The sequence below is a fragment of the Tursiops truncatus genome, chromosome 12 (assembly GCF_011762595.2).
Source record: "Tursiops truncatus isolate mTurTru1 chromosome 12, mTurTru1.mat.Y, whole genome shotgun sequence".
Taxonomy (NCBI): Eukaryota; Metazoa; Chordata; class Mammalia; order Artiodactyla; family Delphinidae; genus Tursiops; species Tursiops truncatus.
In genome coordinates, this window is record NC_047045.1 from 53147477 (window position 1) to 53202825 (window position 55349).

The window sequence follows — 55349 nt, forward strand, 5'->3', positions numbered from 1 at the left end:
AACTGTCCTGATAAGCCATGCCACGTACAGTGGTCAACGTGAAGAGAACTCTGGGAATCTAAGCGGCTCTTCTGCCACAGTGCATTGTTCCAAACTTACCCATCAGCTTGAAAGTTGTTGAACTTCACTGTAAAATGGTGCATAAGGTTGTGAACTTTAACCCCAAGCCTCTCCTCTCCCTTTTTATTAAATTGGAGTGTGGATGGGTACAATAAAGGAAGGTGGTGATAAGGTTAAAAAGTGATTTAAATATGACATGTAAAGCAACTTCTTCAAACCTGGCGTTCAAATATAATTTCAAACTATATTTGGCAAAGTCTTACGGTTATTTTTGATAATCTTTATTTAAGAATGGTAAAATTCTTTATTCTGCATTTCTACTTGACTTTCAGTTTCTACCATAAAGAATATATATATCAAGGCAAACCACAAGTAACATAATCCTAAGTCTCCCATAGAAATCATCCCCAATCTCACTTTGTCTATAAAGACTGGCAAGTTACTTAAATAAAAATGCTGGGTACAGAGGATGCTCTTCCCAAGGCACTTCGTTAGTCATTTATCCCAGAGCATACGTTACAAGATTTTAAGACGAACAGGTTGGCCATTCTGTTAGAATTAGTATTTGTCAGATATAAGGGCATTGAGAATTACGTAAGAGCTAGGGAAATGGTAGCCCACAGACAATGGGAAAAGAAGGAACTGTTTTGGAGATAGAACCACCCCCACCTCCACCCGACCCGGATCAGCCCCAGGGACCAGGCAGGGAGAACTAGCCTGAGGTGCCCCCTGCAGACCAACCCTTCCAGCTGCTCCTCTTTTTGAGTGCGGGGTAGTCTCTTCCTCATTACCAAGAGGTAACAAGGAATTGTTTTTGTTGAGTTCATGTTGGAGGTCATCAGGAGGATGTGACCACCAGCTGACCAGAGAGCTGGGCCCAGGCAATTGGAGGCTACTCACCCCCATCGCTGTGCGTGTAATGTGTGTTCCACCTACCATTCCCACACTAGGAGCTGTTTCAGGAAGCTGCCTTGTGACGGCAATGGTTGAGACCATCTGGACGGTACACATGACTGACTGAAGCCAGTTAAAGCTTCTATATAAACTCAAGAGTCTGACAGGCGAGTGCAGAGATCTTGTCTTGAGGCCGCCCCTGACAAGCTGCATATGTAAGTTGCCTTGCTTATGAACTGGCCACCTACTAAGCTGGAGTGGCTGCCTCTTCTGCAGTCTCGCCTTGCCCTCCGCGTAGGGGAGCCGGTCTGCGAACCAACAGTTCAACCCAAGAATAATTATTTACTCGGCAACATAGTTCTAGGGTTTGTTATTCAGAAGACCAATTCCAGACAAGTAGCACAGGTATCTAAGAAGAAAAAAACATTAGATTGATAATGCTTAACTATTTGTAGACATCGGCTGGTGAATGCAATAGCTATCTTCTTTTACTGATCTTCATTTTGTCCTTATTAAAGGATATTTTATTTATAACACCATTACATTTTCTGTTTTTAAATATATTAGCCCAATAAGGAAGGTTTAGGACTAAGTGTGAACCCTCATTTGGTAGGTAAATGGAAAACTGAGATAATGATTGTGACCAGTATTAAGTCTGACCCAGTAAAGACTTCGAGAGTCTCTGTGTGGATTTATGAAAATTACAACAGGCAAACAACCCAAATAAAACTCCAGGGCCACAGAGATCTTCTGGTTACAAATATTTGAACTTTATCAAGGGTTATTTTGTGTGTATGTTTTCATGCCAGGAGAAAAAACTCCAAAACACTGATAGATATAGTTGGTTTCTTCTAAACCGTATCTCCAGTGAATAACCAGACTTTGCTGACTTTCAACTATTTACTGCTTTTTACATACTGTTGCTGTGACGCAACAGCATCTCAGTGCAGAGCAGCACTGCTCTTTTCAATGCAGATCAGCTCTATGTACACGTTTGTGTTGCTCCTAAAGAGATCATGCACCTTGCTTCCGGCAGATTGGGTATCCATGGATACTGCAAAGTTTCCAAAGAAACGGTGCCTAGGATTCTCACCATGCCAGCCTTTTTAGGCCTTCTTCAAATGGAAACTGACATTTGAATTAAAGGGACAGGCATCATGCTCCCACCAAACTACTGAGCAGGTCTGCATGGATAGCCTTCCCTTCCTCACCATTCAGTGGCTGTGCAACATGTAAAGGCAAGCGGGCAGATTACTTACCCTATGCTAGGGAGATGAGGGGAAGAAGTCGGGTCTGATGTGTCCTCTCCATAAGGTCCCGTGACCCAGTAATAACGCATATATTTCTCTGGTGATAAATATCTTATAATCAAGGTCGGTCTGAAGAATATAAATCAGCCAGGAGAAAACAGAGGAGGAGAAATGCCATTTGAGATCGCATGCCCAGATTTATATCCCCAAATGACAGAAAGGACTGACGGGGGCAGGGGCAGAACCAGTTACCAGGTTTACAAGTCTATGATCAGGGGCCTAAAGCAGATCATAGTGAATTAAAAATCTGGCTGCAGCATCTGAATAAAGCAGCATCTCATCTGATGGGAGAATGCATTATGATACTTTTGTCTTTCCTGGATCCTTATCACTAAGCCAGCTGAAGAATCTTCTTAAGAGCAATCATAATTAAATTTTCTCTTGTTCAACGAATCTGGCCTTCAGGGAGGTAGGTTATTACCTCAGAATAAGATGACTTAAAATCAGTAATAAATATTCCAAAGTTTAAGGTTTTAAAAATTTATTTACTCAGTTCATAAAAAGCCCCCCACCCTCCAAGTCTTCATCCATGGCCTTTTCAGGACCACACCCTGTTCTGTACCTTCTTTTACTGTCCAAATTTTATCACGTTTCTTGCTGGAGTCCAGGCAATTGAAAATAAACAGACTCGCATCTGGGGAATCAACAGACCAACAGTGGCAAAACACAATACCATGAAACAGAAAAATAAAATGTTTGTTACAGGAGTGCATCTCACGAGTGTGGCTCACTGGCGGCGGCAGCTATGTTAGCGTTTCTTTGTGCCTCAAGTTCAGAAACAAGCTGGGCTATCTCAGGGTGACTGAATTTTCCTGCAATGCAAGAAGATAGGGAAAAAGATAATGACAAGTGAATAAATCAGTTTCTCCAGCTGGATCCTAGGGCTTGTCAGGAGCCCGATTCTGTGATCTGACCCATACTTCACTCCAACGCAGAGTAAGATTCCAGGTCCTGGAGAGAGGCCAAACGCAACCACTCGGAGCTTACGCTAGTCACCCCAGATGCTATCAAGCGTAAGCATGAGAATCAGGCAAAGAACTACAGCTCAGGCAGACCTGGGGAAAACCTCACCAGGCAGCCTCTGAGTACTCCTACCAGGAACTCCAGGGAAACTCAGGGAGGATGGAGTCCAGAGAACTGAGAACAATCGCTGTCCATTCTGAATCTGCAGTTAGTTGTGGGGAACAATGCACCTACATATAAAAAGACTGATAGGAAGACCAGGGGGTCTGGGCTGTCCCAGGATGCAAACAAGAGTGCAAACATCTACAATGAAACCAGCTAGTCTGTGCTGTCTTCCTGGCTCCTTGGCCCCTCTGGGCTTCTGCCCTGGGCAGCAACCAAGCTCCGAGCTCTCTTAGGTGGGTGGTGGCTAGCACGTGGTGGGCGGGGGGTGGTTAAACCCACCGTCCCTTCTTCCCTGACTGTCTTCTCTTGCCAGTGTCTTTTGTTGCTTGCGCTTCATTCCACAGTTAACTCTATTCCATTGATTCGCTGTGCTCAATCTCTTCTCTGAACGTCCCCTTCACTTTCTTGCCCTAACTGACACCTACTCGTCCTGAGGATACAGCTTTCTCTGCAGCCCCTCCACCCGTGGCTGTCTTCTGTCTCATGCAGCTCCTACCACCAGGCCAGGGCTTGTCCTCCACACTCCTCGTTGCTTCCAGGCCATCCTCTGCCCCACGGTGTAAGAGTCGTGCTGTCAGACTTAACGTCATTCCACCAAAACTGCTTTTACCAAGGACACCGATCAGCTCCATGTTGCTAAATCCGACAGCTACTCCTGCCCTCTTGAAACACTTTCTTCCCTTGGCTTCTGGGACCCCTGATTTTCTTCCTCCAAACCTATTCTTCCCCCCATCTTTCCTGTCTAGTGGAAAGTCCAAAATCCTCAGACTCCTCTTATAAACACCCCATACACAAATCCTGTCGACTCTATACTCAAAATATATCCAGAATCTGACTTCTTACTTTTTCTACCATTACTACCCTGGTCCAAACCAGGGCAAGAAATAGGAAGAAACCATTTCTTACATCATTTACACTGTTTAAGTTTACTAATTTTTTACTAGAAATAGTGCACCACAGTGGAAAGTGCAGTGAATTTTAATCTCATCAGCTGTGCGCACATCACCCTCTTTCCAGGCTCAAGTTTCTTCCGCAATAAAATGTGGAGTTTAAACCAGATGACCTTCCAGCTCCCATAGTTTTTGATTGTACTAGTATTCTCATGTTTCATTTTCTGTTTTTCATTGTGAAATGTACCAAAATAGAAGATAATAGTATTAAAATGCAAAGAACAACATAAACATGACATACTTTATTACCTCATTGGGGAAATATGCTATCTAGTAACCCAATCATTGGTCAAACCTTTTTTCGTGTGAAGAGTCAGATAGTAAATATTTTAGGTTTTGTGAACTATTTGGTCTTTGCTGCCAACTACTGAGCTCTGCTGCTGTAGCATGAAAACAGTATAGACAACAGAGAAAGAAAGAGCATGGCTGTTTCAGTAAAGCTTTATTGATAGAAACAAGCAGCAGCCAGTTAGGCCCACGGGCTATAGTTGGCTGACCCCTGGTTTACAACATTATTCCACTGAACCAAAGTCAAACATTTTGAGCATCACCCATATCGAGGACAGATAAGACAAAGCTGGTTGGTCTCAGCCCTCAAACAGCTTACGATAGGGTGGGGTGGGCAAGTGGGGTTTTGGAAAGAAACCCAACGAGGAACATCATTACGGAGAATGCAAGTCAGACTGTGACAACGCTAAGGCAAGCTGCAGACCGAAGGCAGACTGAGCAAAAAGAAGGGAACGCTCAGCTGTGACAGGGAAGATTAGGAGAGGAAACCAGACAGCTGAGTGGCCTTAGCCTGCAGAGCTGTTCAGATGACTTAAAAATTGTCAAGATTTTATTTTTAAGGAAGAGGAAAGCCGCAAACGTTTAAAAAACAAGAGGTGATGATACCTATATCTACAAAGGAAGAAAGCACTGAGACATGCAGGATGAACTCATGAGCCTCGCAGATTAAATTAGGTGGTTATAACAACAGTTCAATACAGAAATAATGAGGGCCTTGTCTAGGGCAGAGGTAGTGGGGCTGGAAAAGAAAGAAGGAAAATCACATCAACTTCATTACAATGCAAATCGTAGTTTGGAGCATATTTTGGAGCTGGGACTTTCCTCTACTTGATGAGGTCACAAAAGGGTCCAGAGAGGTCCCCCCAAAATCATCGCTAACAGTATTCTCAGGGGAGATGGAGGCTGAGCTGAGCCTGAAGAACTCCCAGGGAAGAGAGATGGAGTTCTACTCCAGGGAGCAACATGAACACCGGCGGTCAGTGCACCTGGTGCCTCACTCTAGAAGCTGAATCAAAATGAAGATAGCGGGCTTTCCTGGTGGCGCAGTGGTTGGGAGTCCGCCTGCCAACGCAGGGGACGCAGGTTCGTGCCCCGGCCCGGGAAGATCTACACATGCCCCGGAGCGGCTGGGCCCGTGAGCCATGGCCGCTGAGCCTGTGCGTCCGGAGCCTGTGCTCCACAACGGGAGAGGCCACAACAGTGAGAGGCCTGCGTACCGCAAAAAAAAAAAAAAAAAGAAGATAGCTAAGGCTTATTGCCAGCCATTATTCTAAGCACTTCACATATATCCTCAAATAACCCTATAAAGTAGATTTTGTAATTATCCTCAAGTTAAAAATAAGGAAACGAAGGCCCAGAGCTAGGTTAAGTATTAATTTACTGGAAGTTACGTAAATTGTATGTGGCAGAACCAGGATTCAAACCCATGCAGTTTGACTTTAGGCCTGTGCTCTGAAGAGCTATAATGACGACGGTGACTTCAGCTGTTTGGAGTTTTCTCTTTTTGAGTCTCTATTTCTACCTCCACCTTAACATGACCTGACATCTATAAAGCACTTACATATTATAATGCATTTGACATACATTATCTCTCTTGAATCTCAAAACCAGCCTATGTCTTAAGTAGGGTATTATGATTTCCATTTTTCAGAGAGGTCAGGAGACTGCCTGGAAGCACACAGCTAGTATGTGTGATGTGAACCTGGTGCTCAGACTCCAGGGCGGCAATGCTCTTGTGCACTAGGTCACCTCATACCATAAACCCCACCATTTGCTTCTTAGATGCTCCATACGAAAGTGTCAGAGGAGGGTAACAACAGTGGACATATAATATAATGTTATGACTACCATTTATACACTAGGAGTAAATTAAGCCAAACTAAAGTGATGCTTATTGAAAGCAGCATTGCGTACCTGCTGTGGAATTGTAGAAGTCCTGCAGTCTCCCAGGTTTGTTCTCAAGGTCTTCATATTCAGATGCCTGAAGAATCATTTCACATTGGTCCAGCTGCTTCACAAATTTAGCTTCTGCACTAGATTGGGTCTCATATTCCTAAGTAAAGGGACAATTAAAGCCACATGATTAGGGCTGCATGATAGGTTATTCCAGGAAAACTCTCATTCTGGTACCTGAAATCAGAGTCACAGCTAAAAGCACATTCTGCACTGGCCACATTTCTCCACTGCATACAAACCCATCACAGAGACTAGTCACCTGCAACTCCACAGCTTAACGGCGGCGCTGTATGTGGGAAGGCGGTGCTCACAGCTCCATCTATTCCACCCGATGCCTGCGAGGCCTCATGTGTTCACATGGACACTTCCAAGCATTTTCCTTCCTGTTTAGTAACTTATCTTCAAGATCATTATTCTTTAATCCACCTGAGTAGAGCAGGTCTTTTCAACTTCAAGCTAATATTTCATCGTATGCTTCTCAAATTATTTCCCTCTCCATTTAATGTCGCGTTTCCTTTTCCTTTTGAAGTGAATTTCTAGCTTTCTCATTTAATTTCGGTTACCACTCTACAATGAAAATCTCTGTCCCTGCTTTCCAAATAGGGAGGAGTTAATCAAGTCCCTCCGGGTTATGACTCTTGAGGATACAGCCAGGGTCTGAGAACTCTTCATGCCATGGGTATGTGCATGTGTTGGTGGCAGGGAGGCGGTGAAGGTAGTGGACGGGGTGTGGCTTTTTTACCTTTCCTCTTCCCTTTGTTCCCTCCCTCCTCAGTGCAGACCAGAAATAAGAGGCAGTCTGCTTCATAGTGCATGACACATGTCACAAAACCACCAGTCCCAATTAATACTATACAGAACCATTCTTCTATTAAGACCAAAGTATTCCCAACTGATTTCCCTGCCAAGTTCTCATTTGTAATTCCACCCTAGATGTGTTCAGATAATGAACCTGTCATGCTTTCTCAGCAGGGTGATGTGATGTGAATCACTGAAGATTTCTTGGTTTTTATTAGATGCAGCTCTGACTGGGGTTTTCAGAACAACAGAAGGATGAGGATTTCAAGCAGGAAAGAGATACAAGTTCCAGGTTCTCAACATGGAGGACCAAAGGAAAGAGAAAGAGAGGAAAGGAGAGGAAGATCAAAGGTTACCTCCCTCTCCCTTGGGGAAAGATTGGCCCTACATGAAGTATTGACTATATAAAGTTGTCTTTTATGTGTTCCACTTTCCTACCTCCTAGTGACTCTCCCTCTGGGACCCAGGACCCTCATGTTGCTGTATATCAAACTCCCCACCAAAATACTGCACTTGTACTTCAAAGGATAGAACAGAGAGAGGCTTTTTTAAGGGGTACTTGTTAACCCAACAGTATCTTCAGCTGTATGTTGGGAAACAATCCAAGGGCAGGTGAGTGTGCCAGGCATTCAGCATATGGCAGGGAGCACCTCTTGCTTTGCCTCGGGATTCCAAGGGTTATTTCTTTAAAGCAAAATGCAGGTGGTAGGGCGGATATCTTTCTGTGATACTTTGAGGAAAAAAATGAAAATGTTTTCCCTTGACTTACTAAAATTTGACTTCACACTTCTATGGTAAAAGATAAATTATAATCGAGGATATCTAATTGCTTTAACTAGATGTGACCCTGTGGGCTGACAGCTATTTACAGTTGTGAATAGCAGTGATTAACGTTTCAGAAATCGATCAACTGCCATTTTCTATGTAACCAGTACTCAGTTCCCTGCGTACAGAGTGACCCTATTTTCTTAAATCAAAATCAGAACATATGGACTGGAGACAGAAAAACAGAGTGTACTATGTGTCAGGCAATATTCTAACTGCTTTACATATATTCATTTGATTGCCACGCAACCCTATAAAATAGGTATACTACTATTAGTAGCATTTTATAGATGAGGAAATTGAGACAGAGAGGTTCAGTAAGTCGCCCAAGATCACATAGCTAGTAAACAGAGGAGCCAGTAATTTGAACCTTGGAAATCTGGTATTGAAGCCAATGTACATGAATCTAAAACATGCATAAGTTAATATGAGAGTCTGTGTTCTCTGTTGAATAGCGTTCCCACAAAATCATGTCTACCTGTAATGCACGAATGTAACCTTATTTGGAAATAGAGTCTTTGCAGATGTAATCAAATTAAGATAAAGTCATAATGGATTAGCATGGACCTCAACCCAATGACCGACATCCTTACGAGAGGGAAATCTGGGCACAGATACAGACACAGGAAGAACATCACCTGACTAAGGAGGCAGAGACTTGAACAATGTATTCAGAAAGCAAGGATGTCAAAGCTGGAAGACACATTCACAGGAAGCTAGGGAGAGGGAAGGAAGGATCCTCTCCCAGAGCCTTCAGGGAGCATGGCCCTGCCAGCACCTTGATTTGGACTTCTGGCCTCCAAAACTGTGAGACAATACATTGTTGTTTTAAGCCATCCGAGTTCGTGGTAATTTGTTACAGCAGCCCCTGGAAACCCAGGGTCTCTTACAATTAATTGTAAGTAACTGACATAGTATCATGAATACATAAGAACTATAAATGCTTGTTCAATTAATTAACATACAGCATAACGACATAAAGAAAATGCTGAGTTAGGAGGCAGGCTTGTGGCCTTGCTTTGTCACCAGCTGGCTAAGAGACCTTGGGGAAGGCAAAACTCTTTAGTCTCCAGTCTTCTTATCTATAAAATAAGGGAGCTGGAAACAGGCTTTCTTTCAGCTATAACTGTACAAAACTCTAACAGATACAGTAAAGAGCCAAACAGAGAGAATATAGAGATAATTAAAAAATAACGAAGAATATAATAAAGTAGCCACTGCACAGAATCAGGGAAAGAGGAAGAAAGAGAGAGAAAATTAGTTTTCTAAGGCTGCTGTAAAAAGTACCACAAACCGGGTGGCTTAAGCAACAGAAATTTATTATCTCCCAGTTCTGGAGGCTGGGAATTGGAAATCAAGGTATTTGCAGGGTTGGTTCCTTCTGAGGGCTGTGAGGGAAGGAACTGCTCCAGGCCTCTGTCCTTGGCTTACAGATGGCCTTCTTCATGCTCACATGGTATTCTTCCAATATGTGTGTCTCTACATCCAAACTCCCCTTTTTATAAGGACACCAGTCATATTGGAAAAGCGCCCCACACAAATGACCTCATTTTAACTTGATTACCTCTGTAAGAATCCTAGTTCCAAATAAGGTCTTATTTGGAGGTACATATAAGTTTTAGGGGGTGAAAGAAAAGGTGGAAGGTCAGGTTCAGAAGACAGGAGGAGGGAGCAGGGCTTTGAAGGAAACGTGAAAAGTGAGAGTGAGAGGCAGGGCTACCCAAGCGTAAGGGGTGGGGCTAGAGGCTCAGGCAAGGGAGGGTCAGTGGGGCTGGAGGGGAGTGAGAAACTGCAGTAGGCAGGGTTTGTTTGTCGTTTTCTCTTCACTGCTGGAAAACAGCACCAGGGAGGGACTGAGCACCCACAGAGCCCACGTTCTGCGCTGGGCTCCATGGCAGCACCTGGCCTTGACCTCACTCAGTCCTAGCACCCCTTAATGGTTTCAGAGATGGACAACTGACTCAGGGAGGGGAAGGAGCCCAAGGTCACTGAGCCAGAAGTGGTGAGTGAGGTGGGAACCCAGTTCTGAACTACCCCAAAGCCTACATTCCTTTCAAGGACCAGAGACGGGGGTGGGGGAATGTGAGGTTGACAGGGTGGAGGATGAGAGCCATGCATCAGGAAATCCAGGGGCTGTGAGTCAGTATCGTACCAGGCTTTATGGTGACAAGGGAAATGAGAAGAAAAATTACTGTTAGTCCTGAGAAGTTCCTGCAGCAGCTGGGAGGTGAGAAAGTGACACGACCAAAAAAGCAACAAGTTGGAGACAGCTTACTGAGATAGTCTAAGTCAAATAAAACACTGATGAGCCATATAAATTCAGTTACAATAAAAAGCAACCCATCAGATATACTTACTTCCCAAAGTTCATAGAGCTCTTTTCTGAGATCCTCTGGGAGGAGCTGGGTTAGCTGCTTCATAGCTTCCTGAAATATCAAATCATTACTTTAATCATATTCACATTCATTTAACAACTCTTCTACAAATGCCAAATAATGGACTCAAACTCTTACAAATAACTCCCAAAGGGGCAGCAGAATATTGGACAATATTTAGGCTTACAAGGAGGGCAGCTGTGTACATTAAATAAATGTATTTGTTCATATGTATTTATTAACGAGCACTTATTTTGTGGCCTACAGCACACCAGACACAAATAAGGACAATGAGGAAGGTGTGAAATGATTACAGAAGTATCAGAAGCGAGGCCAAGGAGTTTATATCTTTTTTTTTTTACATCTTTATTGGAGTATAATTGCTTTACAATGTTGTGTTAGTTTCTGCTGTATAACAAAGTGAATCAGCTATACGCATACATATATCCCCATATACCCTCCCTCTGGCATCTCCCTCCCACCCTCCCTATCCCACCTCTCTAGGTGGTCACAAAGCACCGAGCTGATCTCCCTGTGCTATGCCGCTGCTTCCCACTAGCTATCTATTTTACATTTGGTAGTGTATATATGTCCATGCCACTCTCTCACTTCGTCCCAGCTTACCCTTCCCCCTCCCTGTGTCCTCAAGTCCATTCTCTACATCTGCATCTTTATTCCTGTCCTGCTCCTAAGTTCATCAGAACCTTTTTTTGTTTTTTAGATTCCATATATATGTGTTACCATATGGTATTTGTTTTTCTCTTTCTGACTTACTTTACTCTGTATGACAGACTCTAGGTCCATCCACCTTACTACAAATAACTCAAATTCGTTTCTTTTTATGGCTGAGTAATATTCCATTGTATATATGTACCACATCTTCTTTATCCATTCATCTGTCGATGGACACTTAGGTTGCTTCCATGTCCTGGCTATTGTAAATAGTGCTGTAATGAACATTGTGATACATGACTCCTTTTGAATTATGGTTTTCTCATGGTATATGCCCAGTAGTGGGATTGCTGGGTCATATGGTAGTTCTGTTTTTAGTTTTTTAAGGAATCTCCATACTGTTCTCCCTAGTGGCTGTATCAATTTACATTCCCATCAACAGTGCAAGAGGGTTCCCTTTTCTCCACAATCTCTCCAGCATTTATTGTTTGTAGATTTTTTGATGATGGCCATTCTGACTGGTGTGAGATGATATCTCATTGTAGTTTTGATTTGCATTTCTCTAATGATTAATGATGTTGAGCATTCTTTCATGTGTCTGTTGGCAATCTGTATGTCTTCTTTGGAGAAATGTCTATTTAGGTCTTATGCCCATTTTTGGATTGGGTTGTTTTTTTTTTTTGATATGGAGCTGCATGAGCCGCTTGTATATTTTGGAGATTAATCCTTTGTCAGTTGCTTCATTTGCAAACAGTTTCTCCCATTCGGAGGGTTGTCTTTTTGTCTTGTTTATGGTTTCCTTTGCTGTGCAAAAGCTTTTAAGTTTCATTAGGTCCCATTTGCTTATTTTTGTTTTTATTTCCATTACTCTAGGAGGTGGGTCAAAAAGGATCTTGCTGTGATTTATTTCATAGAGTGTCCTGCCTATGTTTTCCTCTAAGAGTTTTATGGATTTTACATCTTGTGGATGAACTGCAAGATGCCCGCATGAATTTCACCCATAAGCACACTAGAGTTCAAAACAAACCTGAGTGTGGGGAGAATAGGAAAGTATCAGTGAATTACAAACCTCAAAGAAATTTTTTGTATACCATTATGTTCATTTTTTATCGTTAAAATGTTTTTATTGCAAAATGTAAAGCACTACACAAATGGGCAGATATTGTTATTAACATAAAGGAAATTACAAGCAGCATTTCGTAGGCTCACAGACTCACAGACTGAAAAGAGATGTTAAAGGGTAATGAGCCCAACCATCCAGCAGCATCACTGGGCACTTCTTATCCTCCCTCCACAAACATGTCCAGTGGTGGGAACCTAGCACCTCAAGAGGTTACCCAAATGGGCTTTAGGCAGCATTGGTAGAAAGTACTTTCTTACATCAAGCTGAAAATTGTCCCTGTAGTCCTTCCACTATGCCTATAGTCCCAGCTCTTCTGCCTTCCTCCCTCATAAAAACACAATGTCAAACAGGTGGGCAGTGGCCCAGCTGGGCCAGAATCTCTGCGACCAGTGATTGGTCCAAGGGATGGCCATGTAACTCAAACCAGCCACTCAGGGACCATCTGTATGAGTTGTCCAGCAGAGGCTGGGAGACGGAAGCCCCGAGTAGAGCCTGGAGAGCCAAAACCCACAGAAAAGCAGAGATGAGAGGGTGAGAGCATGGAGGGTGTTCAGTATGTATATTTAGTCTCCAAGTTCCAGGAGCCCCTCTCGTTCCCATCTCTTCCTTCATTTCTATGTTGCTCCAAAATTCTAAAATATCACATTTTGGGGGCATGAGGTCTGCAATCTACTCTCAAATGGCTTCCAATTCCTTCACTATCCTCATCCTATGCCTCTTAATCTGGTCCAGTTCTTCTAACTAGAGCTTAGGCTCTTTGAAAAGAATATGGTTGTAAGAACCACTTTTGGCAAAGTGGGTATATAAAAGTGGCAAAGGTCTCACATAAAATCAAATGGTGAGATGGGAAAAAGCAATAAAAATAAAAATGAATATTTGTATATATAATTATTTATTATCGGGAGAAAAAAATGTTATAGAATACAACCACTTCCAGAGCAAACCATATTGGCCAGTGTCAACGATCTGCTCTTGTAACTAACATCACCATCTTGAATGGTTTGCACCATTATAGCAGCCTTAGTGGTATGAAATTTAGGGTATTTTGCACCTGCATTCTCCCTTGTTTCTTTTTCATAAACCTCAGCAAAATACTTGAGAAAATACTTTGCACTTTCAAAAATTAATAGTGTCTTTATAAATAGATCACTTTTCTCTACACTATTCTAGAAACATAAGTTTGCCCATTGCTTTTGTTTGAAAAGAATGAACTGAATAACATATAGGAATAGAGACATATCAAAATTAAACTTTTAGAATATAAACACAGAAGTCCTGCTGTGACAAGGGATGACTTTATTTCCTTCAGAGCGATGCACCCAGCACTGAATACAGTGATTGATATGTGGTCTGACCCCGAAACACAATGGAACCAAAGCTTCCAGCGTGCCAAATGCTCTATTTCTATAAATGCAGCCCAAGGCTGAGTTGGCTTTTTGGAAATCACATATGATTACTGACTTATTAATAAGCTTCCTGGTGACTAAAATCACCATGTCTTTTAAAAAACAAACCATAGCAAACAGATACGTTTTTGTTCTCTTCCTGAAATTAAGCAATGATTTTCTGGACCTAAACTCATTGATATCATTTGTTATTATACAATCAGAATTGCATTTTGAGACCTCTTAGTTGTTATTCCTTGTTTAGCCTCATATGCCACAGAATCATGCCTACCTTTTCAAATGAGCCACTGAAATCGACTTCATTGAAGTCCAGGACAAATGGCTGCAGATGTCAGACTTGCCCTGCCTGATGGTGAGCCCTGCCACTCCCACTTCTAAACTGAGTTTTGTCTTGTTCACACAGATTTAGAGTGATAATCTCCCTAGCTTCTTCCTGTTAGCAAAGCATGTCAAGAATCTGCCTACAGGGCTTCCCTGGTGGCGCAGTGGTTGAGAGTCTGCCTGACGATGCAGGGGACACGGGTTCATGACCCGGTCCGGGAAGATCCCACATGCCGCGGAGCGGCTGGGCCCGTGAGCCATGGCCGCTGAGCCTGCGCGTCCGGAACCTGTGCTCCGCAACGGGAGAGGCCACAACAGTGAGAAGCCCGTGTACCGCAAAAAAAAAAAAAAAAAAAAAAAAAAAAAAGAATCTGCCTACAGTTCTGAGCTGAGTGAAGCTTTCAGCAAATGTCTGTCAGTTTTGTGACAAGCACCCAGAAAGCAGTATTCATCACTCACACACCTTTGGTGAGGCTGAAGAGTGCACCAGTTAATGACAATCTGTAGATTCAGATGGGGTTTGAAAGCCTGCTTGCCATTTACTAGCTGTGGAACCCTGCGCAAGTTACTTCTTTGTCCTTCAGGTTTCTCATCTGTAAAATGGGGTTAATAGTGGTACCTACCTGAAAGGATTGCTGTGAGGATTAAATAGTTAATATATATATAAAGTGCTCATTATCTGGCACAGGAAAAGCACTCTGTAAAATGTTCACTGTATTTTTCACTTTCTCCATCTTGCATGTTTACTCCCATAATAAAGTTTGGTTCTTCCCCTTTTAACCTCTAGTTCTTCAGCAACTTTAACTCTCAGGTACATATATATCATAACTCTGCCTTCTGTTTTAATAAGTTTTCCCTTTGCCAAGGAATATAACCTGCTATTGCTATATTCCAGAGTCAAGCTTCATCCCACTACTTCTTAATGTTCCCTACCAGGCATCATTTACCAACTAGGGTTATAATACAAAGTTTATTTTATCCTGTTTAGGAGGGGAGTCAGACTACAAGTATTACTTTTGGCCCCCCTGAATTTTCTCTTCTACACCTTCATTCTCCCTTTCATCTTAATACCTACTCTCCTCCAAGACAATCAGCCTTCCAATTTTATCAGGTATTTTTCCTCCCATTCCTACTTTGGTTTAAAGCCTTTCTGATGCCGTTGGCTAGCCTCTGGGCAAATGATACTTCCTGGTTTTCAGTATGTGCATTCCACCTCAAGGAGCCAAGAAACCCTCATTTAATTATCTTAAGTTATGGCTCAGACATCCACATCTTATTCATAAACACCATCTGCATAAAGAACTGTTCACCTCCCAGATCTTTTTCTCTGTCCCAAATCCTAACTAGCAGAGGAAGAGGCAATGGAGTATCAGCACTCCCCAAGCCTTTGGTTTCCTGTCCAAGAACTCGGGGTTCTTTAAGATGTTTCCCCTGTCCCTTCTGATGATATTTATTCTCCTGTAAATCAGATGCAGTGGGCAGCAGCCAGGAGGTTTAATGAGGCTGGGCAGGCTTTTCATCATTGCCTGCATACGGCGTCCAGGAAGAAGCAGCACTGAGTGTCAAGTCCCCTCTATGCCCCGCTCCGGGGGGTGTCACTAGCCAGGACTCAGCTTCTGTCAGGACACAGGTAGGTTTTCTCTGTCTCCAGTGGTTGGAGATCCTTCCTACTGAATGTTTTTTCTTCAGAAGGTTCTGACTCGCTCCTCTGTGGAATGAACCTCACATTCCTTGTGTGCCGATACGGGAACACTCTCTTCTTCCTTTGCGTCACTTTAAGGTCTCTGGTCACCCTCTGGTACTTCAGTATGTGATTTCTCCTCCACAAGGTATACATTTACCCTTGAATGAAACCATCGTACATCCTGAAACGTGCTATATAATTGAGGAGTCTTTTCCTCCTCCTTTTTCTCTATGTCATATGTCAATACCCAGCATCCTCTGGTTTGGGGCTAACTCTTCTCCGCAACTCAGCATCTTGAGCTAATTGTTTTCTTTTTGTGTTAATCCTGCCAGTCAACCTAGGAGTTCTTTATTCAGGACAGTCTAGACTCCTACAGAGAAACATTTCCTTAGCTCCTCCCTTTTCACAGACTGTCACGATGATCATGTGTTCTGGACCTGTATTTACACTAAGAACACATTCCTTACACTATTCCCCTTACTACCATAATTTAGGTTGTGTTGGAACTCCTAAACTGAGATTCCTTATAGTTCTTCTTGCCTCTAGAGGGGCAAAAATGCTGTTGGCTACTGAGCTCTAGCCTCCGCCAGCTCCGAGAACAGCTATTTAAGCCCACCTTCCCTGTTAAACCACCTTGATGAAGGATCTGTTGACTTAGACATTTAGGATCAATCTCTCTGGCCTACAATAAAAGCAGCTTGCAATAATCCCTGAATTGGGAACCAGCCATTCAGCATTTTTAAAAAAAACCTTCCTGGATTTTCCAGTCTCTGTGTCAAATGTGTCTTCCTCTTTGTCCCTGGACTCTGCTTTAGAGTCCAAATCAGCAGACAATGTTTTATTGATGTTATTCATTTTTTACTAATACAAAATTTTTTTCTGTACTTTTAACCACTAAATCAAAGGACTAATTTAAAATTTACTAAATACTAATTATAATAATGATTATTCTTGGGCTTTATAGAACTTCTCTCCAAAGAGCTTAAACTAGCATGGAGAATTCCTTCAAGTTCCAGCTATTTCCATTGTTCTAATGAAAGCCATACTATCTGTACTCTGTGTTCAGGTCCCCTCTATGCCCCTCCATGAGAACTGAAACCAACAAAATGTCCTGTCTCTGTGTTAAACAAGGCTTAGAATAAGCAAAACCAATTCACTGCTTATTCCAAGAAATCCTTACTTCTGGAAGGTAAGATTGTAAACCACCCAAAATAGAGTAAGCACTAACAGCTTGCCCTTCAAGACGCTTGTTAAGACCTTGGCTCACCAGCCCTACCACCCCAAAGTTATTATGTCCTAAACTCTATGCAATCCCATCTTGTAAGATAGTAGCTCCTCTTGTAAGATGCATCCAAACATCCTCCAGCCCAGGCCCTAAAACTCTATAAATACCCTCCCTTCACCCTCCTTTCTGAGACACTACTAAAACTCCATCAAGGGGTACTCTCCCTTACTGCAATACGTCTAATAAACTTAGCTTTGTTTCAGCAGTGGGTTTTTCTGGGGGTCTTTTGTGGAGTCAACAGTCAACACTGACCTCTTCTCGCCTATGTTTTTCTTCTTTGGGGATGTTATCTGCTGGTGCTATGTCCCCAACGATGCATTCTGCCATGTCATGAACCAGGGCTAGGCGTACACATCTGACCAGGCAAGAAATGGTGAATAATTACACAGAATTATATTCACTACAGATTCCTTCTCTGTACTACTTTGAAGTTACATAATATAGTTTTCTTTCTCCAGCCTCACAGAGTATTTTATTTTAATGCAGTATTTTCTAAAGTAATTATATTCTGCCAGCCTGCAACAGTTCTGAATCAAAACTGCTAGTTAATATTCAGCACAATACATGAGAATACAGGGGAAATTGTTAGCATGAATTAAAAAAAAATAGCTGGTTTCTCAAATGTCACTTTAAAAGGTTGATAACTTTAGATTAAAAAGCCAGGAGGTGATCTAGTTAGAGCATTTACTTACTGATACAAAATTCAAAAACTATCATTTCCCCAATGTACTAGTCAGATGTCAAAATGATGCCCTTTCTAGAGAAATGGGTAGAGTTGGACAGATCTGAGTTTGCATCTGGCAATCAACATCTAATAGCTGTGTGGCCTTTGCCAAGGTACTTAATTCCTTTAAATGCTGAGTTTTGCAGCCTTCATTTTTAACATCCGTAAAAAGGGGTAATAATACTTCCTAACTTTGGTATGAAAACTAAATTTGATAATTTATGTTCCTGAAACATGTTGATTATTCAACAAATGATTATAGTTATTAGTGATAATGATGAGTGATTAGGATAATCAGCATCAAAATAATAAAGGCAGTTCATGAGATAAATGCCCCAGAGGGCCAGTCTGTTTTATGTTCCCACCATCACCGAGGCAGAAGAAGGCCTCCCAGCCTCCTCACAGGTGTCCCTGCCTGCAGCTGCTCTCTCATCTAGTTCAAATCTCAGACTGTCCTTACGAGCCTCTCCATCTGACACCGTGCTCATCTCGTACCATCTGCCAAAAACCTCCTAAATTCTACGCCATCTACAGAGTAACAGGCCTCCGGAGACTCCCTAATGGACCTTCGTTTCAATCAATTTGATTTACTTATCAATTCCAAAATATACCTTTACTTTCCTACCATCAGAGATTTGGTTTCTCTGCCCTCTCTTTATGTGCTGTCTTCTACTTCTCCACCTAATCAGCACCATAGAGGTCAACTCCGATTCTGTCTCCTCCATTAACACCGCCCAAGAACAGGTGATCTCTTCGGTTAAATTTTCTAACTTAATTTATTTTGTGCTCTGTATGGAAGCCACTCTGGGCCTGTGTAATTCATCTGGGTTTTATTTACTATCTTATACTGTATTGCTAGGAAAGTTTGTCCTGTGCTCAAAAAGCATTTTATTTTTTATTTTATTTATTTATTTTGGCTGAGCCAGATCTTAGTTGCGGCATTCAAGACGGATCTAGTTCCCCACCCAGGGATCAAACTCAGGGCCCTTGCATTGGCCGTGGAGTCTTACCCACTGGACTACCAGGGAAGTCCCTCAAAAAGCATTTTAAACACTTGTTGGTTGACTGAAGGGAGAGAGGATATCTTTCTCAGCTCTTTCCTGCACATACAATTTCAAAAAGTCACTTCACAAATAAGTGCTACTATTCAGAAAAGGGGTGAAATAAAGGTACACACAGTGTATGGATACAATTTTAGACAAAAGACACTTTACCTTCAAGGCCCTGGAAACCCTCACATCACACTTAAGTTTCCTTGAGACCAAGGTAGGCTCTTTCACTTGCCAGGAGAAAACCCAGAGTACAGTTTACAACAACTGAAGTGATCAGCATATAGTGCCCCTTCCCACATCCTGAATCTGTATGGTTTGCCTCAAGTAATTTTTCTTGACATATACACTAAGCTACAAGAATCTGACACAGGCCTCAGTCATGAAGAGTCATGCATACCCACAGACCCTAACCGGCATCAAAGTTCACAGCTTACCGGTCTTTGTTAAGATGTTCATCTTTGGTCACCAGAGCCATAATTGCCATCCTATACATGTGATCTGATACGCTCTCTGGCTTCTGGACATTTCTGTATACCCAGCCAGTACGTGGGACTCTCTGATAAAAATGAACAGAAAACAATTGATAAAAATAAGTATTTTAACTATCTACGGTGCTCTTCAAGAGAAGTCCAGGGAATAGGGCACAGAAGCTGGGTCATGGTTTCAGTACATATTAAAAAACGCTTAACTAACCTAAATGATCAACTGCTGGAATCAAATAAACCAGTGAGGGCAGAGAATGAGAAAGAGAGAGGGAGGGAGGAATAATTCACAAGTATACATAAGTCCAAAACCCAAGTTACTCCGTGTTACCGATTTACTGATGTACAGATCATGTACAAGTCCTTAAAACATAAGAACAAAACTGTAAAGTATCTTATCTTTCCTAACTATAAGAGTTGTTAAGTTTTACTTCAAACAACTCATTAGACACAAGTAGAAAACACTGTGGTGAAAGCGTCGTGAACAAGCAACAGACTTCCAAATTCTGAAGCAGAAAGGATAAGGCATTTCTAACTGCTTCATGCTACCCACCAGTCATGACTCTTCCTTTCACTCAGATCATGATGTGATCCTGTGAGACTCGGGAGTTCACATTTCTAAAGAATTTTATGAACTGTAGAAACAATGGGATGAAACAGATAATCTGCTTTGAACTTGGAGAAATTCTGCAAAACGTGTGGCCAGGGGTGGACCGGCAGGAGGAGGACCCCTGGGATGTAACTCCAGTGTGTGCTACATAAAATCCTCCGTTAAAAAAAAAAAAAAAGTCTTGTTATTTCTATAAGTAATTGTGAGACAAATTTTAAGCACTCCACTTAAACCCTGCAGGACCAATGGGTTCTGATCTTCCCACTTGGCCGGTTGTGGGGTCGTGAGCCTCAAAAGTACTCGGGGCAGACGCGGGCAGAGGGACCAGCACATCACCGCGCCGGATCCCCTCCAGAAACCTCTCGAAAGGCCGCCTGGGCCGGCCCCATCGGAGCGCCAGGCCGACACAGGAAACAGCGCGTCTCGGACTCCTCTCGGCCTGGGGTCGGCCCTAGCAGCCCGGCCACGCAGTCTCCGCCACTTGCTTCCTCCGACCACGGTCCGGACGCACGACCGCATCCATCCGGAGGGGTTTCCTCTGTCGACCCCAAGAGGCCGGGAGAACTGAGGAAGGGGGCTGGCCTCGGGCCAGGTGGGGAGCAGGAGCCTCGTCGCCCCGCGGCCGGCCCCGGCTTCTCCCCGCGCAGCCGCGACCCGGGCCCCAGGCGGCCCTCCCGGCGCCCGCTCACCTTGAGCTGCCCCACCAGCCGCAGGAACTGCAGCAGGTCCCGGGCCCCGCGGCCCGAGATGGGCGCAGCCATGCGGCTACCGATCGCGACACGTCTGAGCCAGCAGCGCGACCGCCGCTCGAAGCTCCTCCCCCCGAAGCCCCTCCCACTGAAGCTCCTCCCATTCTTCCTCCCTACCCCTCCTTCCCTCTCCTCCTCTCCTTACTCCTCCTCCATTTCCTCACCCCGGTTTTCTCCGACTGTTCTGTCCAGTCTTCCACCTTCCTGGCCGTAGTGGCTGCAGTTGGGCATTGCACCATCCAAGGCAGAGGCACTGTACTTGGAGCATCTAGGTATGCATTACTTGTTTGCTAAACTCCGCTCAGCTGAACTCCATCAAACTTTTAAAGGGATTGCAGTTCCTTGGGGAGGGACAGAGGGGTTGGGGTGCCGTGGAGGTGGAGGAAGGTTATGCCTTAATGCACCAAAATCTTGCCTTTTAGCAATTCAACCTCTGACTAGAGGGAGAGATAAGGAACTCTACTTCAAGGCGAGCAATCTATAAACATTTTAACAGAGGCACAAGGAAGATGCTTTGGAAGGGAGACATTAATTAGGAGTGACAAAAGTACTGGAAGGATTGGAGGCTAGCCATAGCTAGAGAACTTTAGAGGTTAGTATAAATGGCTAGGGAGTGAATACAATTCCATGTTGAAATCACAACCCCCTGACACCTCAAGTGCTGAAGAACCCCCAAAAGTTGGTCAGGGCCTGTCTCAACTATCTGTCCTAATTCTATCAAAAACCGATGGTACCGGTTTTTAAAGGCACTTAGTGACATGCGTACTGAAGGACTCAATGAGAGAGGGTAACATGGAGAATAGACTGTATAGGGAGGAAGGAAGTTGGAAGACCAGTTAGGAGTCTATTGAAGTAATTCTTTGGGGAGATGATTTTGGTTTAATCCAGGATTCGAGTAGTGGAGGTGGTGAGATGTTAAATTTGGGGTACAATTTAAAGGTAGGACTAACAGGATTTGTGACAGATTGGACATGGGGTACGAGAGAAAGAGAGGAGTCAAGGATGACTCCACGAATCTTGGCCTGACCAACTGAAAGAATGGAGTTGCTATGTATTGAGCCAGAGAAAACTGCAAGAAGAGTAGGTTGTGGGGAAGGGTAGGAATCAGAAGTTTAGTTTAGGACATGTTGAGATACCTATTAGAGATCCTAGTAGAGAGATAAATCGGGAGGTCAGGGGAAAGGTGACAACTTTGTGTCATCAGCACATAAGATGGTTTGTAAAACCAAGCAACTGGATGAGACCACCTGGTGGAAAAGTGTGGATGAAGAAAAGATGTCTGAAGCCTCAGGTCTCACGCAAACCAAAGTTTAGAGTTTGGGAGACCAGAAAGAAGTGGCCAGTAGAGGATTAAGAGGTGGTTGTGTCCTGGAGGCCAGATGAAGAAAATACTTCAAGAAGGAAGGAATGTGATCAATTAAGTCAACATTATATCAGATAAAGACAGATTTGACTACTGGATTTAGCAAATTCATTGTCACTACTGACCTTGACAAGAGCAGCTTTGGTCTGCTGGGGCAAGCAGAACCCTACCTGGAGATGGTTCCAGAGAGAACAGGAGTGAGAAATGCAACTCATTTAAAATGAGTGGGGCTACTGGAGGAAAGATTTCTTTTTAAGACAGGAGATGTTACAGTATTTTTGTTTACTGATGGAGGTGATCTAGTAGAGAGGGAAAATTAATGATGTACTGTAGGAGACAAAGGAGAGAAATACTGGAATGACGGCCTTGAGTAGATAGAAGAGGATACAATCTAGGGTACAAGATGAAAGATTGGTCTTAGGAATATGGAGCATTCATCCATAAAACATGAGGAAGGGAGAATATATGGTGACTAATTAACGGCAGTTGTGGTCGTGGGAGATTGTGGAGCTCTCTTCTGACTGCCTCTATTTTCTCACTGAAATAGGAAGTGAAGTCTAGACTGGGTTATGTTGTAGTAATACGCAACCTCTGTATCGGAGGGGTTTAACACGTCAAAGTTTACTTCTCTCTGATGCTAAATGTCTATTGCTGGGAAATTAGCAAGCCTGTTTGCACTCTACCAGACCAATGGCTTATTTCAAAGCCTTGTTGGCCAACCACTAACATCAGGGGACTTGGAACCCATTTGTTTCCCTAGAAGGGGGTGCCAGTTTAAAGCAATGGGCAAGGAAAACAATTTGTATCACTTACTGAGTCAACTAGAAGAAAAGGTGAAATCAGAAGGCTCTCATTAGAGGGATTCATCCCTTGGGTTTAATATACACTTCTGGGGAATATGGAAATCTCCTGAAATTGTGTTGCATTTGAGGGCTTTTCTATTTATCAGATCCCTAAAGAGGCCTGTGACCAGAATGGGGGCAAAATCTGCTGCTATTGAGAAAGCTGCTTCAGTATGCAGCTGTGGGGTAGTCCACAAAGCTCTGGTCTTGGTGTTCTAATACAAAAAGCCATCACTGCTTAAGCCTCCACTAAGTGAGATATATTGTCACACATCTCTCCTCATTTTAATTCACCCAACATTTCTCCAAGATAGTAATCGGACATTTCCAAGAGAAAACTGAGTGGCACAGAAGCTGAAGAACTGGCCTGACTTTTCTTTCTTTCTTTTTTTTTAACTTTTTATTTTATATTGGAGTATAGTTGATTAACAATGTTGTGATAGTTTCAGGTGTACAGCAAAGTGATTCAGTTACACATAATTCATGTATCTATTCTAAGTTTTCATAGCCAGTGAACAGGGCCGCCAGAATTGAAGCTCTGGCCTGTCTTCCTCCAAATCTTCCTTTCCATGACACCCTGCTGCTTCCCAGCTAACTGGCTGTGAGTACCACATCTTATCACTGTGGAAATTAAATGAGATCCTGTGTATAAAATAGATTTCGTATACTGTCATTTAGGTAAAGCATTGGGCAAGAGAACAGATAGCAATGGATTGATCTGAGAAAATTTGCCCAGAAAACATTTATAAAAATGCTTTTAGGAACTGATGAAAGAACAGAGACCATGTCTGACCAAAACCTACTTTCTTTTCTTTTTTTCCTTTAGACACCCAAGGAAGAAATGATGCTTCTGCCTGCTATATCTTCATTGACAAAAAGGTTAATAGTTGGTTTATATCAGCGACTCTCAATCTCGGGGTGACTTTGCCCCAGAGGAACATGTGGCAATGTTTGGAGACATGTCTGGTTGTCACAAAGCAGGGGAGTGTGCATCTAAAAGGCAGATGTCAGGGCTGCTAATAAAATTCCCACAAAGCACACAACAACCTGCCACAACAAAGAATCATCCGGCACAAATGTCACTAATGTTGCAGTTAAGAAGCTGTAGTCTATAGGTCCAAAATGAAAATGCTTAAAATTAAACTCCTCGTATTGTTGATGAATTATAATTGGTGAAAATGGATGTTACATTTATATTAAAATGAGTGAGGAAATAAAATAAACACAATTTTCACATGTAACCCCTTTTTAAAGTAGTGTAGAAAGGCTCTGGAGGTTGGCCACAGAGACTCTGGAAAGATGAGGGGAATTCGAGGAAGGCTTTGATCAGTTATGTTACTAGGTTAAGCAGAGCAATTCAGCTCCCCGAAGAAAAATGTAGGATAGTAAGTCTAGGAGTGGGGGAATATTACAAAAGGAATATTTGCTCAAGGGAAAGAGATTAGGTTTTGTTCTCTTTTGCCACTTTTCTTGCCGGTGGTGCAGTATTGCAGTGCAGCAAAAAAGTCAGAGTGGGCACCAGTCCCCTATAAAACCAGCCATGAACGACAGAGGTAAGGGAGGGCTTTCTGCTCAGATGAGCCGCTGTAGAGTGCACCCTGTCTGTGGTGGCTGAGGGTGGTGGCAGGGACATTGCCGAGAAAGATGTGCCTTCTTAACAGTTAACCTTAAGCTGAGCAAGAACGGTTTGGCGCCAAGATAATTGCCACTAATGGGTGTGTTAGAGTCACCCCTGGACACATCTGGATTACAGAGTGGAGGCGTTCTGCATGTAGAAAGACAACATTACTGTTTTGTTTTAAATTATTATCTGAGTTAATAATCCCTTACACCAGTTTTCTGGCAAGCTCCCAACTCTTCTCCACTGATGCGCACCTTCAGTGACTAAAGTGTTTCATAATTGTACAAGAATCTTCAGCTGCTCTATCACTCCATCCTTATCAGATGGAACAGACTGGAACTATTATCCCTCTAGAGTGACTGAAGTTACAGTTTGCCCCTGTCCATCAGCATGCGTCATCAGGAATAGGGCAGGGTTCCAGGTGAATTTCACAGAGGTCCCTGATGCCAGCCACTGTTTTGGGAGCTGTTACACGGTGACCTTTCAGGTGTCTTAGACCAGGTAGCAGAATCCTTCTCCGCACACAGAAAAAGAAATGATACTATCGTACGTACTCAGCAGTAGCATTTTCCTGTTAAATAAAGAAAAATAGTTACTCCTATAAAACAGCAGCCAAGTTAAGTAATATAGAGAATAAATTATATTAAAAGAAAGCCAGAAAAGCAATTCTGATAATATGCAGCTTTCAACAATTTGGAAATTTTTTTTTAACTTCTAACTAAAAGAAATGCTATTGTTCTAGCACATTCCTAACTGTTAAAGAGTAAACCTATATGTTTTATAGCAACACCTCAGTTATCCCAGAGGCCAAAATTCTAGTAATCTTATACATCTGGAGTGGCATGGAACCCAGAGGATTAAAGGGGGGGCGCGGGGAATTTTTAAAGTGTGTCTAACGGGAAAAAGAAGAAAAACAACCAGGGCGTCCAGCTTTAAGCCACTGAAGCGAAACCTGATTGGCTTGGGTCCAGGATGGCACTTAATGGTCTCTTGGTTTAATGTTCAGAAAGAATAGAGATACTTCAGTGCCTTTTAAGAGTCATAAAAGGCAAACCACAGCAACACTCAGGCCAGGAAGTAGAGAGGAAGTCTGATGGAAGAGGGAAGAAAACAAGCGAGGGAACAGCAAACAACAAAGGCAGCAAGTGGCGAATATTACAAGTGGTGGCAACGAACATTGACTCTAGGAAAGCAATTAGATACAAGGACAGATACTAAAACTGAAGGGTTTGGCCTCACTAACAGCACAGGACAGTCAGGTGGTGTTGCATGGCGTTGTGAGAGGGTATCAGGAAGTGAGTACAAGGAGTATTTGGATGGCAGTGGTAATACCTTTCTTTAAAGAGCACCTCATTTGTGCCAGACACTTCACTAGGAGTTCTGCCGTATTATTCAAATTTGTACCATCCTTCAGAGTATCGTTCTCTGCTTTCTGTAGGTGAGGAAACAGGCTCAGAAAGGTTAAATAATTTGCCCAAGATCGTACACCTATTAAGTTGCTGTGTCAGGACTAAAACTTTATAGCACCACGGCTCATGTATTTTCTAGTATCCATACCGCCTCCTAGGACTTTCTAGAATGGCAGTGTGGGAATCCTGGCAGCCATTGAGTTCTCCTGTGTGGGGAGATCATTTCACACACAGAGAGAGAGGCCGTGTCAGAATATGCCATCATTATGTAAATACTGAAGTGGCTATATTGCCAAGGAATCATATTTCAGAGCTTGGAAGGGGATACGGAACAGAAAGGTTCTTCTAGGTAAAGTGCATCTCAAGCTTTCTCTAGGGACAAATCAGGTTCTCCATGTGTCTTTGGTTCAACTTAATTGAAATGGTAATTTTTGAGCTTACAAATTAGGTCAGGTTTCTTTTCTGGTGGTTGCCCCTGCCATTTCGAAGTAGGACTTGACCTCAGAAGGTGCGAAAATCAAATGGCAAACCGTGAAGCCACAGAAGAATGCTTTAACTTTCTGGAAGTACATTTCTGAGCTCAGGGAATATTTCCCAGGCAGTTTTGTCATGATGGTGAGACTAGACAGAAAGGCTCCTGGGGGTAGACACTCTGTCTGATCCATCTTTTATCCTCAGAACCTAGCGTGACATTCCCCTAGATGTGGTGACAAGAAGATGGTGATGGTGGTGGTGGAGGTGTAAAAAGGAGATGCCCTTCAGGGATGGAATCACCTTGCCCGAAGCCCTGAAAATCGTTGTGAGATTTGTAGAATAGCCCAAGTCAGGAGCTCAAAAATGTTAATTTAATGAACAAAATCAGTCTATCTAGGAGATGTCTTCCAACTTCTACCAGAAGAGATGCCATTGGTCCAAAAGCCATGGCATTTCTATAAAGCAAGGGCATTCAGGATTGGGACACATGTGTTCCCCTCTTCTTCCATGCCCACGTGAGGCTGGGCGGCAGGGTGTTGGGGGAGGAGGCATATCAAACTGCCGGGATGGTCCTTCCTGTCTCTGAGGCCAGGGCCCGTCTAGGGCCAGAGAGACAGCAGCAGCAACATCTGTCCTGCTCTAACTTTCTGTTTCTGCCTATTCTCTCTTCATCTGAGCTTTTAAACTGCCTTTAAAACCGGAGCAGCAATGGGCGTGTATATGCCTTCAGCTGTTTCTAATTCTCTCCTAGGCCCGCTCTCTCCAAATAAATGACACATTGTAGAAGGTGTTTTACAGCCTGACTTGTTAATAGAACCAGACTGCTCTGTGACAAATCCTAACACAGCAGTCAAGGGTAAAAGACAAAATCACAAAATATGTGAGTTAGATAAACAGAGTCATCTGTAAAAGAAGGAGCTGAACCTTCTAATTTTTAAAGTGCCTTCTAATTCTAAAATTCTAAACTTTAAAAAAGATTTCCTTACAGTTTAAGGGTATGCTGCTTTATACTAGGGCTATTGGATTTTTCTTTTATCGGTGGAGTTAGTTTGTCTTCATAGATCCTACTATGAACAAGTGAATAAATAATATGAAGTTAATCGAATCTGCTTATTTTCTCTTTCCCAGGGACTCGGGACTGAATGTCTGTAGAGCACTGTAAAACTCCTCACTTAACATCATTGTGTTTAAAAGATTATAATTTTGAGTAAGTAACTGCAGGACGCACTATCATGATAGAGAAAACATTCTTCCTTAAACGTTCATAATTTTATGAACTTAATTTTGATAAACTTATTTAAAAAAAAGTATTTTCTTCCTTCCTTGCAGATGGGGAAATGGTGATCAAGACCACAGCTTAACTTGCAAATGTCAAGAATCTCATCATCCTTTGTTCCTTTGCGATTGATTAATATGTTGACTTGTTGCTAATGAGCTAATTTATAAGCCCAGAGAGGCTCTAACTATTAATGTAGAAGTAACAAGCGAACAACAAAGTGCTGCTGAGCAGGTCTGTGAGCACAGCGCTGTGCACAGCCCAACTCAGGACGGGTGAGAGAGAGGAATGCACAAGCGGTACATCCCCACCTTCTCAAAAGAGACAAGAGGAATAAACGGGAGGCCCCTTTGGCAATTATTAATATTTCCCCACCGCTTACGAAGTCGCTGCATGTAATATTAAGAGACCACCACTAAGTGGCACTGTCTCACCAGTGTTCTCTTTTATCAGCATGATGAAGCCACCGTCACCTTTGGATGGTGGAATACATTTATTGCCCTGTGTTTGCTGATTTGGTTTTAGCAAACTCTTTCTGCTCTCATCATGCTTCTCTGGCTTTTTCTATATCCTTTCTTCTGTTTTCCTTTAGTTCTTGGGAATCTGGGCCAATGATAGGCATAGAAATGGTGGCCACCATGGTGATAATAATCATATTAGACAACTTAAAGGAGAGAAACACTGATTGTGACCTTTTATTGAAGTCTTATTATGTGTTAAGGGCTTTCCAGCTATTACTACCAAGATTCATGAGGACTCTGCAAGGTTGCCTTCATTTTATGAGCAAAGAAACCAAGGTTCAGAGAATTAAAGCAACTTTCCCAAGGATACCCAACAAGCAGGTGATAGAAGCACAACGTGAGTCCAAGTGCTTGTAACGTTAAGGCACTAATGATCTTTGGACCATTCATGGAACTTAAACATCGGGTACAGTGAGAAAAACAGGAAGAGGCTAGGCTTCACGAAGTTCATAACCTAAAAGAAGAAATAGGGTAAATGAACCAAGTTATTTATAACATAATTTTTAAAAATAATGACTTATTTATAAGTTCATAAGGTTTATAAAGGGTCTAAGATTACTGGGGATGCTTACTAGGAACAGAGTCAAGAAGACATCCTGAAATCGACTCTTCTCTTGGAGTTGAAATTTTTTGTAAGGGACATAGTTCTGAAGACGAGAGTAGGGGGGGCAGGATAAAAAGCAGATGTTCTTGGATTTATCCCTCAAACTCATGAATCCTTCTGTTCATAATTTTGTTTCATGACACTTTCATTTGCTCTGTGTCCTTTGAGGCGATGTCTCAGCTAGAGCTCTAGTCATAGGGGAGGGAGACCTAAGTAAAATATTTCAAGGGCTAAAAGGCTCAACTCTCCCAGATTATTTATCCCACAGAACTGTATGAACAGAAAAAGCCAGGAATCTCATAGTGCTAAAACAAACTAACGTTTATTTGCTGTGGGCTGGACATCCCACGTGGTGCCTCGCACGCATCACTGTACTCTATCTTTTATTTATTTTTTATTGAAGTGTAGTTGATTTACAATACAGTGTTGTGTTAGTTTCAGGCGTACAGCAAGTGATTCAGTTATATATATATATATATATATATATATATATATATACATATATATATTCTTTTTCATATTCTTTTCCATTATGGTTTATTACAGGATATTGAATGTAGTTCCCTGTGCTATACAGTAGGACCTTGTTGTTTATCTATTTTATATATAGTGTGTGTATCTGCTAATCCCAAACTCCTAACTTATCCCTCCCCCACCCCCTTTCCCCTTTGGTAACCATAAGTTTGTTTTCTATGTCTGAGTCTGTTTCTGTTTTGTAAATAAGTTCCTTTGTGTCATATTTTATATTTCACATATAAATGATATCATAATATTTGTCTTTCTCTTTCTGACTTACTTCACTTAGTATGGTAATCTCTAGGTCCATCCATGTTGCTGCAAATGGCATTATTTCGTTCTTTTTTATGGCTGAGTAATATTCCATTATATATATATCTCGCATCTTCTTTATCCATTCCTCTGTCCATGGACATCTAGGTTGCTTCAATGTCTTGGCTGTTGTAAGTAGTGCTGCTATGAACATTAAGGTGCATGTATCTTTTCAGGGATTGAACCTGGGCCCTCCACAGTGAAAGTGCCTGGTCCTAACCACGGGACTGCGGGGGAATTCCCTACCTTTTCGAATTAAAATTTTCTCCAGATAATATGCCTAGGAGTGGGATTGCAGGATCACATGGTAGCTCTATGTTTAGTTTTTTAAGGAACCTCCATACTGTTCTCCATAGTGGCAGCACCAATTTACATTCCCTCAGGATGTCGGGCTTAGGCAGGTTTAGTAACTCACCAGAGGGCACACAGCTAGGAAGTAGTGAAGTTAGGGTTCCATCCAAATTGGCAGATCAAAGAGCCCAGATTTTAACCTTTAAACATATGACTTCCACTTCACATGCTACATGGCAGCAAGCAAATGCTCTGGCCGTTATAGAACTAACTTAACTTTTTTTTTTTTTTTTTTTTTTTGCGGTACGCGGGACTCTCACTGTTGTGGCCTCTCCCGTTGCGGAGCACAGGCTCCGGACGCGCAGGCTCAGCGGCCATGGCTCACGGGCCCAGCCGCTCCGCGGCATGTGGGATCTTCCCGGACCGGGGCACGAACCCGTGTCCCCTGCGTCGGCAGGCAGACTCTCAACCACTGCGCCACCAGGGAAGCCCCTAACTTAACTTTGATTTATAAGTTTCAGAGAACGTTCAACTATATTATTGACCTTGATGCTAACAACAATTCAATGAGAAAGGCAGCATAGATTTTCTTACCACTCCTTCCCCTCCACCCCCCTGTCCCTGCGAGCAACACACATGCCTCCACCAGGAGAGTTTTTTTGGGGTTAATTCACAGAGCTGCTAAGTGTCAGACACTGGACTTGAAACCAAAGTTCTCATCCTTTGCTCCTTGCCTTTCTTCTGCAGTAGCAACACCCCTTTATAGTAAATCATATATTATAAGGTAAATTTCCCTCCATTGGCACTCAGAATACGCTAGCTCCAAAAATCTCTGTTAAACGTCAAGCATGCTATTTAGGAAAAGCTGTATTAACATCAAATAATACATGCAGGTATATATTTTAAATCACTTAAAACTCCTGAGAAAGGAAGAAGAACCTAAAATGCTTTTCTCAAAAATTTTACATGAATGATTTTAGAGGCATAGGCAGTGATTAATATAATTCAATTTAGAATCAACATCTGTGGTTTTTTATGTGTTGTGAATAGAGAGATTTGTACTTTATCAGCACAAACAGAACATGATAAAGTTATAAAGATAAAACGCATATGACCTAAGATATCACAATTGTTTCGATACAGTCCCAGTCTTTCCAGTTACCCTCTAAACTGCAAAATTCTGGGAACCCAAGACAGGGGAATGTGGCCCAAAGGGGAGGGCCTGAGGGTAGTAGTCAACAGGTGCGGGGTCAACAGGGGAGGTGTATGCCATCACTGGTCTACTCCAGACCTCACCTTCTGCACCTGTAACAAGAGGAGGCTAGAAGACCTGTGAGATACCTAAAATGCTAAGAAAGAATTCTTAATCTGGATAAAGTCTGGAGACTTGTTTTATTCAGTAGAAAATCCAAGATTTTAAAGAATGGTGCAGACTGAGAAATAGATTAAGAATTACTGTCTTTTAAAAGTGAATTCATAGACGGTGAATAATAATTTTAGAGCCCAGAGACACTCTCGCTAAAACAGTCATGAGGTACAATCTCAGGTACCTTACCATTGTTGGTCCAAAAGGTAATTGAATGCTGTGCAAGGAGAAAATGCGAGCGATCCCTGATTCACTCTTCTGGCGGACGGTTCCTCCGACTCTGGCCCACAGAAAGGCCACCTTGGTTTGCTCTTGAGAGGTGGCGCTCTTCACCAAAAGATCATCACAGCAAATCTTATGGTTGGGCACGAGGCTTCCACTTTATTAAGTCTTTTTAATGGACCACAGTTGTTCAGTGTAAATCAATGTGGGATGCATGGATATCAAAGCGATTATCAAGGTACCACATTTCCTGAGATGATAAACTTCATTCAGAATTAAAAGAAGAAGGAGGAGAAGAAAAAGAAGAGGAAGGAGGAGGAAAAGGAAGAATAGGAGAAGGGAAGGGAAAATCTTAAAAGACTTCCAATGTTTCAAGAAGCGTTGAAATTCTCTTGTGGGCCATTCTTAAGTTAATTTGGAAATTTGGGTTCCAAATTAGTGTGACAAAGAGATGGGTTTAGAAGCCTTTGGTTCTGTAGGAAGAAGGAACTGGGTTTTTAGGACCTATCAACCACAGCTCTAGACTAATATGTATCAGCATTCAAATGGTGCTCTAGTGGAGAAGACCATGTCCACGGAGAGTTTCAAAGGTACAAGTATTATTCTTAGTAAAAAAAAAAAAACTTTAGTATCATGAATAGAAATTAAAAACCTAGGGTTTAATAAACTGTGGCTCAAACTGAACAAAACTCCCAGAAAGCAGAGCACAAGGATTTGGTTCCTGGCTTAAACTGATGATATTACAGGATGCATCTTTTAATACCCTTCCAAAAATGAATCTGTTCATGGTCATGAAGTAGAAAGTGTTGGAGCTTTTCCTTGGCCAGGGGCTAATGGGCTGCCACTGTTTTCGCCTCATAAACCGGGTCAACCCCCCAGCTTACATAACAGTATCCACAGTTTATGTTTGAACTCCTCCAAAGATGGAGAGCTCACTGTCTGTCATAGCCCACCTTGGACAGTGCTTCTTATTAGATCATTCCACTTATATTAAGGTGAAATTTGCTTCCCTGAAGTTTTGTTTTAATTCATCCACAAAATAATACTTTGAAAAGCATTTTTGAGCATCTGCCACATGTCAGGCCCTGTTGGGCTTTAGGAGTAAAAAGATAAGAGAATTACATATAGTTCAACTGATTTGGCAAAATTTGTAGTCCAGGTTGATCCATCTCAATTTTTTCCATCCTAACCCTCCTAAGAAATAGGTCCAACTCTCAGGATAACAATGGCATTCTACTGCAGACGCATTAGCATCTCAGCAGAGATGTAAACTGAAGACGACCTTAACTGTCTCTACTCACCACCACCACTCCCCCTGAAGAATCACTGCTGTGATGGTTCTGTATTCCTAAAGAAGTCCAATCCTATGTCAACAGGGTGGTAGGTCAAATATCTGAAGACAACTGTCATACATCCTTCTCTCTACCCCAATCAATTCTTCTTTCAGCTAAACATGCTACAGAATTCAAAATATGATTATTATCTTTCTGAAGCAAAGATTGTATCCAAAAAAAAAAAAAAAGCTGCTGATCATATCTGTAAATGTATCCATAACTGTGGTAAGTGGAAGTGAACCCATCAGGCCAAACCAATAGCTGAACAGAAGCAGAGATGTTGAGCAGGGAGAACCCTGAGCTATATGCAGTGCCCTGTGGATGTGGCTTTTCTACTAGAACGTAGTCTACAATGACCAGCTCAGACGTGTGGAGGACATGGAGTTGAAAACGGGGAGATGGGTGTACTCACTGCCCCATCGTCTTGTCTTCCTTTGCCCTAAGGCACAACAGATTGTTCCTTAATGGGGGTTAGAAAGGAGATAGAAGAAAGATTGGCGAAACCTAAAATTTAAAGAGAGAGGAAGAAGAAGAAAAGACAGGCTAAGATAAAAATTGTTCCAGCTTGTATAGCCGGGACGTTTATAATGTAAAGAGACAACAGCTGCCTTAAAGGGTTAGGACTCACTGCCTGATTAACATCTTTTGATCTTTTTTTTTTTTTTTGCGGTACGCGGGCCTCTCACTGTTGTGGCCTCTCCCATTGCAGAGCACAGGCTCCGGACGCGCAGGCTCAGCGGCCATGGCTCACAGGCCCAGCCGCTCTGTGGCATGTGGGATCTTGCTGGACCGGGGCACGAACCCGTGTCCCCTGCATCGGCAGGCGGACTCTCAACCACTGTGCCACCAGGGAAGCCCCCATCATTTGATCTTTTGCTATTGAAAAGACCCTGTGTATTTTCAAAGGCAGTGGACTTCTTAAACAAAACCAGGGGGTCTGGGTTAGCAGAAAGCTGTTAGAAAACAACTCATCTTTTGTTTAGTAATCTTTTTGTCCTACCTGCTTCATAATCTTCAGTTTCCTTCTCTCTGTTATTGGGGGCTGCATCTAAATCTGAAAACTGGGGCTCTGGGACATGTGATTTGTCAAAAACAAACATAAAGATCCTTATGACCTAAATTGGTCAGATCAGATTTTTCCCATGAATATCATCATAGGGGAGCTTCTTTTTCTGTTTTCTTCTGAGTTTATTTTTTAATCCTTTACTCTCCATCTCCAAAAATCCCTGTGAATTTCAGTGGGAGAGATTAGCACATCATTACAGCATAGCAGTTTCAGGATTTACTTTCTATCTCATTTATCTGCGTTCTTTTTGCGAGTTTCCAGTGAGCTTGGTACCCCTACCGAATTAGATTGGTCATCAGGAAGTCAGCATTCTCCACTGGCCAACTTGGTGCAGCATATTGGTAGGAGGAATTGGGGCATCTCCGCGTCCATGCAGTCATCCCAGGGTGGCTGGGCAATGAGGTGGGGAGGCCCTCTGGTCATTTGGGAGGACCCAGCAGTCGTCATAACTAGTTCAGTCTCTGTGGCCCATTCAGCTCTTGGCATCGCTGCCAAGCCAGCCAACAAAGGAGCATTGTAATCCTGACAGTTTCCCAGCATTGACTGGACAAGTGCAGACCACCAACCAGCTCCGTTCGCTTCTGCTCTTCACAAGTGAGACCATGAATAGAAAAAAGTCAGTGGCAAAAGTCCCACATCCTGCTGAAGTTAGTGTGTGGATGCTTTTCTAGCAAGTGAGTCTCCCTTCAAGCTGGTAATCCTCATACCTGTTTCCTTGTGCTTTTTTGTGTGCTTGTTTTTAAATACAGTTAGCTTGAATGGTAAGGCATAATCCTCATCGACGCCACCAAAAACTTATGTTTGAGTTTTGAAAAATAATCACATGGCATGCAGTACTTTGAAGAATGGGAAGTATAATAAAAATGCAAGTTCATAATAAGCTTCAAAGATAAGAAGCAATAATTCCAGCTAGTGCTAGAGGCCACTATGATTCTTAAGAAGTTGAATTTGGGGGGAATAGACTAGAGTTTTCAGGAATAAAATGAAATACTAACTCATTTAAGTTTTTAGACATGCACCCCAAAGTCTGCCCTTTCTGTAGACCAGGCCAAGGACATTTACAACTCTGATTTTAAGAATAGCAATAAATAAAATAAAATGTTTAAGAACAAAGTAAATTCAGAGATATTTTTCATGACTTTATCATTGATTGGAAGTCAGGAAATATTTTTGACAATCAGATAAAATGATCTTTTAATACATTTTAATGGTAAGAGTGGCATAATTCCATTCATTTAAATTGTTTTCCTTATAAATACAGATTACAATAATGAGATGCCATGCTTACTTATCAGTCGTCAGATATTCAAAGAAATTGTTGTGCTCCATGCTGATGGGAGAGGTGGAATAAGAATCTGGTGTTTAAACTGGATCCCTGGTTTTAGAAAGCAATTTAGCAGAACCTTAATAATAGTCTGCCCCTTTGACCCAGTTATCCTACTTCCTCAAATATATTTTATGTATTTATATATTCTATAGATTCACACATAATATTATATTAAAGGCAAAATAAGGAAATAAATACAATATTCATCAAAATGAAAATAAGAGCAAAAACAAACAACAGGAAAAACAAAGCCCTAAAACAACATGGGAACAATGAGTTAATTAAGTAAACTGTTAACCCTCAGTAAATCTACACAATGAGATACAACATAGCTAATAAACTAATGTATCCAAAGACTCTTAGTAATATGGGAGAATGCTTATTTAAATGTTAGATGAAAAGATAAGCTGTAATTAAGTAACTGGTAATGATTTTAGAATGTGAAAGTGCAATAAAATACTAATGGTCATTGTCTTGGTTGGTGGGATTATGATTGACTTTTCATTGTACATTTCCACATTTTTAAAAACTATTCCCCAAGAGCATGTCATTTTTTTGTAATCATAAAAGAAAACATTATTTTTTTAAAATTCTTTTTTCAGTGTGGGGGAGGGATAAATTAGGAATTTGGGAGTAACATATACACACTACTATATATAAAATAGGTAAACAACAGGGACCTACTGTATGGCACAGGGAACTGTCCTCAATATTTTGTAATAACCTGTATGGGAAAGGAATCTGAAAAAGAATACATACATATATATATATATATATATATATATATACACATACATATATATATATGTATATATTTGAATCACTTTGCTGTACACCTGAAACTAATACAACATTGTACATCAACTATACTTCAACAAAAAAAGAAAAAATCCCTTTTCTTGTGTTGTAGAAAGGCTAATAAAGAATCTAAATTTCTACTTCCCTTACACTTAGGGGTTATTTTATTTGAACACAATACAAATGAACAACACCTTAACCTGTTACCAGGAGGCCCTGCTGAGATAGTTTTTGATGCTGATTAGACAGACTTTCAGTTCCTTTATTTTCTTCTTGATCCACCCCAAAAAGTAGACAACAGGTTAAGCAACATAACCCAGTACTGCCTCTGGGCTGTTTGAGACGGGTAGAACGTTGAGTCCTGAGCTGTGGTGGCGAGGCCCCAGGCTGGAGCCCATGCTCTGGGAAACCAGTGACTTTCCTGACAGCTAAGCCATCGGGGCACCTCAAGGCAAGTCTAACCAAATGTCACAGGAGTGAAAACTGGTGATGATCAGAGCTCTTTTGCTCCTTTAGCCCAACATCTTTTCAATTTTGTTCCATAGATAAAATACAAGTCTTTTTCTACTAAACTTCAAGAGGACAGGTCCCCGGTCTCATGCAATCACTCCTTCACGTAGCCATTTTTGAACCCAGTTGTGTTCTATGAAACTGTTTGCCTAGTGGTTCAGAGCATAAGCTTTGAGTTAGACCCAGGTTGGTAGCACTAGCCTTAGACCAAGGCAGGAGGTGGAAAGGGACGTGGGGATCCGCACCAGGTTCCACATTTTGGAAATCCCTGTTCTTGCCTCTGGGCATCACATTGTGGAGTGTGCAGTTCAAGGGGCACCTGGAGCTTGTGTTCTATGCACCCATGCTGCCTATTAAGCCATCATCCGGGTGCCAGGGACCTTGGAATTTCCAGCTTCACAGCTGCAGCCTATTTCCAATCTGCTCAGGCCTCTTTCTTTCCAGGTCTGTTTTTCTGAAAGAGCATTGGGCCACTGGGGGTCACTTGTAGGCTGAAGAGGGGGCCAAGGGACAGGCATTTTTGGGGGTGGAGGGAACTTGCCTGTGCAGACTGGCACAGGGGAATCATGAAGACTAAGAACGTTTAGCACCGTGTCTAGCGTGCAGTGGATCCCCTGCAAATGTTATTTCTGATGTAGTCCTTTAGTACCTTATTACGTATTTTCTACTTTGAGAGAGAGATAATATAACCATGAGAATGCAAGCTTCTACAGGGGGACACCGGTTTAATTTTTGGTGTCCGAACTGGGGTATTTTTTTCAGTAACTTGGCTATTGTTCTGGCCCAATTCCAATACTCTCTATTCAAACTAATTACATTCCTCCCCCACTGGATAAATTATTCTTCACTTCCCCCATAAAAATCATCATGTTATACTTGTGAAACAAAATAGCTTCTGTGTTCTACTGAACATGCAGAAAATGGTTGTATTTCAATACACAGTGTATTTCTCTGTGTGACTAATTTGAGGGCTGCATTGGAACTTACTACAGTGAGATGTGAGCTTAAGTCCCTGATGCTTCTGAATAATGATAGATCCCCTATTAAATGGAGCAATATCACAGGAAACATTCTCCTGGTGACTTAAGATGAGACAAAATTTTAAAGTATTATTTGGGTTGAGATTCAGCAGATGTGAGCTGTTGAGCTTACCTCTAAGTCATTGCATTCCCAAGCAAGGCCTTTACCTCATCACTTTAACTCTGTTTTCAATGCCAGAAGCCTGAGCATTCATGAAACGGCTTACCAAGGGTTCTACATTCATCCCCAATATCGAAAAGATGTGATTTTAAGATAAAACTGGAGAGAAAAATATTGAAGGTTGTTAAGAAGTCACTATCCTTTTTCTCTCCCTTTCTCTAAGTTTAGCATCACTTAGGTCTAAAATCCCTTTTGGTGATTGATTTAGGGAAGTGAGTTTCATTTCTTGAGATCATAGAGCATGGCGTGGGTGGCAGCGACCAGATAAAAGTGGCAAATTTTCATGAGGAAATAGTAGCTTTGGGCCCAAAGCGTGTCTGGGAGCACAACCGGCTCCCTTTGAGGAATATTCCAAGAAATGTCATCCCTAGATCTAAACTATACTTGGTTTTTAACGACTTTGAGCAAGAGACAACTCTTACCAAGAGGGTTACCTTTTCCTGCATTGTTCCTGTTTGGAAGGGACCTTGTTGTTATGAATTGTTTGTGCAGCTGCTACAATGCCAGGCACGGTGCTGCCTTGCCCCTCTGTGCTCGCGTCAGTGGAGAAGGCGGTCAGCAACCTCTCCTGTACTTGAGGATTTACTGAATTAATGTTCCCGTGCAGGCTGAGGTAACTCAGGTGTGTGACTTTTCCCTTCTAACTTTACTTTCTAAAATTTCAGTCTGAAATATTTTTATCATTCTAGATCTTTGCTGCTAAAGCAAAGGAGATAATTAATTACTTGGGTTTTTCAGGACCAAATAACTATTTGGGAAAGGAAGTACCTGAATAATGCAATGAAAAATAGCTATTCTGTTGGGTTGATTCTGAAAAATTATTTCAGTTATTGTCTTTGGTTTGTATCAATTGAAGTTTAATTTGTTACATGTATTCTTTTATTCATCCTTTAAAACGTTTATTTATTTTTTTAATTGAAGTATTGTTGACTTACTATAGTTTTAATTTTTTAAAAAAGTTATTACTCATAGATACAAAAAACAGATTGGTGGTTGTCAAGAGGTTGGGGGGTGGAGGATGAGAGAAATGGATGAAGGGGGTCAAAAGGTAAAAAGAAACAAATTTTAAATATAGATGAGAAAAAAAGTTACTGCCTTAGTCTCTTCGCAAGAATTGGTGGTAGGGTTTACATTAGATTATCATCCCAATCATTGCTGTCATTTTGCATACTAGGTGTAGCCTTTCTCCAAACTGGACTCAAATTGGTGACTCCAGACTAGAATTCTATACTATAATAAGGGTCTAATTGGTATGCTGTGTAGTGATGTTCTGCATCGTTCTGGAATGCTGTACCTTATTTCTCAAAGTGTGTCTCTCCATGAATGATAAACAGAGGACATGGAAGGAAAGTCTCTATTTTCAGTTTCTCCAGCAGATTGATAAGCTTGGCACATGGTCAATTTCATGCTTTAATAAATAAAGAATTAAGAGTATTGACTAAACTGACTGATTAGTAATTTAGTTAAATAACCAGTGAGTTGCGAGCTAGTTAAAAGAACACCTTTTAATTTTGTAGTGACCACCTAGGCAAAACTTGTAGGTTTGATAGATACTAGAAAAATGAAATCAGAGGCAATGTGAACACCATTTTTTAACTCTAGATAAGACATGTTGAAGTCAGATCCAGGTTTGCAGCATGAATTGGCCATTTCCTAGCCACGTGTCTTGGGACGAATTTCTTAACATTTTTAACTTCTCAGTGCCTAAATTTCCTCATCAGCAAAATGAGAACAATAGCCTTTGCAGTGCTATTGTGAGCATTATTGCCCTAGTGTGTATAAAGCACTTAGCATAATGCTTGGAACAAAATCAGTACTCAAGAAATAGAAACTATTATTTTTTATTAAGAAATCATTTTCTGTCCTACCTCATAATAAGAAGTATGAGTATCTTATATGTACACTCCCTTTAAAAAATCTCTCCAAATTAAAAAAGACATAAACCTGTAGAGAAACTTGCATATTGAATTACTAGCCTTTGTTGAAGACTTCAAGATGGTGCAGCAGGAATTTGAAATTTCATTTAAGTTTGGTGAGCTTTGCTATACTGTGATGCATAAAAAAAAGGGAGGAATAATTGTCTACTCAGAGCAAGCATCTCTTTCTGGTCCCCATAGTTCTCTTGGCACATTATTTTGGCTCAAAACTGTTATTTTTGATGGTTCCATTCTTTCAGTCAGTGTGATCTCTTATCAAGTCCTTTTCTGCTCCCATATCCACCACCATAATCAGCATTTAGATCACCTATGCTTTGACTATTGCAGGTGCGGCTGGAAGCCCTTCTCTCCCTAACTTCTGTCCATAATGGGTAGCATGACCTGGTTGCCAGGGATGAAATTGTAGCAGGAGGGCATGTGTTAAGCCTGTTTCAAGAGATACTCTGGGCCCTCTTGCACTTGCAGATGCTTGCTCTCACCTCTCTGAGCTGCCCCTCTTAGACTCCTCTCATTGCACTCATCATGACAAGGGTAGGCTGAGGAGGCTTAAGAATTCTGAGACTTCTTGGCATCTTTTGGTCTACGTTCTAGTCCTGCCTCCAATTAGACAGAGTTCTCCACACAATCCGTCCATCTGGCTTCAAGCAAGAGATGTCATTCGTTAGGAGTCAAGACTCCGTAGTATTAAAGAAATGCTTTTGCTGGGCCTGGTCCTCTGTACACAGTTTCCCTCAGGAACTGCTCAGCATTGTGGTCAAAAATAGTATTTGAGGAATTTCCTTGGCGGTCGAGTGGTTAAGACTCTGCGCTTCCAATACAGGGGCTGCAGGTTCGGTTCCTGGTTGGGGAATTAAGATCCCACATGCCTCAGGGCGTGGCCAAAAAGTAAAAAAATAAAAGTATTTGAGGATTCTGGCTCCTGGCTCAAAGTCATCTCTTTTAAATTCAGGTATTCCTCCCTCCCCCAAAGTCTGCAAATAGATTTTCTGCCTTCATTTAGTTCTTTCATCAACTTTCCAGCCCAGTTTATTATTATCATTTTTTAAATATGACTTTCAGCTTATAAATTGCTTGCTGAAAAATGATCAATACCTGCCACTGATTAAAGGATAAAGACCCCCACTTCTGCATGGCATTCAAGGCATTTCCAAATCTGGCCACAAATTAACAATAAGACTAATATCAAAACTTGTCTGCACGTCTCCCGATTGTCCTTGTGAATAGCTGGCATGACGCCAAACTTTCTAACACCAACACCACCGCTGCTTCCACAACGACCACCTCCTCCACCACCTCACTCTCCACCACCTCCACCTCCACCTCCACCACCTCCACCTGCACCATCTCAACCTCCACCTCCACCACCACCTCCATCACTTCCACCTGCACCACCTCCACCATCTCCACCTCCACCTCCACCTCCACCACCACCTCCATCACCTCCACCTGCACCACCTCCACCTCCACCTCCACTACCTCCACTTCTACCACCTCCACCTGCACCACCTCCACCTCCACCTCCACCACCTCCACCACCTCCACCTCCACCTCCACCACCTCCACCTCCACCACCTCCACCTGCATCACCTCCACCTCCACCACCTCCACCACCTCCACCACCACCTCCACCTCCACCACCTCCACCACCACCTCCACCACCTCATCACCACCTCCACCTCCACCTTCACCTCCACCACTTCCACCACCTCCACCACCACCACCACCAGCTTCACCACCATCACCACTACCCAGAGAGTGAAGTATTGCAAATGAAGGGCATGAACTCTCATGCTAGGCTGCCTGGATTCAAATTCCCTCTTGTTTACCATCTCACTTTGTAAACTTTAGATAAGTTACATTGTACTTTACTATTCTTATCTGCCAAATGGGGAAAATAATAGTGTGCATCTCATAGGATTATTCAGAGGATCAAATTAATTAATGAATGTAAAGTACTTTAGATAACATCGTTGTATATTATTCAACTTAGAAGCTCATACCCTCATTGTAGGATAATTCTCCCCTACTTTGTCTATGTTCTTTATTAGGCACTCATTAGATGCTCTCTTTTGGTAGTAGTCAATTTAATTGCTTTTAGTAAATAGTGAACATACTCGGAATAGAATACCTCCAGTGTATGTGAGGGGTATAAAGATGAACAATGATACAAGCATCTGTATCTCCATGACCAAGCTTTGCATATAGAATAGAACTAATTTCCAGGGAGGCCCTTGAGTATTCCTTCCAAATCTCATCCACTTTCATCCTCTTCATTATCGGTAAACTCCATTCAAACATTTTTCTTTAAATCAATAGTAATTATCAGCGTTGGTGATTCAATATATTTTCAAATTTCTTTTTCTCAGGAAAGCTTTCTTGAATTATAGATTTTGTATATTAGGAAAGGTAGCAGTCCAACTTCATTTTTTTATAATGTAAATATCCAGTTGTCCCAGCATCATTTTTTGAAAAGCCTATTCTTTCCCCCATTGAATTGACTTGGTACCTTATTGAAGATCTTGAGTGAAGATCTTGAATTGACTCTGAGTGTGTTTATTTCTGGATTCTTTATTCTATTTTATTGACTGATATTATTATGATTCTATATCTATTCTTATGCCATTACCACACTGTCAGGTTTAATGTAATTTTCTATTAAGCTTTGAAAGCAGGAAGGCTCCCATATTTGTTCTTTTATTTTTTTATATTTCAGCTGTTTTTTTTTAAATAAATTTATTTATTTTTGGCTGTGTTGGGTCTTCGTTGCTGCCTGTGGGCTTTCTCTCGTTGCGATGAGCGGGGGCTACTTTTTGTTGCCGTGCGTGGGCTTCTCGTTGCGGTGGCTTCTCTTGTTGCGGAGCATGGGGTCTAGGCGCATGGGCTTCAGTAGTTGTGGCATGCAGGCTCAGTATTTGTGGCTCACGGGCTTAGTTGCTCCGCGGCATGTGGGATCTTCCCGGACCAGGGACCGAACCCATATCCCCTGCACTGGCAGGCGGATTCTTAACTACTGTACCACCAGGGTAGCCCCCCATATTTGTTCTTTATTCAATATTTATTTATTTATTTAGTCCACTTTGGGCTCATTGAATTTCCTTATGGATTTTTTTGTTTTGTTTTGTTTTTTGTTTGCCCCATGCAGCTTACAGTATCTTCCAGGGAGGGAACTTGTGCCCCCTGCTGTGGAAGCGCACTAATCATTGAACCGCCAGGAATTCCCCCTTAAGGATTTTTGAATCAGCTTGTCAACCTGCAAAGAAGCCAGCCGGGGTTTTGATTTACATGTTCTTTCATTTCTTTGATCAGTGTTTTGTAGTTCTCAGAGTATACAATTTGGACTTTTTTTGTTAAATTTACTCCCGAGAATATTATTCTTTTAATGCTATTGTAAATGGAGTTGTTTTCTTAATCTCATTTTCAAATTGTCCATTGCAAGTGTATAGAAATACAATTGATTTTTGTATATTGATTTGTATCATGCAAACTTGCTCTAATTGTTTATTAGTTCTAATGGTTTTTAAGTGGATTCCTTAAGATTTTATGTATCATGCTGCTGATCATGTCAGCAGCAATAAAGATAGTTTTACTTTATTTACAATCCGGATGCCTTTTAGTTCATTTTCTTGTCTGATTGTCCTGGCTAGCCCCTCTACTATAATGTTGAATGGAAGTGGTGAGAGCAGATATCCTTTTCTTGTTTCTCATTTTAGAGGAAAACCATTCAGCCTTTCACCATTAAATATGGTATTAGCTGTGAGTTTTTCATAGATGCCCAAATTGGGCTGAGGAAATTCCCTTCTATTTCTAGTTTGTTGAGTCACCTAACTCCTGAAAGGTATCTGTTATGTTTACTTGCTCTTGCATCCCTTCTAGTTTAGTCTTTAAATCATATCATTTTTCTTTTACTTCTAATTCTAATAAGTTCTGTCACCTTTCTTTTCAAATTTTCTTTCCTCCGATCATTTCGTTTTTGAGTTTTTCCCAATTCCAATTTGTTATTCTTTATATCTTCTATCATTTTCTTCATGTAGGTGTTTTCTAAATGTTAGGTTATACATCTTTTTGTGGTCATATCTTTTTGGCACATATTTATTGCTTGTAGAGATGTTGTTTTCTCCCCTGTCTTTCTCTCTCTCTCTCATTTCACCACTTTGTATGGGATTCTCTAATGTTTCCCTGTTGCTAATTTTTGAGGGAAATGAGTTTTCTATTATTCTAGAGTGCTGGTGGTAGTTTTGGATATCTTTTCTAGTTTGATGACTCTCGCGCTCCCTGCTTCTGTTGCTGTCATGGCATTTATCTGGACCTTCCCTTTCCTTTGCTCCTGTTGCTCCTGACTGGCCAAATTGAATTCTATCCCAGCAATTTCTTCTCGTTGCAGGGCTTTGTCTCGGGAGGGAGCTTTGATGAAACCCTCCAGCCTAACCACTCTCTCAGTTGGCTGTGGGGCCCCAGTTTGAGCTTGCTGGGCCTCTTCTATTCTCAGGGCTGCCAGATGCCTGCTGGCTTCCCTCTGCTTCCTCCTGTGCTAAGGATGACCACACACAGATCTTGTAGCTGTGGGTGCTCTGGCTTCTCATATTTTGAGGTTTGTGGAGGATACTTTGTCACTTAGTTTGCTTCACACGTTGCCCATGGGTTTTTGGGTTCTGGTATCATAGTTGCTCTGTTCTTTATAAGGGGATTCAAGGATATTTAAATACCATGCCTTCACCACTGCCATCTTCCCAGAATCCTTGTAAGCTATTTACAATCCTTTCTGATGTGATGTAGGCTATAAAACAAGTGCTTAAATAAAATTTAACGTTCTCCTTCACATACTTTATAAGCCTTTATGTTGCATGTAAATAATTCATATATACAGATATATTCTAGTCAAAAGAGAAATATAGCTGTTTTTGCAGCTCCTGAGAAGCTACCTGCATATTAATTAGCTCTTTAAAGTCGGGGTTTTGGATTTTGCTCCTCCCTATTTCTAGGGAGGTCCACACCTCAAACATTTCAGAAAGATGAGAATCTGATATGATCCCAAGGCAGGGAGACAGCTTTCATTTCTTGTGTTTCCTTCACCCGTGTGCTTTCCTCACCTGTGTGTCCCTTGTGTCCATCCTCAATGGAAGGGGGGAATGGTGGTTTGGGATCATGCTGTAAATATCCTCAGGGGCCACTGGACAGTCTTTCCCAAGAGATCTAATAATCTTAATATCACAAATAAGACTTATCTGTGAATTTTCTTTAAGCATCAGTGTTTCTTTCAATAGGTGCATCCCAACTGAGTAGTATACTTTGGTAATTCTACATGTGCATGTTGGGCAAGAATTAACCTTTGGGCTCCTACAGGCTATTATGCTTGCTCTGAGAAATGATTTTTGCAAATTGTTGCAACAGTCATATTGCAGTCACTCTGAGTCCAAGACTGGCGAATATTTTTCTATTGTTCTTCACATAAAAAGTCATTCTCAATCATTTTATTTGTGTAATGTATTTTCCTACTTTTAAATTAGCATGCGATGTTTCTCATTGATTTTGATCGGTTTCCATCTGACCACATTTCCAATTTTCCATGATCACTCAGAATTTAGAACATATTTCCCAAGGCACAGTAGAAAAGTTTTGGCCCCTAGGTATTGATAACTAGGCTTGTATTCAATCATTCATCCTACTAATGAAGTTACGAAATGACACTGAATCAGAGGTGTTCAATTTTCTAAATGTAATCATGTATATTTGCAATCTAACACCACACTGCTCTGTGAAACCCTTTAATAAAACAGTTGTGATGTAATTGTTAAGTCTACTTTTGGAATCTGTATAGATAGCACCATGATAAACATGTAATTGTTATTGCTCAATACTGTTGAAGGAAGAGAGGAAGGAAGGAAGGAGGGAAGGAAGGAAGGAAGGGGCCATTTACTCATATGTAGATGAGTACTAAGAGAAGGTACCTTGAAGTCCTTGCAAAAGTACTTTAAAAAACAATTAAGACCTTATTTGTTATTCTTTTGCAGGAAAACACTAAGTGAAGATACACAATATTTCACTTACACAAACTACTTACGAATATTTTATGTTATACAAACAAATGATATATATATCAGAAAATACCCCTCTGCTCTGGGGAGTAGGGGGGAACAGAGAAAACTGGATTTTTTTCAAAAGAAAAGCTCAAGGGTTAAAATTGTGCTTTTATGGATTACTGTGTTTAGATTAAAAGTAAACACTGATGGAAACTCTTTTTATGAGTGCTTCTTTACACTCACATCATTTACTATTTCCATTTAAGTGGACTATGCAGGTGTTCTTAAAGCTAACACATCATCAATTTTTAAAACATTTCTTGGGATTCTTTAGGATTTAAAAAAAAATTTTGTTTTATAGCTCATCTATGAAGCTGAATTAAGCTGTAATTGCTGTGGCACATGGAAGTCTATCCCTGTCAGTAAAATTTAAATAAAAAGATAAGATTTTTATTTGCAATGACTTTTGTTTATTAAGCTTGTAGAAATAGAGTCAAACCTCATGATACAATGGTGTATTATTACGTGGATGTGGCCAAAGAAGAATTTTATTTGATAAATTGATTTCACAATTTAGAAAGTTTGTTTGTTCCTCTCCCCAACATGAGCATCTTGGTAGGGTTCCACCATAAATATATGTGAGTCTGTATTTAGATTTTTCAAAATGAAGGGTTTAAATGTAACCTTGCAGATTTTTGACTTGCTATTATATCATTTATTGCCCAATTCTCTTGCCACTTGACTCAATCACTGAGCTTTCAGTACTATTTAGCAAACTAAACATTCAGCTCTATGGGCTTCTTTGCCAAATGTGGTGACTCCACAGTATTTTAGAGAATCTTTGGTACTGTAGGTGACCCATCTCTGGGTTTCCAGTGCACCTTGTACACATCTCCGTCATAGCTCCTCTCAGACTGTGCTAGAACTGTGGCTACCGGTTTGTCTCTTGCCTCTTTGGAGCCAGTGACTAGTTTCTCCATTTCTATATCCCTTATACCTTAGACTATTGCTGGCATAGAGGAGGCACTCAATAAGTATACATCAAATGAAATATAATGTATACTTTACGGGACATACTAGAACTTTTCTCCTGTTCTCAGTGACCTCAGTTCTCATTATTTTATAAAGTATGAAGAGTATTCCCTCTCTCCTGAACAGTTGAAGGCACTAAATTATAATTACAGATAGAAGAAAACACTTCATGGCTATTAGTAGACACATTATTTGATGGTCTTTGTACCAGTTACTCTTTGCAAACTGGCAAGCAGCATTTTTCATCAGTGTGCATCTTATGTACCGACAAGTCACTGTGATGACATTAGGAAGGTGATAGGGCTAGAAGAATGACTCAGCGATGAAACACAGACATTGCTATAGTGGGTATTTATTGAGTAACTAGAGAAAGTCACAAATGGGTGAAATGGTTGCTTTTTTCAGGCAGAGTTTACAATCATTTAATAATATGTTAGACTTGGATTATTGTATACTTTGTGGTCATAAAACAGGATGACCAAATTCATATCTGGGTACTTTTTGTTAGGTTATATCTAATAGTATAGCTGGAGATTTTTTTCTTTTATGCTTGTATTACTGTCATTTTCATTTTGAAACTTGGCTTTAGACACTTGAAGAGTGAGACATAATTGAAGTGACTGCCTTAACAAGCACAGTTGCCCGTGACTGTGATGTATTTGTTGTGTCGTATGAACGTGTGCTCCCCAAACACTGAACAATAATCTAGATAGTTTTCTCTGTTCATGAGTATAGAGAAACACAGATTGGACTTTTAATTTTTCTATTAATTAAATGCAGTTATACTTTAAATGTTCTATGTATTTTTTTCCTCTTCCTAGGAGTAACAAAAAAAGTGATGTATGCGTTTTGACCCAGAAATTCCACCTTAGGGGATCTCTTCTGCCACTATAAAGGTACCTATGCATAAAGGCTTATGATTAAGAAAGTCCTCTGGAACATTGCTTGTAGTGGAGGCAAACTGCAAATATCCTGACTGCCCATCTATAGGGCAAAGTTTGAGTAAAATATGGTGCATCCATGCTATAGATCTATACATTTATAGACAAAATTTAAAATAAAAATAAAGTCATATTGTATACTGTATCCTTCTCTTTCTTCTTTATTTAAGATATATCTTTGGAAGCCCTTCAGATTAATGCATATAGCTGTTTATTTTTCTTTAATATGGATGTACCATATTCTATTCATTCATGAGGGTGATATTAGCGGGAGAGGATGGAGATTATTATTTTTCCTTATACATATCTTTGACTTATTATAATGAATGTATTGTTATTAAAAGTATCTAACAAAGTTAAAAATATCATAGCAAATGTTCATTCAAAGAGGCTGGGTTAAAGATAAGATGTTTGGAACTAACTCTCTGAATATGATAAGTATTCAAGATAATTAAACAGTTTGAGGACATATTTCAGATGTGAACACAAAGTAATGAGTATGCTTTCTGTTTTTAGTTTTCAGAAACTAAATTCAAAGTTGTTTCTAAAAGAACAGTTTCACAGGCTTTTAGGTAAATACAGTTGCATTGGAATAACCATGTTTCCAGGATTAAGGAAAATAATAATTTGGCTATTCAAGTTCTGACATTTAAAAAAAAGTCAGTCTCCAAACTTTATGGTCACATTTACTGTGTATTTGCATATAAGGATGGATGTAGAGAGTGATCTTGGTATATGTGAATTGAGCATCAGAAAAAGGAGAATGAATCTAAACATGGAATATCGACCAGTAAAAGCCACTGGCTGAACAGCTAAAATTCGTTCTAACTTATTCTCTTCCATTCTTTATTCATTTTGTTAATACATCTTTTCACAGTCATTGTTTTTATTACTTTGGCTGCATAGTCTTGTGATTTTTCACTATTCAGATGTCATTTTGAAAATCATATTTACATATTTTCCCTTGTCAGGCTGCCCTTGGGAGACAAGCATTTTAAGTGTTACAAGGAGGTGCTGTTACTATTACAGAGGATAAAAGGACTTGGTGGGAACAGTGGCCCCATACATGAGAAAAAAATGTTACACAGTTCCAGAAGCACTGTAACAAGAGTGGAGGGTACGTAAATGATCTCAGGTCACCAGATTAGCACAGATAATAGAAGGAAGCATGTGAACCTAAGTTCACTCTATGGATGTAAACTGGAAAATACAGAGGAATCTGCAGCATGGTGTGCTAGGAGCAGAACAGGGCACAAACGTATCCTGTGACCTGGTTATCTACAGAACATTGGGACTGGGTCCAGCTACTTTGATCCTCTAGAGAAGCAAGGCCGCTTCCTCGTGTAAAGCTAATTTGGTAGAGTTCACGGGGAGTACAGAGTTGGGTCCTGAAGCAGGCTGCCCGAGTGACCTCACTGCAGGGCACACAGTTGGGGTGCCTGCCGTTCTCCTAATCAGACATCCTTGATATTGCTTGTCTGGTGTTGTTTCTTCCTGAGATGCAATTTTCTCACTCCCAGAACAATTCTAAGGCTGATAATACAAATAACACTAATAATACACTGTGTTCTGATAATTTAGGGGGTTCTCTTGCTGTCTCTGATTTCAGGATATAAGCAGGAATCCTCGTTCAAACAATAGCCCTCTGTCCCTCCCCACAGATGGTACTGTGGTTGGAAATCTTTACAGCATTCCAGAGGAACCACTGTGTCTTGGATGCATCATTATACCAAGCCCCAGGAGCTATGGAACATATTACCTTAAAGGCCTGCCTTACGCTGCCTTGGCACTTGCAAAAATGGTCTTCACGCTGAGTCCCAGAGTGTGCCTTACGAAGTAATAACTTACGTTACCAACAGCCATTATGACCTCAGCGAGAGATTCATGCACCCAAGAGCAGCTACATGTTACTGTCAGTTAATTAGTGTGGGTATTCATTAAAAGTGGGAGTGAGAGCTCGGAAATGACCCATTACTCATTGAGAATGGAGTCCTGGCACAGCATAAAAGCCCTCCAAGTAACCACTGAAAGCAAGAACTAGGAATCAGGATAGAGATCGACGAACTGGTTACTTGGTCATAGTTCTTTACAACATGAATGCACGCTCACACAAAAACACACACACTCTTACACTGAGCCCTCACTTGCACATGCACATGTTCATTTCCATTAGCTCTGATAGTTCAGGCTGTGGGTTGAATTGTGTCCCCACCAAAACAAGGTATGTTGAAGTTTTAACTCTCAGTGTTTGTGAATGGGCACTTATTTGGAAATAGGGTCTTTGCAGATGTAGGGTTAAGATGAGGTCATACTCGAATTGAGTGGGCCCTAATCCAATATGACTAGTGTCCTTATAAAAAGAGAAAACAGAGACCTAGGGAGGAAAATATCATGAAGACACAGAGACATACAGACACAGAGGCAGAGAATGGAGTTAGGCTGCCACAAGCCAAGGAATGCCTGGGGCTACAAGAGGCAAGGAAGGATCCTGCCCTAGAGGATTTGGAGGAATCATGGCCCTGCCAACACCTTCATTTCAGACTTCTAGTGTCCAGAATTGTGAGACAAATTTCTGTTCTTTTAAGTCGCCAGTTTGTGGTATTTTGTTATGAAAACCCTAGGAAACTAGTATAGTTTACTTCTAGGAAATGGACATCCTCACACGGCACTTCATGTTATGCATCTTCTGACACATTTTCATACTCGTGTTATGTCTCACTTAAAACAATTCAAACTTAAACACAATAAACTCAGCCATTCCTACTCCAATCAATTCATGTCAGGCCGTCCTGTTTGGAATAAAATGAAAGATGAGTCAGAATTGCAAGGTGGGCAACGGCTACTTTGTGCTCTGCTTTGGAAGTAAGGAAAATATACCCCTTTATCATTCTTCAACTCAGAAAACAGTTGTGATATAATTATAATAAAAATCTTTCTTTGGGATATATTTGTTCCATGACCAATCTAGTTTTGGAATCCCAATAAACTTGCCCATAAAGGAAGAAGTCATTTGAGGAGTTTTTAATGGGGTAATTTTTAACCAATTTGAAATTCTGACAGAAAAGTGTTGTGAATGTTCACAGTAAATTTAAAATATACGATTTTCCTGTCTTTCCTGTTTTTTTTTTTTTTACTAAGTCTTAAATAAAAAAGCTTTCCAAATGGACATTTATTTTGCTTCTTTAAAATAATCTGTACAATTTGCCTTCATACCTACTTACTACTTGGAATGGTCACGTTAGCTTATATTTGTGTGTTAGAGTCTATGGCAAGTATAAATAATACAAGGTGGTTTTCTTTTCTTTTCTTTTTTTTTTGGTACGCGGGCCTCTCACTGTTGTGGCCTCTCCCGTTGTGGAGCACGTGCTCCGGACGCGCAGGCTCAGCGGCCATGGCTCACGGGCCCAGCCGCTCCGCGGCATGTGGGATCTTCCCGGACCGGGGCACGAACCCGTGTCCCCTGCATCGGCAGGCGGACTCTCAACCACTGCGCCACCAGGGAAGCCCATAAATACGTTTATTTTAAAAAAAAAAGAAAGATCTGACATGCTGTGAGGTGCGGCCAAAAAGTAAAATAAAGGAGTAAGGAGCCAAAAGAAATATGGTGAGCAGGAGGTGTAAATTGCGGAACACTGGTTATAGCCTATGAACACTTTGATGTCAAGAACCACCTTGCACGGCTTCCCTGGTGGCGCAGTGGTTGAGAGTCTGCCTGGCGATGCAGGGGACTATGGGTTCGTGTCCCGGTCCGGGAAGATCCCACATGCTGCGGAGCGGCTAGTCCCATGAGCCATGGCCGCTGAGCCTGCGCGTCCGGAGCCTGTGCTCCGCAATGGGAGAGGCCACAACAGTGAGAGGCCCACGTACCGCAAAAAAATAAATAAATAAAGTAAATGTATTTATTTTATTTATTTATTTATTTTATTTTTGGCTGCATTGGGTCTTCGTTGCCACGTGGGCTTTCTCTAGTTGCAATGAGTGGAGGCTACTCTGCATTGTGGTGTGAGGGCTTCTCATTTCGGTGGCTTCTCTTGTTGCGGAGCACGGGCTCTAGGCACGTGGGCTTCAGTAGTTGTGGCTCACGGGCTCTAGAGCGCAGGCTCAGTAGTTATGGCGCACAGGCTTAGTTGCTCCGCGGCATGTGGGATCTTCCTGGATCAGGGCTTGAACCCATTCCCCTGCATTGGCAGGTGGATTGCCAACCACTGTGCTACCAGGGAAGTCCGGTATGTGGGAATCTTAGTTCCCCAACCTGGGATCTTAGTCCTAGACCTGGGATTGAACCCACGTCCCCTGTAGTGGAAGCATCAAGTCTTAACTTCTGGACTGCCAGGGGAGTCCCTGAGCTCCCTACTCCTAATTCCAACTGTCTACTTCCACATCTCCACTTAGATATCTTAAAGGCATTCAGACTCAACATACAGAAAACCAATCTTTTGATATTTTTTGCCACTTTACCTCTCTTTCATACTCTCTTTCTCCATAAACAGTGCCACCATCCACACAAGTACGCACGCAAGTCAAAAACCTGAGCTTCAGGCCTAACGTCACAATCTTTCCCCACCTTCCATCACTCTACCTTTACTGAATTGAACACCACCATTTATTTTACCTCCTTATTGTCTCTGGAATCGTCCCAATTTCTCATTATCCTCCACCACTTGTTTAGACCATGCTCCCATGATCTTTCCTCTAGATTACTGCAGCAACATCCTAATGGCAGGAAGAATAAGAGCCACACTGCCCACACCTCAGCCTCTTCTTTACACTGCAGGCAAAGGGATATTTTTAGAAGGCAAATCTTAAGATGGCATCTACCTGCTTAAATGCACAGTGGTTTCCCAAAACTTTCATAGTAAAGCTGGGAATCCTTAACTTGGTCTAGAAGCTCTGCATACCTCTCTGTCTGAGTTCACACGGCTCTCCTCTGTCCTTGTATGCTGAACAGGGTCCCTTCTTATGCTGTAACAAATGCTCCGTGTTCCTCCCAACTCCAGGTCTCTACACCTGTTGTTTCTTCTGTCTCCTCCCCAAATTCTTCCTGTTAATTACCACTCATCATTCAGGATTCTGCTCAAACAACACTCTTTCAGGCAAGTCTTCCTGATATCATAGAACAGATCAGGGCCCCTGAGAGTATGTTTATTGATTCTCTCATTCATTCAACAGTTATCGAGCACCAGGGTATTCCAGGCACTCTTCTTGGTACGTGAGCTATATCACTGGACGTGAAGACAAGACCTCTGCTCACATGAGCTTACGATATAGTTGGAAGAAGAAATAATGCACAAATAAATGAACAAGGCGCCACCAGGAGGTGATAAGCTCAATGATAGAAATAGTGGGTGAGGCGTTAGACCTCTCTGAGAAGGTGACATCTAAACTTAGATCTGAGTGTCAAGAAGGAGCCCATGGTATGAAATTCCAAGGGAAGAACATTTCCAGCAGAGGTTCTAGTGGTGGAAGGAAGGCTCTAGAGAGTAGAAAGATGGTAGAATGCAAAAGTGAAGGGGATTAGGTTCTGTAGAAGAGATCTCCAGGGGCAGGATTCTGCAGGTCAGGGTAAGGTGTTTGAATTATATTCGAAGTACAATGAGAAGGTACTAAAGTGCTTTAAGCAGAGAAAGGATTTGCCCTTATTACATCTCCAAAAGATCACTCTGGCTGCTGTGTGTGAAGGATTTTAGGTGTCCAAGTCTCTAAGTACAGCTATCAGACAGGGGCTACTGCAGTAGGCCAGGTGGCTTGTACTGGGAGAGCAGCAATGGGGTTGGAGGAAGACAGACAAATAGAGGATGTCAGCTGGAAGCAGAAATAAGAAAAATTGCTGTCAGATTGGATATAGGAGATAAAGGGAAAAGAAGACTCAGGGATGATTTCTTTATTGAGCAACGAGGTGAATGGTGGTAGCAATTATTGAGATAGGGGATGCTGAGTAAGAGCAGGTTTGGAGATGGGGAAAGCAAGAGCTCTGTTTTAGGCATTTGAGATATATGTTAGATGGCCAACTGGATGTATCAGGTAGGCTGTGGCTTCTAAGAATCTGGAATCCCAGTGACAGGTGATGTCTGGAGTCACAAATTGGAAAGCCATCAGCATATAGATACTATGAAAGCCATAAGCCTAGAAAGAACAGTGAAGAGGGACCAAGATTGAGCCTTGGGACATTCAGGGTGGAGTTGAGGACAAGGGACTAGGAAAGAATGCTAAAAGGAGCAGCCAGTGAAAGAGGACAAACAAAGGGTGTACTGTCAAGACGGCCAAAAGTAAAAATGATCCCATCAATTTAATTCTGCATAGGGTGTTCTGTTACTCTTACACGTTCAGCATAAAAAAAAAAAAAAAAATTCTAAACAACCCTTCTTTAATATATTTGACAAAAATATGAATCCTGCTTCAGCTACCAAAATTAAGTTTATTTCTCCTACCAAGAGGAGAAATCTCTCCCTTTGAGTAACAGATCTCATTCTTCTCAGCAAATGCACAGGGCATTAGGTTTTCCCCTGGCTCCCAGCCTGAGTTCTGGTTAATTCCTTCCTCTTTTCTTTTTAGATTTCAAACACTGATCAGGTAAAAGGTGACTTTAAAACATCTGAAAATAACAAATTTATGTCTGAGGATCATGGTCAAATATATTCACAAGAACATGTGGACTCATCAAACATGGAAGGTAGAAGCTGGGATACCCAGTATGTAGTTGATAATTTTATACCTTTCCACTGAATATGTATGTGTCTATAGTTTAAAAAGCCCAGGAATCTTCAAAAGAAATGAAGTTTGGGAGAGCAGGGAGTAAGGGGAGATAATTAAAAGATAAATAATTTGTGTTATCAAGGTGTTTTCAACCCTGGGGTATGTGTTTTGCATGATCTGGTGTGTGTGTGTCAAGCTCCAGCACGCTCTTCTGGGGTAGCAGAGGTTTGCCTCAAAACATTCATCAAAACAGAGGCTGCATTCCATTTCCACAGCCCGATATCAAGATTGCCCAGAATTACATCTTTAGGCCATTAGACATCTAATGCAAAGCCATCAAGGCTTTCAGCTTTCCCCGGGGACCCCTTGAGAGGAATTTCTGCCGAGAGCCGGCAACTCAGACGCGATGCCTGTCAAGAATGAACCGTGGTACAAGCTTCAGGGAGGGCTTCCGTTGTCAAAACAATAATAGCTGTAATTTTCTCTCCCTCTATTTACAGGAAACAAACTCTTCCTTCCTGTCCTCTATTTTCTGTAGCAGAAAATAGACAAGCCTAGCAGATGTCCAGGGATGGCGGAGGAGTACACTGGGCTGCAGCTTCCTTGGAGAGCAAACAAGCGCTCAACGGAGACTTGCGGGTGGGGCGTGAGGGGTGAGGGGTGAAGGGAAGAGGGGCGCAGGAAGGTGGTGCAGTATTGCATCCTGATTCCTAATGCGGGCAGCACCCCTTGCCTTCTTTCTCTCCCTCCATCTGCCTTTGTCTCTTTCCAGTTCTTTCCTACCACTGCGAGACCTATGAACTAAATACGGCCACGGAAATCTCCAATCGTCGCAGTATTTTTATTTTATTTATTTTTTTCAGTCACAGTATTTTTAAACTCTTGTGGCCTCCTGTTTGCAGACTCATGTGACTCACATGAACTGGATCCCGAAAGTTTCTCATGGGAATCCAGGATGCTCTGCTGGCTGGGGTTGCTGGTGTTT

At 41.6% G+C, this 55349-nt stretch overlaps 1 protein-coding gene and 1 long non-coding RNA gene across 2 annotated transcripts; one reads left to right on the forward strand and one right to left on the reverse strand.

The window, feature by feature from the left end:
* Positions 1 to 2728: 2728 nt before the first annotated feature.
* On the reverse strand, positions 2729 to 20777 carry HDDC2 (HD domain containing 2). Its single transcript, XM_019951833.3, has 6 exons — positions 20633 to 20777; positions 19286 to 19407; positions 17328 to 17430; positions 10567 to 10635; positions 6545 to 6683; positions 2729 to 3076 (listed from the first exon to the last, which is right to left on the reverse strand). Exons 1-6 carry the CDS (start codon positions 20702 to 20704, stop codon positions 2979 to 2981), a joined length of 603 nt encoding a protein of 200 aa, XP_019807392.2. The 5' UTR covers positions 20705 to 20777; the 3' UTR covers positions 2729 to 2978.
* A 105-nt stretch (positions 20778 to 20882) lies between these two features.
* Positions 20883 to 29188, forward strand: LOC141276025 (uncharacterized). The gene is made up of 4 exons (XR_012324819.1): positions 20883 to 20964; positions 23724 to 23776; positions 27530 to 27608; positions 27731 to 29188. It is a non-coding gene; the product is annotated as an uncharacterized lncRNA (long non-coding RNA).
* Positions 29189 to 55349: the final 26161 nt, after the last annotated feature.

Coding starts and splice junctions, on each gene's coding strand:
- HDDC2 (XM_019951833.3), bottom strand. CDS start 20,704: ATGGCTGCGCCCATCTCGGGCCGCGGGGCCCGGGACCTGCTGCAGTTC. Junction 19,408..20,632: donor GGCTGGTGGGGCAGCTCAAG/GTGAGCGGGCGC, acceptor CATTTTTATCAG/AGAGTCCCACGTACTGGCTG. Junction 6,684..10,566: donor AGCTCTATGAACTTTGGGAA/GTAAGTATATCT, acceptor CCCTTTACTTAG/GAATATGAGACCCAATCTAG.